Source organism: Erythrolamprus reginae, chromosome 8, assembly GCF_031021105.1.
Source record: "Erythrolamprus reginae isolate rEryReg1 chromosome 8, rEryReg1.hap1, whole genome shotgun sequence".
In the NCBI taxonomy this organism is placed as follows: domain Eukaryota; kingdom Metazoa; phylum Chordata; class Lepidosauria; order Squamata; family Dipsadidae; genus Erythrolamprus; species Erythrolamprus reginae.
Window position 1 is genome coordinate 717,393 of NC_091957.1, and position 70,134 is coordinate 787,526.

Genomic DNA, 70,134 nt, shown 5'->3' on the forward strand with positions numbered 1-70,134 from the left:
CCTTCCTTTTCTTTCTTTCTTTCTTTCCTCCCTCCCTTCCCCGAAATATCCTCCAGATCTTAATTTCTAGGGCCAAGCCGTCTTGGATGGATCCCTTTTGGGCCAAATCCCTCTGGATTTTGGTCCCTGGATTCCTGGGGGAGGTGCTGCTGGCCCTTGGATCAAATGGGATCAATATTTTCTCACGTTGCTTCTGAGGGCTTTGAGGGAGGAGACCCACCTACCAATCTGAAAGCCCCCTCCTCCTCAAAAGGCGCCTTTACCCCCACGACAGACATAAACCCCCCCCCAGGACCGGGATTGCATCCAGGGCTGCAGACCGTCGGAAGAACCTGTTCTCAGCCCAAAAACCTTTTCAAAATCTCTGCCAGGGAGGTGGGGGGCAGGGGTGGGGGAGGGACTCCAAGATGCTTCAGGTCAAGAGCACCAACACCCAATCTGTCCTCCCGGACCCACAGCTGAGCCTTGACCACCACCTCTCAGTTGTGGCCAGGGGGACCTTTGCCCAGGTTCACCGGGTTTACCAGCTGCAGCCCTACCTGGACCAGGAGGTTCCGCGTATGGTGACTCATGCTCTCACCGCCTCCCGTCTTGACTACTGAAATGCCCTCTACATGGGGCTCCCCTTGAAGAATGTTCAGAGACTGCAGCCGTACAAGCTGTCATGGGTGTAACTAAGCACACCCACATAATACCAATGCTCCACGCACTGCACCAGCTACCGATTAATCTCTGGTCATAATTCAAGGTGTTGGTTGTCACCTATCAAGCCCTACACGGCTCAGGGCCGGACTATTTATGGGACCGTCCCATGCCACATAACTCCCAGAGACCTATAAGAACACACAGGATTGGCCTTCTCGGGTCCCGTCGACTAAGCGATGCAGGTTGGTGGGACCGTGAGGGAGGGCCTTCTCTGCGGCTGCCCCGGCTCTATGGAAGCAACTACCCCCCGCTGTCCATACTGCTCCCACCCTACTGGCCTTCTGAAAGACTGAGAAGACCTGGCTTTGCCGGCAGGCCTGGGGGGCCGTGAAGGTTACCATCTTGTCACAGCCTGATTTATGATTGTTTTGGTGTGTTTTGGACAGTTTTATTGGGTTTTATTACGGGGGTTTTACTGGTTTTTTGACATTTAATATTTGACTTTTTATTATTGCATTGTATTTTATTTTGTCGTAAGCCGCCCTGAGGCCCATGGGATTGGGTGGCATAGAAGCAGGGGTGGGCTGCTGCCCGGATGGGGGGGGACACAGTGGGGTAGCAAAAATGGAGCCCCACCCCAGAGCCCCCAATTTGCACTGAAAGAGGTTGAAAGAAGATGCATAAGCCACGGCCACAGAGGGGTCGTAAACATTTTGGTAGCCCTTCACTGCATAGAAGTCAAATAAATTAAATGACCCCAAGCTTGGGGTCCTAAGATTCTGGCCCCTGGCCCATGAATGTACAGTGGGTTGGTTTGAATGGATATGTGTGTATTTTAACAGATTATTTAGTTTTTAAATGTAACTTTTAATTTAAATGAATTGTATCTCGATGAATACTACCCTTTTTTATATGTCGCAAGACACCCCGAGTTCTCGGAGATGGGCAGCATATAAATCTAATTAATGATAATAATAATAATAATAATAATAATAATAATAATAATAATAATAATAATAAATCCTGCCACCTGGTCAGTCTTTAGCCAGGAAGACTGAATGGAGGGACGGGGGATGTGGGGGGCTGTCCCCCCACCACTCAGTGGGAAAAGCCCCCTCCCCTCCAGTTTCTGTTGAGTAGCAGCTCCACATCTGGGTGGGGGCTTCTCCCTCCCCAACCAATGAAGACGACACGGGCAAGGCATCTGGCATACATAAATAGCATTTTAGTTCCCCGTTACGTTTTCCTCTCCATCCTTCCTACCTCTCCTACCACCCATCTCGTGACCTCTTCTTCCCCCTCCTGGCAAGCGTGCCCCCCCAGTGCCCCACCCCACCGAGACTGGGCCCCCTCGGACAAGGGGGCTCTGCGAGGCTGGAGGAGAAGGCGTGCTTGGACCCAGGGTCCCTTCCTCCACTCGGACGATGCGCCCACCGGACATGGCAGGGAGGAGTGTGGCTGAGGAGCATCGGTCGAGCCACGCAGCCCCTCCAAAACCCGTCTCTGGAGGGAGGGCCGGGCAGGGCTGCCCCCTCTTGCATCACAGGCTGGGCATCAGGTGGGCGAAACTTCCAGGGCCTCTTCAGGGCTGGGAACTCCTGCAGTTGACAAACCTCTGGGCCCTCTGGAAGGAAGTTGTGCTGGGCGTGGCAGGGCAGAGCTGCAGCCGGTCTTCGGAGCAGGTGACCAGGGTGGCTTGAGGGCCCGAGAGGCTTCGGCTGCAGGCCAGGCGCTTCTCGTCCTGGACGGCCAAGTTGTACTCACAGAAGTCCAGCAGCAGCTCCACCTGCTCGTGGAGGGAGAGGGACTTGTACCTCCGCTGGGCCAGGAAGCACACGGCCTCCACAAAGGCTTGAAGGCTCATCCCTGGGGGGGGGAGGAAGAGGAGGGCAGGTGAGCAATTGGGTCAAGACCACTAACTGTGATGCATGACTGGGGTTGAACTGGCTGACTGGTTTTATTACATTGGGTTTTTAGCTCTTTGGTTTTTCATTAATTCGATTTGTTTATATGCACTGTTTTATATTATGTCTTGTGAGTTTTCGGAGAAGGGCGGCATACAAATCTAATTAATAATAATAATAATAATAATAATAATAATAATAATACCAAGAGCTTTGACCCACATGGAGCCTCCAGCATCGGCTAGAAGTGTGTTTATTTATTTATTGTATTTCTATGCTGCCCCTCTCCGTAGACTCGGGGCGGCTCACAACATATAATTAAAAAAACAATAAAATACAACGATAAACCCAATTAATTGGCTAAAAATCTAACCTAAAATCCCTAACGTTTTAAAAACCAATCGTAGACACTCAGACCTCCCAACATTCATTGGGACTCTGACTTAAGTTCAGAAACTCAAAATGTTTGTGGACACAGAGGGTAAAGATCTTAAAAGCTGTAGAGCAATTGGGTCCACAGATAAGTTGACACCATTTAGGACACTTGATAAATTTACAGATGTGATGCACTTATTTCTTCTTCTCTTTCTTCTTCTTCTTCCTCTCTCTCGTTACTTCTTGTCTCCTTTCACTCTCTTCTTTTTTCCCTTCTCTTCTTTCCTCTCTTTTTCCTTAGCTTTTTTTCCTCTTTTTATAAACACAGCTCAAAAAAATTAAGGGAACACTTACACAACACAATATAACTCCAAGTCAATCAAACGTCTGTGAAACCAAACTGTCCCCTTAGGAAGCAACGCTGATTGACAATCCGTTTCACCGGCTGTTGTGCAAATGGAATAGTTGTGCAAATGGAATATCCAAGGAGAATATTTCACTCATTCAGATCTAGGGTGGGTTCTTTGAGCGTTCCCTTTATTTTTTTGAGCAGTGTATATCGGTGTGTATTCTGATTTACAACTGTATACAGTACTCGAATTTTGTATACATTTGTATTGATATCTGCACACCCCTTTTATTTTAATGCCCCCCCCTATTTATCTTCAATAAAGATTCTATTTTTTCTAAAAATAAAGAAATAAAAAGCGCTGGACTTTGGCTCCTCCGAAGGGAGGAGGGGCAGGCGTCAATCAATTGCCATTTGTGGAGCCCCCTCCCCACCTCCTCTCTTCACAGCCTCTGGCTGCCCCCCCCCGCCTCATTTCCATCGCCTGGCACAGAGGGGGGCAAGGGGGGATATTAAAATAAATCCCATCCATTACAATTTTTAATAAAACCTGACAATTAACTCAGGGAAGCAGGCAGGCAAGGAGCCCGCGTGGATTCCCGTCGTGACGCTTCTGTGTGATATTAAAACCTCCAGGAGGAGGAGCTGCCCCCCCCATTTCCCCATGAAAGGGGGGGCTTTTCTCCCCCCCCCAGACGGTTTTCATTTCGTGCATCCATCCCAATGCTGCTTTTGCCATGGACTCACTTAACCCCTGCACTGCTGTGGATTATTTGCTCCTCTTCCTCGTCTTCCTCCTCCTCCTCCTCTTTATCCTTATTATCCTTGTCATTGTGATGATTGACAACGTGCCTTCCTTCCCCTTCCCCTGGGCTCTGCTTCCAATCTGACCTCTCCCCCCCTCTCCCCCTGCAGCCTCTCTGGGAGCTTCCCCCAAAGCAGAGACCATAACACACTCAGTCCCATTGGATCAATGAAAAAGGCCTGAAAGTTTGTTCTTTAAACTGTCTGTGTGTGTTTGTGTGTGGTGTGTGTGTGTGTGTAGGGCAGCCAGGCACACAAACCAAACACAACTCAAGGAACTTGAGTCTCCAGAGAGGGGCAGCATACAAATCTAATTAATAATAATAATAATAATAATAATAATAATAATAATAATAATCAGAAGAAGAAGAAGAAGAACAACAACAACAACAACAACTGAAAACTGGCCACTCCTGACCCTCTGTGGAAATTCTCAGTTCTCCAGGTCAGACTCAGGGTTGTCCCAAAAGTGCTTTTCTTCAAACTTTCTGGGGTTCCCCCCCCTTGAAGAGGTTTCACTTCTTCCGCTCTGACTTAATACAAATCCCTCCATTCTTGAGATTCAGTCAGAACCGAAGAAGCTTCTGAGATGAGAAGTGAAACGTCTTCAAGACCGACAAAGTCTTTTTGGAAAAGCCCCTTTGGGACCCACTCCTCATTTGTTACCACTGATAATAATAATTAGCAGTGATACACCACCGATAGGGTCAGCAGTGTCCACTTCCCATCAGCCACGCAAATTGTGCCCGCTGAAGCCAGTGGGGAAGAGAACGGTTTTGGCCAAATATTAGGTTAATATTGAGGGACCTTTAGCAGAGGAGAGAGAATCCGTATCTAGGCCCAGAAGGAGGGTCAGAACAGATGACCGGCTGCTGGCTGGACAGGGCAGCACCTCTTGAATTCTTTGCAAGGCTTGGAGGCTCTGGCAGGTGAGGGACGCCACCTTGTGCCTACATCAATTTGCGTAGGTTTGATCTTGCTCAGCCCGAAACAGGTGTTTTACAGGTAAGTCTCCATCTTTCCCCTCTTTTAGTTTCCAGAGGAATCGAATGACACATGCAAAAGTTTTCCAGGGTGGAGAAAAACCGACCTGCTGCAGAGAGGCAGAGGCTGCATTCTAGCCTTCAAGGGCCCCAGCAGTTGTGTAAACACCTGAGCCCAGGTACCTGAGCTCAGGAAGGGCCCAGTTGGTACTGGGACCAGCGACCCAAGAAGAGAGGAAGAAGGGTTCTTTTGGTGCAGAGGAAGGGCCCTCGGATGGGTGGGAGGGGGACAGAATTATTCCTTCCCATCTTCTCCTTAAATGTCACTTCCATCAGCAAAACAAAAACACCCACCCACACAAACCCCTGCTGGCAACATCCCACAACCAACCACACAACAGATTCTGCTCACCCACAGCAATGGAAAGTTGCAAGCCCAACAGAACTCGGGCAAGGAAGAAATAACACACCCAGAAAACCGAGCGCTCGCCCAGACTGAACAATGGAGCAGATGGTGGGTCTCAACCGAAGTAATAAATGGGGGGGGAATGACACTCCCCCTCCCACTAATTGCATCAGAATTTCAAGCAGCAGGATTTGCAAAAACCCAAAAACTCTGCAGGGTCTTTGGTTGGGCAGCAGCTGCCAACCCCCCCCCCCCCAAAGTTCAGGGCCCCACCCCCCAGGGCTGAGATCTGGAAGCTCCTGGGCCCATACCTAGCCTCCTCTTCTGCCCCCACCCCTGACAGCCTCATGGTCTTTGTAGTCTCTTTCTTTCTTTCTTTCTTTCTTTCTTTCTTTCTTTCTTTCTTTCTTTCTTTCTTTCTTTCTTTCTTTCTTTCTCTCTCTCTCTCTCTCTCTTTTTTGCAATAGCATTTAGACTTATCTACCGCTGCCCAGTGCTTTTCCAGCCCCCTCTAAGCAGTTTACAGAATCAGCCTCTTGCAAACCCCCACCATCTGGCTCCTCCTTTGACCCCTTTCAGAAGGACGGAAGGCGGAGTCACCCTTGAGCTGGTGGTGAGATTTGAACTGCTGAACTACAGCCAGCGGTCAGCAGAAGTAGCTTGCACCACCCAAGTTCATCAGGGTTGAGAAAACCTGGAGGTCCAAGACTCAAAGTCCGAAAGGAAAGAGAGGCAGCTGGGGATTATGGGAGGTGGCTGCCAGGGTGCCCCCCCCACCTGTGACCACCGACCCCCTGGGGAGGCCGAGAGAGAGGAGGGGCCTTTCCCCGGGGGAAGCACAGCCGGCCCCCGTCCAGGTGCTGCTTGGCCTCCATCTGCCATGGGGGGTGTCAGAGGTGTTGTGTCCGTAATGGCAGCTGGACTCACCCGTCTCTCGCTGGTCCACGCTGGTCCCCATCCCCCGGCGGGTGATGTCGATGTACAGAATGTCCCCTGCGGCCATAGTGAAGCCGCTGTTGCTGATCTTGCTGTTCCTGGGGGGGAGGAAGAGGAGGAGGAAGAGGAAGAAGGGGAGGAGGAAGAGGAAGAGGGAGGAGGAAGGAGGAGGAGGAAGGAGGAAAAGGAAGAAGAGGAGGAAGAGGGAGGAGGAGGAGGAGGAGGAAGGAGGGGGAAGAAGGAAGAGGAGGGAGAGGAAGAGGAGGGGGAGGCATGTTATTATGGGGTGGGGGGCCCTCTCTTCCTCTGCCTGGAAAGCTGCTGCCCGGCTCCTTCCTCACCTTATAAACATCCGGAATCCGGTGGGTCCCAGCCGCGTGCTTCCCTTCACCCCCAGGAAGCGGATGAAGAGGGCAGAGACCCTCTCCACCAGCCGCAGGTAGCTGAACTGCTTGGCGTACTTGGGGAAGACCTCCTTCAGGCAGACGGCCGTGGGGGCCCCGGCTTCTGGCGGTGGGGGGCTCTCCCTCAGCTGGGGCTTCTCCTCCAGCTCCTCCTCCTCCTCTTCCTCTTCCTCTTCCTCCTCCTCCCCACGGAAGAAGCCCCCCTTGTCCAGGGCTGCCAGTGATTCGGCTCTGCAGGGGAAGAGGGAGAAGGCCCCAAGCCCTCAGGGAAGAATTTAATTTAATATACGTAATTCAGTTGACTTCTGTGCGGCCCAACCCCCTGGGACCGGGCGGTCATCCATCTGCCCAGATGCACCCATGTTTCTCCAACACTCCGCGGACTGGCTTCCAGACACAATTCAAAATGTTAGTGATGATGACCTATAAAGCCCTGCATGGCATTGGACCAGATTACGTACGGGACCCCCTTCTGCTGCACAACCGGAAGCAGAGTCCAGCCCCTCCGGCACCCCCAGAGAAGAGGGGGCCACGCCAGCCCCCCACAGAGCCCTGCCTCCGTTACGCAGGTGGCCGGCTGGAAGCCTTTGTCGGGGTGGCCTGGCTAAAGACGCCTGCTTTCTGCCCATTGATCTTTCCCGAGTTCTGCACCGTTCATCCCGGCAGAATCAGCCGGTGGAAATGATTCACCGGATTGGGCGGACGGAAGAGGACCAGCCTGCCGGTCTGGCAAGTGTCACCGCGGAGAGGAAAGATTTCAATTTGAGCCCGGTGGCGTTTCCACCTGCCAAGGACGGCTGATCTTTTATACATGACCACTCATCTGTTCCTGCCTCCTGCTCTCTGCTCCCGATGCTCCTGTTCCTGCTCAGGGCACGGAATCTTCATGCTCATCTGCTCCCTCCGCTACACTTCCAGCTGCTAATTAAAGGCTGGGGGGGTGGGATTTACAGCCGGGGGTGTGTATGTGTGTCCAGGGACCGGCATAGCTGTGGCTGAGCCCCCGAGCCCTCTGCGGAGGAGTGGACGGCCGCCTTCCCAGGCAGGAGCCTCTGATCACCACGCAGGTCAAGAGGCAAACCCAACCTGGAACCTTCCTTACTGGGCAGAGCTTCGGGGGGGGGGCTTATTGGCCTGTGCTCCCCTTTGAGAGCCTTTGCGCTGGTTCCTGTGGGAAAACCAGGACGATGGACAGAAGGAGCTGAGGCTGGTGGAGATGCCACCTACGAGCCAAAAGGGAACCATCTGCTCGGCTCACTCTCCTCGGCACTTGGCCAGCGTGTCCTTCTGGTCTGGTACCTCCAGGACCTTTCTCCCCTTAGCTCCCCCCCCCCCGTGGGTCTCTTTCAAAATCCTTCTCATCTGGCGACGGACACTCCCGGCCTCAGAGGGAGGGCCAAGGCTCTGGACCAGAAGGCACCCTGGTTTTTGAACCATCCTTCCACCCACGACCTCCAAACCAGGAGTAAGATAATAATAATAATAATAATAATAATAATAATAATAACAACAACAACAACAACAATAATAATAATAACAACAACAACAACAGCAGCAGCAACAGCAGCAGCAGCAACAATAACAATACAACAACAGAGTTGGAAGGGACCTCGAAGGTCTTCTAGTCCAAACCCCTGCTTAGGTAGGAATCTACCTCGGACAAAGAGTTATCCAACATCTGCTTAAAAACCTCCAGTGTTGGAGCATTCACAACTTCTGGAGGCAACTTCTGTTCCTCTGATTAATTGTTCTGACTGTCGGGAAATTTCTCCTGAGTTCTAAGTTGCTCCTCTTCTTGTTTAGTTTCCACCCATTGCTTCTTGTTCTGCCCTCAGGTGCTTTGGAGAATAGCTTGACTCCCTCTTCTTTGTGGCAAAAACCCTTGAGATATTGGAAGGCTGCTCTCCTGTCTCCCCTGGTCCTTCTTTTCATTAAACTAGACATAAACCCAGTTCCTGCAACTGCTCTTCCTATGTTTTAGCCTCCAGTCCCTGAATCCTCTTTGTGGCTCTTCTCTGCACTTTTTCTAGAGTCTCCACAACCTTTTTGCATCATGGCGACCAAAACTGGATGCCGGATCCCACGTGTGGCCTTCGCAAGGCATATTATCATCATTTGAGGCTGAGCTGACGGACCCCACAGGAGCCCCCCGAGATAATCCAGCTCATGGATGGCAAGAGGCAGCCCCCCCCCCGACACCTTCCCTCTCAGACCCATGGAATAAATTATGCTTGAAATGGAAGAGGCAGGGGCATCGTTATCAGCTTTCGTGTCTAAATGAAGAGGAAAAGATGCGCTTGGGTTTTATCGCTTGCTTTGGGCCATGCGAGCTCTGCAAACGATAGAGAAACTGCGCAAGCAAAGAAATCCAGCCAAAGCAGGGGGGGGGGCTGAGTCGCAGCAATAAATGGGGGGGGGAGAGATTTGTTTTAATCAAAGTATTTCTAAAACTCAAGCTGTCTTTGACCCCCGACCCCCCCCAGCCCACCTTTCCATCCTGCTCTAATCAACGAAGCCTCCTAAGGACTCTGGAAGAATTGGGTAGGAGGAGATCCCAGAGAGTTTTAAATCTCATCCAATGGAAATTTAGGAAAGCAAGGACAAACTTCCCTGCATTCCAAGGTAAACTGCTCTTGAACATGAAGGCTCGAGCTCACTGACGTCCCAAGTTCAACAATAGAAACATAGAAACGTAGAAGATTGACAGCAGAAAAAGACCTCCTGGTCCCTCTAGTCTGCCCTTATACTATTTCCTGTCTTTTATCTTAGGATGGATCTGTGTTTCTCCCAGGCAGGTTTAGATTCAGTGATTGTGGATTTAGCAACCACGTCTGCTGGAAGTTTGTTCCAAGCATCTACTACTCTTTCAGTCAAATGATATTTTCTCACGCTGCTTCAGATTGTGGCCCCTTGTCCTTGGGGTCACTTTTCTATGAAAAACACTTAAACCCTCCTGGTAGGCGAGATGGTGGGAGGGGGCTGACAGAGGTCTCCACCTGAGAGTCCTTCTGGGATTCAGTGTGGAAGAGGAGTCAACCTCAGCACCTGAGGGTAGAACAAGAAGCAACGGGTGGAAACTAAACAGGGAGAGAAGCAACTTAGAACTAAGGAGGACTTTCCTGACAGTCAGAACAGTTGATCAGTGGAACCGAAGTTGCCACCAGCAGTTGAGAGGGTTTTAAGCAGATGTTGGATAACCACCTGCCTGACGTAGTGTAGGGTTTCCTGCCTAGGTAGGGGGTTGGACTAGAAGACCTCCAAGGTCCCTTCCAACTCTGTTGTTATTTGTTATTGTGAAGCGGAATAGAACAGAATAACAAAGTTGGAAGGGACTTTGGAGGTCTTCTAGTCCAACCCCCTGCCCAAGTAGGGGACCCTACACCATTCTGGACACATGGCTGTCCACTCTCTTCTTGAAAACCTTCAGTGTTGGAGCACCCGTAACATCTGGAGGCAAGTAGTTCCACTGGTTAATTGTTCGGTCAGAAGGTTCCAGGTGGCTTCTCTCCTTCATTAATTTCCACCCGTTCCTTCCCCTCCTGCCTTCCGGTGCTTTGGGGTATGAGTTCCCACAGCCCAGACCCCCTGCGTGGAATGAAGACCTGAGGGCAAACCCCCTTCAATTCTCCTGCCTGCTGCCCCCAGAGAGATGGGAGCCCAGTTTGGCCCTTTGCCTGGTGGGAATCTGTGGGGCGGAATATTATCCTTATTTTTTTCCTGGCCGAAGGTTGTATTTGTATTTGTATTTGTATTTATTCGACTTGTATGCCGCCCTCTCCAAAGACTCGAGGCGGCTAACAACAATCTAAAAAGACAATGTAAACAAATCTAATATTAAAACAATCTAAAAACCCAATTTAAAGAACCAATCATACATACTAGCATACCATGCATAAATTCTATAAGCCTAGGGGGAGGGAATATCTCAATTCCCCCATGCCTGACGACAGAGGTGGGTTTTAAGGAGCTTGCGAAAGGCAAGGAGGGTGGGGGCAACTCTGATATCTGGGGGGAGCTGGTTCCAGAGGGTCGGGGCCTCCACAGAGAAGGCTCTTCTCCTGGGTCTCGCCAAATGACATTGTTTAGTCGACGGGACCCGGAGAAGGCCAACTCTGTGGGACCTAACCGGTCGCTGGGATTCGTGTGGCAGAAGGCGGTCCCGGTTGATGGCAGCCAAAGGTCGGTCATCCAGCTGGGTGGGGGGAGGATTCACGTCCCGGCAAACTCGGCTGTGCCTGCTGGGCTTTGCAGTTCGGCAGCCTGCAAGCCTGAGGGGACCACATGAGAAATGGCCTTAATTTAGCGGCTTTAATTCTGACAGCAGGACCAGCCGCCTCCTGCCAGCGTTATTGGTGATGGGAAGATAAATCACAGGAGATTCTACACAGTGGGGAAAAGCGGGTTGTGTTGTGTTGTGCCCCTCCGTTTGCCTCCCCCCCCCCCTGCCACCACCGAGACTCTTCCGATTGGCAGCTGGTGGTAAATATTTCAGAGTGATGGCTTTTGTCTTCTCAGCGGTTTTCGAAAACACGGGGGGGGGGAAGCATCGGTTTCTTTTCGCCTGGTGGGAGACAAATGTCCCTTGGCTTCCCAGCTTTCAGGAAGGTCCTAAATTTGGAGAACAAAGGACGGGCCGGTGCCAGGAGGGCCTTGGTCGCCAGGTAGCCCAGGTAGCCTCCTAACTGGCCTCCCAGGGGCTGAACCCTCCCTGCCACGGGGCCTGGTCCCATCCAGGACAGCGGAGCCCAACGGACCTGCCCTGTCAATCTCTAGCAAGCGGCTACTTGAGCTCCACCCCCCAAAATGAATGATCTGATATTTAACAAGAACAATAACAAGGGTTGGAAGGGACCTTGGAGGTCTTCTAGTCCAACCCCCTGCTTGGGCAGGAAACCCTGCACCGATTCAGACAGATGGTTATCCAACATCTGCTTAAAAACTTCCACTGTTGGAGCATTCACAACCTCTGGAGGCAATTCCACATTCCACAGGTTAATTGATCTCACTGTCAGGAAAGTTCAGAAAAAACAACTTCCGGTTTGCCCGATGTGCTGTTTTTCATCACTGTATCTATCCATCCATCCATCCATCCATCCATCCTTTTATCTATCTATCTATCTATCTATCTATCTATCTATCTATCTACCTATCTACCTATCTATCTTCTATCTATCCATCCATCCATCCATCCACCCTTCCTTGTGCTGCTTTGCACCCCCACCCTGACCCAGGGCTCTCGGCCACCATGTGAGTCGGCCAAAGGAAGGTCAGGGGACTCCTCGGCCTTTTCCCCCAGGCAAAGTCTTCCGAACACTTTGGAGGGATCTTCACCTGCTTAAAATAACAGGTGATGGAGAGGGGGAGGGACACACCTTTTCCTCCCTCCCTCCCTCCCTCTGCAGGTGGACCTTCCTCCACAGCATTGCACCATCCATTTCTGACCCCAGGTGCAGCTTTAGAAGAAATATAAGTCATGTTTTTTATTTATGCCGCCCACTCCCCGGGGACTCAGGGGGGGCTTCTGTCAGGGCTCTGGGGGGGCTCCCAGGAGGTGCAGGAGGGGTGCAGGAGCCTGAGGGACAGCGGGCGAAGAGTCCTTCCCCAAGGCCGGAAACCAGATGGCTACCGTGTACGTGCGCACTGGAGCTGACCCAGGGCAACATCTCCCATGCCCTCCTATATGGCCAGACATGCTATCTCTGGCCCACGCGTGTCATAAGTTGGCCATTGCTGGACTAGGGCGACAAAACCCTTCCGCCAACCAGCTTGGGGGGCTGCAAGTGAAAGGAAACGCCAAGTGGCCCTGAAGGGCAGAGGTTCGGGGGGCTCAGCCTCAAAGCTTTGGGAGCCCCAGTGGCTGAAGTGCCGAGGGCTCCACGCCGGAGTCTCAGCTGGGCACCGGAGGATTGTGGCACTTACAAAGGCTCTTCCGCCTCCAGCTGCTGCGGCTGCTTCTTGTGGGGATCCACCAGTCGGAGGGTGTCGCGGATAACAGCCACCTTGACCTTTTCGTCGACCGGACTGGGGATGATCTGCATCACTCCCGGAGACACCTTGAAAATCCAGAAGGTGAAGTTGACAGCAGGCAAGTCGGACGGAAGGGGTTTTTTTAAAAATTGTGGAAGGGGGTGGCTAGCAGATGGCAGAGAGGCCTAGGAGTATTTGGGGCCCACTCCCATCATTCCAGGAAGAGGAAAGGGGCCAGAGGATGGCCAGCCCACCTCTTGTTCGTGTTCGATCTTCATACTTGGGTTGGCGTTGACTTCCAGCAAAATGGGCTTCAGGTTCTTCATCAGCAAGATGTCAAATCCTAAAATCTTTGGAGGAGAGAGAGTGAGAGAGAGTGAGAGAGAGTGAGAGAGACCCCCATCCTTCCAGAAACCAAGAAGAGAGTGAAAACATTCCCAAACTCCCAGAAGGGACCATCCCCAAATCCTGGCATTTTGAGGGAGGGTCCCCCCCAAAGACCTGGGCACTGGGGCCTTCAATGTCAGCCACAAATGTATAAGCTGTACACGTAAGGCTTGTAGTATTGTTTATGTATTGAGAGTTATTGACTGTGCATGACTGGACTGTTTAACTTGACTGTGATATCTGTTAAAGTAAATACTACTTTATATGCTTTAATGCATCTGATTTCTATGACTGAACCATTGCTCTTATCTCCTGACCATCTGCTGGACATCTGCTAGGATTCTACATCCACGTTTCCTTTGCGCATGGGCGTCCTTGATAACTCAGGGGTCACTCTGCACGCTGTCGTGAAAACCCAGACTCACCTGGAAGCAGGAGGGCCCCGGTTTCCCCACGGGGATGTCCGACTGGTGAAAGACCTTCAGCTCCGGCACAATAGCGATCACCGTCTTGATGACCAACGAAATGATGTCGGACCAAACCTTACGGACGTTGACGCCGCTGCAAGCCAACCTGCCCAGGATGCTGGAAAACGTCCGCTTGCTGCCGGTGTTGCCGCTGTCCGAGTGGACGAAATTCCTGCTGTGGACGTTGAGGGAATAGTTGGTCAGGTGCATGTAGACCTGGTGGAGGTTCTTCAGGGCCGGCTCCTGGTAGGGCTCCGTGCAGAAGCGGCAGAGCCCGTCCTTGGCCACGTAGGCCTGCAAGGGGTCAAGGGATTTGAGGAGGACGTATAAGCGGATGTCAAACTTCAGCTTGTCGATCAAGAAGGGCTTGGCCATGTACTCCTGGACCACCGATGGCCGTCCGTGCAGGTGGCCCATCAGCCGGATGTCCATGGGGTCCTTGACCAGGTAGATCCCGTCCCCTTGGCAGCCCCCGTCGGGCTTGACGATGAAGGTGGGTTTCCACTTGGGGTTGTTCTCCTTCATCAGGTTGACCTGCCAGGGAAGCAAGAGGAGGGAGACCACCGGACTTTGACCCACTTCCAGGCCTCCCGTCTGTTCTGTCTACTGGAGCGGCAGCCAGCCGGCAGTTAGCCCTGGATTAAAACTCATAACGCAAAGGTTTCGAAATGAATGAGAGTCTATTTACAAGGACGTTTGTTGTACCGCACAAACGCGAACCAGAACAATGACTTTCAACTGCCAAAATCCAGGTGTGAGGCCAAGTTGATAAGATAAATTCCCAAACAGTTGCTTCTTGAGCCGAAGTCTACTTATAATAATATTAACTCCAGGTTTGTCAGGCAAAAACGCTCTTTACAGGCTCTTCTCCTTTGGAGGCACGAACATTGGCTTCTTGCAAAGAGCACCTTCCAATTCCTCCCACTTATATACTCTATGCACAGCTGTGCTCACTTCCTCTTTCTGAGCCTCCGTAACTGCTCCTGCCTCCCCTGCATCCGTCTCACCCGTACACTCAGGATCGGATCCCACATCTCCCTTCCCTCCTCCTCAGACCCTGGCAAAGCCCCAGTTGTGGGTTCTATAGCCTCTGTGGGCTCCTCACCCCCAGACTCTCTCCTCACTGTCTGACTCCTCCAACAGCCACACAGGCTGACCATGCCCAGATGGCCCCAGGTCACCAGGCTCAAAGTCCATTGCCAGAGGGCCTGGCTGCAAGCCAACCACAACACACACACACACACACAAAAACCCCTTATTTTTTAAATCAGCTTTGGGGAAAACCCCATTTAATCCCCTTCTTAGACAGCCAAAGATCTCCGGCCTTTGCACGCTGGTCGAAACCCCCCCACCTACCTCGGTGAGAAAGATGGCGAACTCCTCTGGGAGGATCCAGGAACGGGGGTAGAAGTTATACTCTTCTGGAAAGAGCTCCTGCATGGTCCTCATGGCGCGACTCAGGTTGACCTTCCGTGCCATTTCGGTCATGCCTGGTGGGGAGAGGAGGAAGTGTGGGCGTGCCAGAGAAGAGGGCACTGAAATCAAAGATGGCTGCCCTCCAAGGGGCCATCCCATTCAGGCCTAGCAAACCCGGGTGATATTCCATTGTAGCACCACGTAAGGTGAAAAGTAGAATGCACACATGTTAATGCTGAGTCAGAGTGTGTGAACTGCAACCTGATTGGGCCAGGGCATTATAAGATGCAAATCAACTTCACCATAGTTTGTCTGCCGTTTGCTGTTGATGGTGGTTGTTAGTCGGCTGGCTGGAGCAGTTTGAGCGTGAGTTAGAGATTGAGTAGAACTGAGATAGCGATACGAAGAAACCAGGATTGGTTTAGTATCTACTAGAAACCTGAATTGGTTTAGTATTGGCTTGTAACCTGGATTGGTTGAGTATCTACTTGTAAGTAAACTAACTATAGCTGATGTAAAGTTCCTGTATATAGAAGACTGAAGAAATTTTTCACTGAAGAGTAAATTACTATTTTATACAAACGTGTCTTCATTAATTTATCTGGTTCATTAAATTGCCACAATATTCTCTGATATCTTATTTAGTCCTCCTACGTTACTCTGCAGGCCTAGGGGGGCTGTGAACTACCAACTGACAGGGCCACACCGTATGAATGGTATATATGTATGGGATCATATTGTTTTATATTAACTGGGTTTCTTTTAATACGGGGTTTTACATAGTTTATATTTGACTTCTTTGTATTGCTCTGTGTCTATTTGTATTTCTACTTATATTATTATTGTAAGCCGCCCGGAGTCCTTTGGGATAAATAAATAATAAACAAACAAATAAACAACAAATAAATATATCCAGAGACATTCCCAGTGCTGAGATTCCACCTCTGCCTTCCAGTTGGGTTGTGGCTCCTTTTATCCTTTTATGGCTCAACCTATTCATTCAGTTTTACTATTCCATCGATTGTTTCCCTGTTTAAGTACCCTTATCAGCTGCCCAAAGGATCTATTCAGCTGATCAGCTTAATGATGACAAATTAAACATATCGAATGTTAAAGGTTCCCTGTCAGCTCCTGATTGGGTAGGAGGGCTATTTTCTTTCTCCGAAGCCAGAATCCCAAACCTACTTAAGGGGGATTAAACTTTCACAGCAGAGTGAACTCCTAAATTTGCAAGTCTGTGCCACGAGGTGGAAACGGTGCAGGGCCCAATTTATCATTTATTGATCCGCCTGTGTGATATTAAAAGGATCTCCCTGCTTTTCGAAGTCCCCAAGAGTGGGAGTCGGTTACTGCTGAAGACTTTTACAGCCGGGAGAGAAAACAGCCCCAGAATTTAATTACACTTGGAAGGAGCTGCTTTTTTCCGCCAATTTGATCCCTGCAAAGGCCTTTTTTTCTTCTTCTTTTAATAGATCCTTGTACAGCACAATAAAGTAGAGGCAGGAACAGCGATGAGCCGGTAACGTTGGTCGTCCTTAGCTGCATTCAGGAAGAGATTAATGGTAAATCAGGGAGTTTTAAGAAGTTTAATAGCCCCAATTTCAAGAAAAGGTTGTGCTAAATTCCTCAGTGCTTAAAAGGAAACTGCTCACCGGAGAAATCTCTCTTGGCAGAATCAAGAGACAGGACGGGTTTGTCTGGTCCACCGAGAGATGCCGGGCTTCTCCAGCAAAATCAAGCAGCAGGAAAAATTTATTAGCTGCACAGCGTGATTTATTGGGGCCTGGCTCCCCCCCCCCCCCAGAAATCAATCCCGTAATCAAAGCGTTTCGATTTCTCCCAATAAAATGTGCTTCTGTCACAAAAATACGAAGAACCAAAACACTTTGGAGAGGGGACACAATTCAAGGATGGACATTTAAAACACCGAGAGGGGGCTCCTGATCCTCTCTGAGCTTGCAGGCGTTTCATGAGCCAGCTAGGTAACATCATCAATGCTAGAAGAGAGGGAGGTTTGTTCTCTGGTCTACCACTCACCCACCCCCTTCCAGCACTGATGGTATTACATAGAAACATAGAAGGTTGATGACAGTTATTGTGGATTGACCAACCACGTCTGCTGGAAGTTTGTTTCAAGCCTCTACTCCTCTTTCGGTCAAATAATATTTTCTCACGTTGCTTCTGATCTTTCCCTCATCTAACCTCAGATTGTGTCCCCTTGTTCTTGGGTTCACTTTCCTATTAAAAACACTTCCCTCCTGAACCTTATTTAACCATTTCACATATTTAAATGTTTCGATCATGTCCCCCCTTTTCCTTCTGTCCTGCAGACTAGACAAATGGAGTCCATGAAGTCTTTCCTGATCGGTTTTATGCTTAAGACCTTCCACCATTTTTGTAGCCCGTCTTTGGACCCCTTCAATTTGATCCATATATTTTTGTAGATGAGGTCTCCAGAACTGGACACAGTATTATTCCAAATTACTTGGTTGGATCTGAAACTTCTGCAAGCAAAACAGCCAAGCTCAGAAAGCACCAAGAACCCCACAGTTCAACCCTGGCTACAAATATTTTCCTGTGTCAGTATTTCAAACATTATAAGAAATTCTTTCTCCTCCCTTGAAAATGGACGGCAGGAAGTTCCTCACAGACAGAAGCCAAGGGTTATGAGAGAAGGGCTGGCAGCTGGCTCCTAGGCTATTTTTGACCAGACTAAATATTAAATAATTTTAGCCTAGAATAAAGATTCCTATTTCTGATGAAGGAGCTGACCTTAGGCTAAGGAAGGCCAACAGGCAGCTCAACCTAAGGTCAGCACCTTCATCAGAAATAGGAATGTTTATGGACGTAATATCCCTCTGGCAGAATGGGAGCAAATTTGGGTGAGAAATATTAAAATGACCAAATCAATAATTTACAAAGAAAACCAATATAAAATGTTGTACCGGCGGCACTTAGCCCCGAAAAGATTGGCTCGGATATATCTAAATCACAACCAGACATGTTGGAAGTGGAGAGGAGAGCAGGGGACCTTCTGGAACCAACTCCCCCCCCCCCGGAGATTAGAACTGCCCCCACCCTCCTTGCCTTTCGTAAACTCCTTAAAACCTACCTCTGTCATCAAGTGTGGGGGAACTGAGACATCTCCCCCTGCCTATGTAGTCCTAGTGCATGATATGACTGTATGTATGTTGTTTATATTGGGGTTCCTTGCTTTTAGACTTTTAAATGTATAATTGTTGTCTTAGATTTTAATTATTAGATTTATCAATATATATTGTTTTTATCACTGTTGTGAGCCGCCCCGAGTCTGCAGAGAGGGGCAGCATACAAATCTAATAAATAATAATAATAATAATAATAATAATCTAGGGTGGTCATGACCCAAAGCGAAAAGGTGCTGGAATCAACTTAGAAAGTGGCTAGAAGAAATAATGAATGTACGCCAGAGTTCTTTCTCCTAGGCATTGTTAGAAATCCATATGTTAAAAATGTTAAGTATTTAATATTACACATTATAACGGCCGCAAGAATAGCCTATGCAAAAAAAGAAAGAAAGAAAAACCCACAGATACCTAGCAATAAGGAGATAATTAAAGAAAACATAAGAATGTGCAGAAATGGACCGGTTAACTATGGCAGTGTTTCCCAACCTTGGCCACTTGAAGGTATCTGGACTTCAACTCCCAGAATTCCCCAGCCAGCGAATGCTGGCTGGGGAATTCTGGGAATTGAAGTCCAGATACCTTCAAGTGGCCAAGGTTGGGAAACACTGAACTATGGAACTGAACAATTAAAAGGACTCAGGTTATTATTCTACCTGGAGAAACTGGTACAATAGTTCTCAAAAGAGAAAAACAAACCAACAATAAGAGATAGAACTTTATAAAGAAATATGTGTGCAAATGTAAACATGAATAACCTATCAATGAAAATATATGGATGTTACCCACTTGAAAGTGTTAAAATGTACTAAGATGTAAATATTAAAAAGCAATAAGAATATATATTATTAAAAGAGGAATGTTTAGGCTGAAAATATTGGAGCTCTGTAGGCACCCAACTTTTCAAAGACTCCCAGTCGGGGGCTGGTGGGCATTTTTTTTTTTTTTTTTGCAAAGACGAGCCAATCCCAGTTCTTGCCACAGGTCAGTTACCTGGGAATTTGTTGACTTGTCCCGAGTAAATGACATTTTCGTGAAAGGAGACGGCATGCCAGTAGATGTCGCAGGGCACGCGGCGACCAAACGGGAACTGGACACGGCGGAAGAGAAGGAGACAGAAATGAAATCATTTAGCCAAGAGCAACCTGAGAGTCCAACCTTCTTAAACCTTTTAATTAAAATCATGGAATGCGCAAAATTATCAAAATTGATAATGGAGATGCAAAACAGGGAAGCCACTGACTTCTGCAAGGCCTGGGAGAAACGGTGCCATTGGCTTAGACAACCCCTCTCCCCAATATTATTTAACAAGAAGACTGTTCAACGACGATTTCATGTACTGGCAACACACCATGAAATGAAAACAAACTTTCTGCATAACTTACATAAGACATTGAACAGCGCAACCTTTAGACACACAACAAGCATTAAGAATTAAGCATTAAGAGTCTGCGGAGAGGGGCGGCATACAAATCTGATTAAATAAATAAATAAATAAATAAACAAAGCCCAAAAATATTGAGTGCATGGACACGACCTTGCTCGTTAGATAAACACCAGCAATATTTAACTAACATCATTTAATGAATAAAAATCAAGGGAAATTTACAGCAACACCATATTTAAACCAGAGGTCGTATATTACGGAAGTGCCACCTCAATAGCCGGCGTTTCTTCTCCTCCTTTTCTCATTTCTTTCCCAATCCCCCTTTTCTTTTTTCTGTCCCCTTCCTACTATATCTTTCCTCTCTTTTCGCTTTCTCCCTTCTCTCTTTCCTTCTATCTCTGTCACAATACAACATATATGGTTGATATGTCATGTACTATATTTATATGTACAGTGTTCCCTCGATTTTCGCGGGTTCGAACTTTGCGAAAAGTCTATACCACGGGTTTTCAAATATATTAATTAAAAAATATTTTGCGGGGTTTTTCCCTATACCACGGTTTTTCCCACCCGATGACGTCATATGTCATCGTCAAACTTTTGTATGCCTTTAATAAATATTTTTTTAAATAAGCTTTAATTAGTAAACATGGTGAGTAATAATCTAAATGGTTGCTAAGGGAATGGGAAATTGAAATTTAGGGTATTTACTTCCGCATCTCTACTTCGTGGAAATTCAACTTTCGCGGGCGGTCTCGGAACGCATCCCCCGTGAAAATCGAGGGAACACTGTATCTCTGTTTCATTTGTAACATATACATTTAATAAAGATATTTATTTAAAAAGGAAAAATGAGCCGGGGTGGCGCAGCAGGTAGAGTGCTGTACTGCAGGCCACTGAAGCTGACTGTAGATCTGTAGGTCAGCGGTTCAAATCTCATCACCAGCTCAAGGTTGACTCAGCCTTCCATCCTTCCCAAGTGGGTCAAATGAGGACCCGGATTGTGGGGGCAAGAGGCTGGCTCTGTTCAAAAGTGCTATTGCTAACATGTTGTGAGCTTCCCTGAGTCTAAGGAGAAGGGCGGCATTAAAATTGAATGAATGAATGAATGAATGACTAAATAAATAAATAAATAGAAATCGTTTAGCCAAAGTCCCCTAAGCTTACAGGCATCCTACTCGGGGGGGGGGGGGACCGAGAGGGGGGGGGATACATTTTGTAGAGATTGCTGTGACCTTGTTCCTCTCTTCTCTTTCTTTTTTCTAAGGAAAGAAAAGGATCCAAAAACCCTGAGCTTTCTCAACAGCTGGAGCTCGGGAGGGAGAAAAAACAAATTAATTAACACGCTAATTGGGCCCGTGCTTTCATTCTCCCCTGCTTAATGGGGAACGGTGACACCCACAACTGACAACAACAGACACAAAGAAGATGGGGGGGGTCTGTGACTCACAGCCTGATACTTCGAGATGGGGGGGGACAGGGGAGACGGTCTATGACAGTGAGGGCGAACCATAGGTGGCACAGGTGTCACAGGTGGCGCGTGGAGCCATATCTATTGGCACGCGAGCCGTTGCCCTAGCTCAGCTCCAAGGTGCATGTGTGTGCCGGCCAGCTGATTTTTGGCCTCCGGAAGGGCGTTTTTGGCTTCCAGAGAGCCTCCAGGGGGGTGGGGGAAGGTTTTTTTTACCCCCTTTGGAGCCCGGGGAGGGCAAACACGAGCCTACAGAGGTCTACGGAGAGGGGCGGCATACAAATCCAATTAATAATAATAATAATAATAATAATAATAATAATAATAATAATTATTATTATTATTATTATTACTGGGCCCAACAGAAGTTGGGAAAGAGGCCGTTTCTGGCCTCCAGAGGACCTCTAGGGGGTGGGGGAAGCTGTTTTTGCCCTCCCCAGGCATTGAATTATGGGTGTGGGCCCTTGCACATGCACAAATAGTGTGCACACACATTCTTTCGACACCCGAGGGAAAAAAGGTTTGCCACCACTGTTCTATGACCTGTGAAAGGTCTGTTTGCAAGAGAACAAGACGGCAACAGTGCCCATGTGCTCCCAATCCTCCTCTATCTCTGCCCCGGAGGCAACTGGAATGCAATGGGGAGGGGGGGTTCGTGCCCCCCAACATGCTGCTTTCCAAGTGTGTTCAGCCCCACCGAAGGGAAGGGTCTTTTCTGTGGCAGCCCCGGCCCTTTGGAATCAACTCTCCCCCCTGGAAATTCGCACTGCCCTCACCCTCCTGGCCTTTCATAAGCCTCTAAAAACACATAGAAATGTAGAAGACTGACGGCAGAAAAAGCCCTCCTGGTCCATCCAGTCTGCCCTTCTACTATTTCCTGTATTTTATCTTAGGATGGATCTATGTTTATCCCAGGCAGGTTTAAATTCAGTCACTGTGGATTCTTCCTTCCTTCCTTCCTTCCTTCCTTCCTTCCTTCCTTCCTTCCTTCCTTCCTTCCTTCTCTTTCTTTCCTTCCTTCTTCATTCATAGAAACATAGAAGATTGATGGCAGAAAAAGCCCTCCTGGTCCATCCAGTCTGCCCTTCTACTATTTCCTGTATTTTATCTTAGGATGGATCTGTGTTTATCCCAGGCATCTACTCCTCTTTCAATCAAATCATATTTTCTCGCGTTTCCAATCACGCTTGGCCAAGAAAGACTTCCGTGCTATTCTCTATACCAGTGTCCAATGTAGAAAACTGCCAGAGAGAACGTACAAACAAATGCCGGTCATTTCTCAAACTAGCGCCCAGGGCCAGGGGATATTTTGTGCAAGTGGTGCTTCCACAGATGGCCTTCCGCAAGGCACGAGCGCCCCCTCCTGGCCACAGAGATCTGAGAATTAAGTGTGTGTGTGTGTGTGTGTGTGTGTCTGAGCTAATTATGCTAATTCCTTCATAACACCCTGCAAAGCCCAGTGGAGAATGAAGGTGTCACTTCGTTACAAAAAGGATTTGGATTTGTTGGGAGGGGGGAACCTCTCAGAAGTGCCCCCCTCTCCGGCCTCTGCCTTCCTCTCACACCTTTGCAAGGGATTTTTGCAAGCCAATCACTCACACATCACATTAGCACAAAATCCTGTTTTAGCCCGATTTATTTCTGCTTCAGTCTCTGGTATTACAGAAAGCGATGGTGTGGTTTTGGTGAGCAAGGCTGGCAAACCTCTTCATGGCCAAACACAGATGGCTCCGTTTTCTGATTCTGCCCCAAACCTTGGTTTCTTTTTTCTTCTTAAAGAGGGAAATTGGGGGTGCAGCCTGCTGGCTTTGCGTCTAGGACAGTTATGGCGAACCTATGGCATGGGGGCCATAGGTGGCACGTGGAGCCATAACTGGTGGCACACGAGCCGTTGCCCAAGCTCAGCTCCAACATGCGTGTGTGTGTGCCGGCCAGCTGAGTTTTGGCTCGCACAGAGGCTCTGGGAGGGCCCTGGGAGACTTCAGAGAAGGGCGGCATACAAATCTAAATAATAATAATAATAATAATAATAATAATAATAATAATAATAATAATAATAATAATAAACTGGTGGGATCATAAGCCTGAAAAAGTGGTCGAAAATGAGCAAGCAAAACTACTGTGGGACTCCTGACTTCCGACTGACCGAATTCTGAAGCATAACACACCAGACATTGTGATCATGGAGAAAAAGAAAGTATGGATCATCGACATCGCAATCCCAGGAGACAGCAGAATTGAGGAGAAGCAGCTGGAGAAATTAGTGAAATACGAAGATCTAAAAATCGAGCTGCAACGATTCTGGCATAAGCCAGTGAAAGTGGTCCCAGTGGTCCTTGGCACGCTGGGCGCAGGGCCAAAGGATCTCAGTGGACATTTGAAAACCATCGGAATTGACAAAATCTCCATCTGTCAATTGCAAAAGGCCGCTTTACTGGGATCGGCAAACATAATTCGCTGCTACATCACACAGTCCTAGGTGCTTGGGAAGCGCCCGACTGGGGATGAAATGCGAAATCCAGCATAGTGATCTCGTTTGCTGTGTTGTACTGACATAATAATAATAATAATAATTTTTGACTTACAGGGGGCCTCTGGGGGAGATGGGGGAGGGTGTTTTTACCCTCCAGAGGCCCCAGGGAAACCTTTGGAACCTGTGGTGGGCGAAACACAAGGCCACTGGGCTCACCAGAAGTTTATTTATTCATTTTATTTATTTGATTTTTATGCCGCCCTTCTCCTTAGACTCAGGGCAACTTACATCATGTTAGCAATAGCACTTTTGAACAGAGCCAGCCTATTGCCCCCACAATCCGGGTCCTCATTTGACCCACCTCGGAAGGATGGAAGGCTGAGTCAACCTTGAGCCGGGGATGAGATTTGAACCGCTGACCTACAGATCTAGAGTCAGCTTCAGTGGCCTGCAGTACCGCACTCTACCTGCTGCACCACCCCGGCTCTTTTTGGGAAACGGGCCATTTCCAGTCTCCAGAGGTCTTGGGGGGTGCAGGGGAAGCTGTTTTTGCCCTCCCCAGGCATTGAATTATGGGTGTGGGCATTCACGCGTGGGCGATAGCACCCCAGGGAAAAATGTTCCCCATCCCTGGCCTTGGAGCTTCTGTTTTTATTTTCCTTGTGGCTCCATTGAGTTCTCCTGAGGAGGCTGTGGGGGTCCCTGGAACCCACCACTGAAGGCACGGCTGGAAGGAGAGGGCTGGGACAACTACCGGGCCTCAAAAAGCAGCCCCCCCATCATTTCCCCACTGCTCCATGCCGCAAGCCCCCCCAAAGGAGCCCACTGACTGGGATTCCAGCCATGGCAGGCTCCAATTGTTGGGGTCTCCAAAGAAGCCCAGGGGCCCCCTCCCAGCCCCCCACCAGCCGGGCCTGCAGCCCTGGTTGTGAACACCACAAAGGCCCTTCTGGCACCACTCAGTGATGTCACAAACGGCTTTGTGGACACTAGGAAGGAAGGAAGGAAGGAGGGGATGGATGGATGGATGGATGGATGGATGGATGGATGGATGGATGGATGGATGGATGGATGGGAGCTGCAGGAAGGGGGGGGGAGGTTTATTTATGTATTTATTCGTTGGACTTGTAGTATACTGCCCTTCTCCGTGGACACAGGGCGGCTCACAACATATCCAAAAAAAACCCAACCAGTACTGTATACAATAACACACCTGAAATCCAATTACTGTAATATAAATAACTAATCTAAAACCAATTTTAAAAAGGCTAAAACATTAAAAACAATTCATTCTAATTCAAACCACAGACATACCACACACTCGCTGGCCAGAGGGTCTGGGGTCTAGTGACCCCCCAAGCCTGGATAAGTTTTTAGATTCTTGCGGAAGGTGAGGAGGGGGGGGCAGTGTGAATTTCTGGGGGGGAGCTGATTCCAGAGTGCTGGGGCCCCCACAGAAAAGGCCCCGCCAAGTGACATTGTCTGGGTGACCGGACCTGGAGAAGGCTGACTCTGTGGGACCTGACTGGTCACTGGGACTCGTGTGGCAGAAGGTGGTCCTGCAAGTAGTCTGGTCCGATGCCATGTAGGGCTTTGTAGGTCATCACCAACATTTTGCATCGTGTCCGGAAACCAATGGGGCGCCAACGCAGGTTCCTTGAAGACTTCCCCCAAAACCAGCCCCTCCAGAGCCCCTATCGCAGCCCAAGCAGCCCAGGGCGCCGCGGGCCTTCGGAACCGCTCCCACCGGGGTCCCCGCGGAGAAGGCCAAGCCAAGAGGCCCCCCCCCTCCCCCGCGCCTACCTCCTTCCAGCGCAGTTGGCGCAGGCTGAGCTTGAGCGCCTCAAGCGAGGTGCGCGCCTTGGAGCTGTCCACCGTCACCGAGCGCGCGCTGCGGCGGGGGCGCGGGCGAGGGCGGGCCCGGGGCGGGATGGCGGCGGCGGAGACCCCGCCGGCGGCCGCCTTTCCCTCGCGCGGAGGCTCCTGTGCGCCGGCCCCGCCACCGCCTCCTCCTCGGCCGCCGGCCTGACCGCGCGGCGCGGCGCTGGGGGCTCTCCGGAGCGTGGACGCCGTCTCGGGCCGGCCCGCCTTCTCCTCGGCCCCGGCTCGGGCGCCCCGACGGGCGCGGGCGGCTGCGCCTTGGGCTGCGGGCTCCATCCGACCAGCGGCGGCGCTTCCAGCTTCTCCTCCGGCCGTTGCGCGCCCGCCGCCAACGAGCGCCGGCAGGGACTGAGCAGGCTCCCCGGAGCGGCCCCGCGGCCCGGCCGCCGACGCCCCTGGTTGCCCGGACGAGGGAGACGCGCTGCGCCGCCCGCGCGCCGCCCGCCCGCCCGTTCGGCCGGCTTTGGCCTCGGCGCCCGGGCAGGCGCGGCGCGGGGAGGGGGGGGAGGCGGAGGCGGGCAGCCCCCGGGGACCCAGTGCCCAAGGGCCCGGGCGGGGGGCAGAGAGTATGAATGTCCTCCCTGTGGGCGACTCCTTCCCCTTTAACAACAACCCAAGAGGACGCAATAGGTAGAAACTCAATGTAAATCGCTCCAAACTAGACTGCAGAAAATACGATTTCAGCAATAGAGGGGTCAACGCCTGGAATTCACTACCGGACTCTGTTGTTGCTTCTCCCAACCCCAAAACCTTCAACCTGACATTATCTACAATAGACCCCTCCCCTTTTCTAAGGGGTCTGTAAGGGGCGCGCATAAGTGCACCTATGTGCCTCCGTTCCTGTCCTAATGTCTTTTTATCTTTTCTATCTCGACTTTATACTTATATTATCTTAAACATACTACAATACAATACTATAAGTGTTGGCCTTCTCCAGGTCCCGTGGACTAAACAATGCCGTCTGGTGGGCCCCAGGGGAAGAGCCTTCTCTGTGGGGGGCCCGGCCCTCTGGAATCAGCTCCCCCCCCCCGAGATTAGAACTGCCCCCACCCTCCTCGCCTTTCGTAAGTTATTGAAAACTCATCTTGGTAGCCAGGCATGGGGAAACTGACACATCCCCCAACTATCTTGGTTTGTGTATGGTTTGAATGGATTTACGATAAGTGTTTTTAAATTGTTTTTTAAATGTATTGGATTTGTAGACTGTTTATTATTGTTGTGAGCTGCCCCGAGTCTTCAGAGAGGGTGGCATACAAATTGAATAAATTATTATTATTATTATTATTATTATTATTATTATTATTATTATTAATTATTAAGTGACTCCCCGAGAAGGGAGGTGAGAGGCTGGGCTGGGCTGCTGCGAGGGGGATGCTGCCCCTTCTTCTCTCCCCCCCCCCGCCATAATTTTTAGGGGAGATTAAACTGGGAGAAAGCCTGGCCTCAAACCACCCAGTTTGTTGGGGGGGATGAATGAACCCACATGGACCCCAATCTCAGACCCATCTCTGCTCCCAACTTCGTGGTCATAGAACAGAGGTTCTCAACCTTCCTTCCTTCTTTCTTTATTTAAATCCAATTAAATTAACATTAAACAATCTAAAAACCCCAGCTGTGTTAAAAATCATTCAGCCATATTAATGCCGCGACCCCTTAATACAGTTCCTCATGCTGTGGTGACCCCCAACCATAAGTCTAGCGCCAATTCTCCCAACAGAGCATTAAGCTGATTGGCAGGAAGGCCAGAGGGACAATCCCCCACTTTAAGCACCTGATTGGTTGGATTGTAAAAATAGGTTCCAAGGCGCCAGAATAGAAGCCTTAGTTCCTAACAGCAGGGGAAATGTGTCTTTTCACCCAAAGGTCTGCCACATGAATCCCAGTGACCGATTAGGTCCCACAGAGTCGGCCTTCTCCAGGTCCCGTCAACTAGACAATGTTGCTTAGCGGGGCCTTACCTGTGGGGGCCGCGGCCCTCTGGAACCAGGTCCCCCCCAGAGATTCGTACTGCTCCGCCCTCCTTGTGTTCCGCAAGAGTCTCAAGACTCATTTATCTCGCCAGGTTTGGGGAAATTATATCCTGGCCCCTGGCCAATGAATGATTGTAGGATTATATGATTGATTTTAAGATTCAGGGGATTTTATTTATTTATTTATTTATTGGATTTGTATGCCGCCCCTCTCTGTAGACTCGGGGCGGCTAACAACAATGATAAAAAACAACATGTAACAATCCAATTAATAAAACGACAAAAAACCATTATTATAAACCAGACATACACACAAACACACCATGCATAACTTGTAATGGCCTAGGGGGAAGAGCTATCTCAACTCCCCCATGAGTCTTGAGTCGTTTAGGAAAGACAGGGAGGGTGGGGACAGTTCTAATCTCGGGGGGGGGGGGTTGATTCCAGATAGCTATTTAATTTTAATTTAATTGGATTAATGTTATGGCAATTTTCTGTTTTTATATGTTGTAAACTGCCCCGAGTTTTCAGAGGTGAGGCAGAAAAATCCACTAAATAAAATAAAATAAATAAAGGGGTCCTGGCCCCCACTTGGAGAACCACTGTTCTAGAAGGTCCAAGCCCCCCCCCCCCGCAAGGATTCCGAGAGGCAACAGGGCCTCCATAATTGCAGCTCACATCGTCTCCCCCTCCTCTTCAGCCTCCAAGCCCGCATCTTGGGAAGGGGCCAGCTTGCAACGTGCTTGGCAAGGGGTCAACTGCACCAAGCCCCTCTCCCACGTGAGCCTTGGGCCCATCCTATTGACCCACCCTCCTCTGCAGACAAACAGGGGTGAGAGAGAGAGAGAGAGAAGAATTCAATTCAATATTATTTTAAAAAAACCACCGGTGTGAATTATCTGCCAGGCCTGGAAACGGCTCCCAAGCCAAGCACAGGAACCAGGGAAACCTGCAGATGGTGCTGCAGCAGCGAAGAGGGTGGGTGGGCCCTTCCCCAGCTCTCTCATTCCCTCCCCCGCCCTCCAAGAATGAAGTGGGGGGAGGAAAACCGGAAGCCGGAAAGGGAAGAAGCAGGGCCTTGTTTTGGCTGGGGAATCAGAGGCGGGGTGGAGGGAGGGCGAAACAGAGGGACTAGCCTGTCTTCTAAGCTCTGCTCACCCAGCTTTTCCGGGTCAGTTCCAGAGTCCACAGCTGTGTTTGCACAACAAGCTTGATTAGTGGTAAGGGTTCGAATTCCATACCTGGCTTAATCCCATAACCAGGTTAATTGTGATGCGCAAAGGCCTCCCCTGAGAGATTGGGGTGTTAAGTGTCGCTGCAATAAGTCCTTATTGTGTCACCTGCTGTTTTATGCTTGGTGAAAGCTTGTGTGTGCGCTTGTGTGCTGTGGAAGTAAGAGGGGCTTTTTTTTCAGTTTGTTTTCGAGGAGCTGGGTGGCATCTTCCAACAAAATCCCTGTGTCTCCTCCAGGGGACTCCATGTTGAGAGATCAAATTCAGGGGGGCTTGGCTGGACCCCTGAATTTGGTATTTATTAGGGCTTAACCCCATTTGCTGATGATATCACTCTACTGGAAGAAAGTGAAGAGGAACTAAAGAGGGTGAAGAAAGGGCGCAAAGGTTGGCTTGAAACTTAACACTAAGAACACTAAGATCATGGCATCTGGCCCTCTCAAATCCTAGCAAAAAACAGATGGGGAAGAAATGGAGGTAGTGACATATTTTATTTTCCTGGACACCCAAGATGTAAGGCCAAAGAGTCAAGGCCTTGGAATTATGGTCCCAGAAAAAACTCCTGAGAGTCCCTTGGACTGCGAGGAGATCCAATCGGTCGGTCCGAGAGGAGATGAACCCTGGCTGATCCTGGAGAGGGAACTCAAAATACTTTGGCCACCTCGTGTGAAGGGAGGACTCACCGGAGCAGAGCCAAATAATGCTGGGAACGACGGAGGGCAAAAGAAGAGACTTCGCAAAAAGGCCTTTTAGTTTCTTTTTTAAACGTAACTCTTAATTTTAACTTATTTTTATCTCAATGTATACTGTTTTTTATATGTTGTGAGCCGCCCCGAGTCTTCAGAAAGGGGCAATATATAAATAATATAGGTAGGTAGGTAGGTAGGTAGATAAACAAACAGCAACAAGCACCATTTGCAAGGAAATCTTCACTGTGGTCCACCCATTCCTGCAAAAAAACTGAGCTCATGACATTGCTCCAGAGTGTGTGTCACTTTGTGGTCAGTTATGTCATACCCCTCTTGAGTTCAGATGTTGTGTTCCTCTTGTCTGTGGTTCCTCTCTCAATTTGCCACCTCCTTCCTAGAGGCCTGGCAGGTGAGAAGGGGCCCTGCCATTAAGACTCCCTCGCAATTCCGCTAGAAATGGCCCAAATCTTTGATCCCTAACTTGTAGGCCACTCCTGGGAAACCAATATATTCAAATATCCAAACCACTTTTGCACGGAAACTGGTGTTTTCCTCCCTTTCATTTTAGCCCTTGGAAATGAACATTGACCAGACAGCGTTTTTTTATTTTTTCCCCATCCAAGCATTTTTTCCTTTAATTGTAGGACTGTTGAGTCTGTGATACCAACCCAGGAAATATAATTTCCTGGGTTATAATTTGTAATAACCTATAATTTAAAGTGCATCACGTGTTGTTTATGTTTTCCACAGGCATTGGACTAAACGTGGCCCAAATGCACAAGGCCGAATGATGCTGTTTTTGTCCCATTTCTTGTACCCTGGATTTTGCTCCTGGGGACCCCAAGAGGGTTGGGCAGTTCACACCCTGACACAAGCCAGGATGGGGCCGATTGATCTGGACATTTTGTGCAAATCAAGCTCCTTGTGGCTTCTTTGTATAACTGACCACAAAGTGAGCAAACCCTCTGCGGAGCGATGTGCAAACGCATGAGCTCAGTTTGTTATTACGATAAGTTTAATGGGGAAGCCCAGGTGAGGGAGGGCTTCGGGGAACAGAGTCTGGCTCAATTTCCGAGGGGGGGAAGCAATGAGAGGACGAGTTCTGAGACCCCAACAGGGGCCCAACGGGGGGGGGGGGGGCTTCTGACTTCCTACTCCAGACAGAAAAGGTTTCTTCTCTGAAAAAGCTTGTAAATTTTGAGCTCTTTCTAAAATTCTCTGCTTCTACAGAGGAATCATTGAGTCTGTCATCTGCACCTCTACCACTGTCTGGTTTGATTCTGCAACCCAACAAGACCGACACGGACTTCAGAAAAAAACAATGGCTGCCAGCCTGTCTTCCACTGAGGACCTATAATACTGTACGAGTGAAAAAGAGAGTGGCGAAAATATTGACTGACCCCTCACATCCTGGACACAAACTCTTTCAACCCCTACCCTCAAAACGTCCCTACAGAGCCCTGCACACCAAGACAACTGGACACAAGGACAGTTTTTTCCCCGAACGCCCTCACTCTGCTAAACAAATAACTCCCTCAACAATGTCAAACTATTTACTAAGTCTGCACTACTATTACTACTAGCTTTTTCTCATCATTCCTATCACCCATCTCCTCCCACTTAGGACTGTAGGACTGTAACTTGTTGCTTGTATCCTTAAGATTTTTATTAATGTTGATTGTTTCATTGCTTATTTGACTCCTATGACCATCATTAAGTATTGCATCAAATGGATCTTGTCTTTTATGTACAGTGAGAGCCTCTGCGCCAAAGACAAATTCCCTCTGCGTCCAATCACACTTGGCCAATAAAGAATTCTCTTCTATTCTATTATAAAGCCCTACATGGCATCGGATCAGAATACCTTCGGGACCGCCTTCTGCTGCACAAATCCCAGCGACCGATTAGGTCCCACAGAGTTGGCCTTCTCCAGGTCCCGTCGACAAAACAATGACCCTTAGCTGTTTCATTTTATGTATGGTTTAATTGGATGGTATGACTGTTTTTTAAAATGGGTTGTTATAATTCTTTTTAATGTTAGATTTATGCTTTGTCTTTTGTTGTGAGCCGCTCCGAGTCTTCAGAGAGGGGTGGCATACAAATCTAATAAATTATTTATTATTACTATTACTATTACTATTATTACTATTACTATTATTACTATTATTAAATATTCCGCTGAAAAATTCACTGTAAGAGGCCAAGAGTGGGGGGGCGGAGGAGGCGCCCCAGAAAGGTCATGGGGGGAGATGAGCCCCGCCCGCCTCCGGTCTGGTTCTCCTCGAGACCCTCCAGCCGGTCCTCAGCGGTGGATCGAGGCCCCCGCTCGGCCGGTACCTTGGACAGCGCCGCGCCCGGGCTCCAGAACCGGCGGGCCGGGGTGGGGGGACGGGACGGGGCGCCTCCCACGCCGACCCAGCGGCCTCTCCCCGTTCCCGCCTCGCTCCGCCCCGACGTGGCGCATCACCCGAGCGGGCCACCCCCGGGAGGAGCCACCGGCTGCCTGGCTGCTTGGAGCGCGCGGCGGAGCAGGGCAGAGGCGGGCAGGGGGCGATGCACTGGGTCCGGCCGAGCCCCCCGCCGCCGCCGCCGCCGCCGCAAGATGCCCGGGAAGCTGCAGAACCGCTACAACCTGGTGGACGAGGCGGCCGACGCGCGGCTCCCGCTGCACAACGAGGAAGCCTTCCAGCACGGCATCCACTTCCAGGCCAAGGTGAGCGCGGGGCGGCCGGGCAGACGGGCGGGCCAGGGAGCCACCGGGCCGGGCTCCTCCTCGGGCAGCGGCCGCCCCCCCCCCCCGCGGGCATCTAGACTAGTGCTTCCCAACCTTGGCCACTTGAAGCTATCTGGACTTCAACTCCCAGAATTCCCCAGCCAGCAAATGGAGTTGAAGTCCAGACAGCTTCAAGTGGCCAGGATTGGGAAGCCCTGTTCTAGACGGCCGGCTGCGCAAGGCGCAAACGGGGCCAAGTTGCTTGGTCACTGCTGCATTGGGGGGCGGCCGGTGCAGCCAGAAGGCAGCGAACTTTTGAAACAGCGCCTCTCTCTCTCTCTCCATCTAGCCGTTATTACCCCCCCAACGCCCTCCCTCTGCTAAACCAATCATTCCCTCCACCCTCTCAAACTATTCACTAAGTCTGCACTGCTATTACTACTAGTTTTTTTTCTTCTCATCCTTCCTATCACCCATCTCCTCCCACTTAGGATGGTCACTTGTTGCTTGTATCCTTAAGATTTTTAATAATATTGTTTCCTCGTTGCTTATTTGACCCCTAGGATAATCATTAAGTGTTGGACCTCATGGTTCTTGACAAATGGATCTTTTCTTTTATGTACATTGAGAGCATCCGCACCAAGACAAATTCTTTGTGTGTCCAATCACACTTGGCCAATAAAGAATTCTGTTCTGTTCTATTCTAATTCTATTCTATTCATAGAAACATAGAAGATTGAGGGCAGAAAAAGACCTCCTGGTCCATCTAGTCTGCCCTTATACTATTTCCTGTCTTTTATTTTAGGATGGATCTATGTTTATCCCAGGCAGGTTTCAATTCAGTGACTGTGGATTGACCAACCACGTCTGCTGGAAGTTTGTTCCAAGGATCTACTACTCTTTCAGTCAAATCATATTTTCTCATGTTGCTTCTGATCTTTCACCCAACTAACTTTAGATTGTGCCCCCTTGTTCTTGGGTTCACTTTCCTGTTAAAAACACTTCCCTCCTGAACCTTATTTAACCCTTCAACATATTTAAATGTTTCGATCATGTCCCCCCTTTTATTTCTGTCCTTCAGACTCGACAGATGGAGTTCATGGAGTCTTTCCTGATCAGTTAGATGCTTAAGACCTTCCACCATTTTTGTAGCCCGTCTTTGGACCCATTCAATTTTATCAATGTTTCGATCATGTTCCCCCCACCCCTTTCCCTTATTCTGTTCTGTCCTGTCCTATCCTATCCTATCTCCCCTCTGTTGGGCATCAGGTGTGACCTCTCTAGAAGCTCCTCCCCTCCGAGCTTCCATGCCTAGGTGTGGCACCCCCCACCCCCCAACCATGTGCTGGTCAGATTGAACAACTTGCCCCGTTCCTCCCTCCCCTCCTTCTCTTTGCATCCCCAGGAAACTGCTGGAGAATCAGTCAACCCAGACATTACAAAAACCTGTTTAAAAACCCACCCAACCCACCCACCCTGAGTTAACTAGCCAATGCTGGTCTTCCTTCCATGGGGTAGAGCCAATGAATTTTAGGGCCCAGAAAGGTGGGTGGCAGAAGAACCAAACAGGTCCACCACGCGGGCTGGATCTGGCTTCAGCATAAACTGGTTTGTCCTGCTGGGCGCTCTTTTCAACCATTATTTTAATTGTCCAGCAATTTCAGAGTTTAAATGAGTTGGAAAGTTTTCCACGGAATTAATTAGCAACCTAAATGGCAGGGTGAACGCCCCGCCCCCACCTGGCCAAACTCACCTCTTTTCATTTATTTGCTGCTCTTCCGCTGGGGAAAATGTGGAGGCTTCCTGGTGGCACCGATCTCTTCATCGGCTCAAATGGAAAGGGGTGGATTCGGTGATGAGAAAAATCTACTGTGGATTCTACACTACAGAATCTATATTTGTATCCAGGGGGAGATTTTTAAAAAATATATGGGAAAATTGTTCCCCTAACCAGCAACATGCAGACACCAGTTTTGCAAAAAAGCCAAAATAATAGGTTTTTTTGGGGGGGGGTTTGCTGATTCCCACCGGTTGTTGCAATGGCTCAGGAAGGAATCCCCCTTTGGAATCACCAAGATCTCCTCAGGGCCAGAATTTCAGTGGCTAGCAGGAATCTTGCAGGATCTCTCCATGGGAGTGGAATTTAACCCTGTTTAAGCCAGGAGGTTATTCTCTGGATTAAGTATTCCTGGGTTTTAAATCTGTGTGGGCTGGGCTGCTTTTCTGAAGGGGATTTGCTGAGGCTCTGCTTTAAGCCCCCCTTCTCTGAAGGCATCTAGGATTTGGCTAAATCAGGAAGTGTCTGGAGTGGCCATTTTGGAGGGCAGTGTGTGAGAGAGAGGGGGGGAGAGGGAGAGAGAGAGAGAAGGAGAAAGAGAAAGAAAGAGGAAGAGGAAGGAAGAGGAACAGAGAGAAAGAAAGAGAAAGGGAAAGAGTGCAGGAAAAATAGGAAAGAAAGAAAGAAAGAGAAAGAGAAGAAGAGGAAGAGGAGAAGAGGAAGAGGAGAAGAAGGAGGAGGAGGAGGAGACACGGCCCTTCTTCTCGCTTTAAAGCTTCGAGTGATAAAAAATACACTGAGTTAGCACTCCAGAGATGAAGAAAAGAAAAAAACACAATTTCCTGGCATTGAGGCCTTTTTGGTCTTTAATTAGAACCATTTGAGGGGGAGAGGATTTAAAAATAGTGCAGCAAGCAATTATTTACACTTGCAAGTGTCAATTATTAGTTGTTTACATTTGGAAGCCTCCAACCCTTGTTAATTGTCTCAAACCTGGAACCGACTGCTCAGATTTCTTCCTCTTTTTAATTGCCGCCTTATATCTCGTTCTCATCCCGATTTGCAAGATGGCAGGACAGGCACCTCTTTGCTTTAGCACAGCCGAAGCCTTTAGCAATGGCTCGTTTCTGAGTTTGCCCCCCCCCTTTTTTTAATGTGGCACTTGCCAAATATGTGGGACTACACTCCCACGCTTGGAATCTGGTATCCAGTTTTGGTCGCCAGGATGCAAAGAGGATGTTGAGACTCTAGAAAAAGTGAAGAGAAGAGCAACGAAGAGGATGAGGGGACTGGAGGCTAAAACACATGAAGAACGGTTGCAGGAACTGGGTAAATATCTAGTTTAATGAGAAGAAGGACCAGGGGAGACAGGATAGCAGCCTTCCAATATCTCAGGGGTTATTGCCACAAAGAAGAGGGAGTCAGGCTATTCTCCAAAGTGCATGAGGGTAGAACAAGAAGCAATGGGTGGAAACCAAACACGGAGAGAAGCAACTTAGAACTAAGGAGAAATTTCCTGACAGTCAGAACGGTTGATCAGTGGAACAGCTTGCCACCAGAAGTTGTGGATGCCCCAACACTGGAGGTTTTTAAGCAGAGGTTGGATAACCATTTGTATGGAGGTAGTGCAGGGTTTCCTGCCTAAGCAGGGGGTGGACTAGAAGACCTCCAAGGTCCCTTCCAACCCTGTTGTTGTTGTTGTTGTTGTTGTTATTGTTGGGCTTTTCATTGTGGGAAAACTAATTGCCTCCTACAGGGATGCCTGGTAAGATCGGCAGCAAACACATTTGAGAGATACATTAATCAATGCATCGAACTCTCTTTCTCTCCCTCCAGTACATTGGCAGCTTGGATGTGCCAAGGCCCAACAGCCGCATGGAGATTGTGGCCGCCATGAGAAGAATCCGGGTGAGTCCATGCAGAACGCCCCCCCCTCCATCCCTCCTGCCTTGCCCCTCCCGTGCCCCCCTCCCCAACCTCCCAAGCATTTTTCCTTGGAAGGTGAGAAGGGGGAGGAAAGCGCGATGTTCTCTTGTTCCCAAATCCCCCCCCCACACACAAATGCCACCCCCGCCTTCCTCTCTGAGAAGCAGCCAGGCCACCTCCTGCTTGCAATGCTCCCGCTGTCTCCGCTCCCGAGCCCACAGCCGGCCCCTCTCCCAGAGCGGAAGGCAGGAAAGACAGCCAGGAACGACCCTTGCAAAGGGCAACCCTGGCCTACGTTTATTTTTATTCATTTATTTATTTGTCCAACATGAGATTGGGATCCCACTGTATAGAGCGCTGGTGAGGCCACATTTGGAATAATACTGTGTCCAGTTCTGGAGACCTCACCTACAAAAAGAGATGGATCAAATTGAACGGGTCCAAAGTTGGGCTACAAGAATGGTGGAAGGTCTGAAGCATCAAACTGACCAGGAAAGACTTCATGGACTCCATCTGTAGAGTCTGGAGGACAGAAGGAAAAGGGGGGACACGATCAAAACACTTAAATATGTTAAAGGGTTAAATAAGGTTCAGGAGGACTCTTCCTCCTCCTCCTCCTTCTCTGTCCAGTTTCTGAACAACTCCCTCTCACTGTTTTGCAGGATTTAAGCTGGTGGGGCCTCTGTGCGCTTCCCAGGCCAATGGAACAGGGCAGGCTGTGCTTGGCCTTGAAACAACATACCCCACCCAGTGCAAAACCTGGAAAAATCCTTCGTTTGGTGCCCACAGGGCCAGGCCAGCGTCTCTGGAGAAATGGCTCCAAGGAAAATTCATGGGTGTTTCTCAACCTTGCCCACTTGAGGATGGGCGGACTTCAACTCCCAGAATTCCCCAGCCGACAGGGATGGACTCCAACTCCCAGCATGCTCTTTGTGAACTTCTGGGAGTGGAAGCCCACCCATCTTCAAGGGGGCAAGGTTGAGAGCCTGTTTGTAGCCCACTATCTCCCTTGTGTCATTTGTCAAGACATGAGGAGGAGAAGGAGAAGGAAGAGGAGGAAGAGAAGGAGGAGGAAGAGGAAGAGGAGGAGGAGGAGGAAGAGAGGAAAGAGAAGAAGGAAGAGGAGGAAGAGAAGGAGGAGGAAGAGGAGGAGGAGGAAGAGGAGAAGGAGGAGGAAGAGGAGGAGGAGAAGGAGGAGGAGGAGGAAGAGGAGGAGGAGGAAGAGGAAGAGGAGGAGGAGGAGGAAGAGGAGGAAGAGAAGAAGGAAGAGGAGGAAGAGAAGGAGGAGGAAGAGGAGGAGGAGAAGAGGAGAAGGAGGAGGAAGAGGAGGAGGAGGAAGAGGAGAAGGAGGAGGAAGAGGAGGAGGAGAAGGAGGAGGAGGAGAAGGAGGAGGAGGAGGAAGAGAAGGAGGAGGAAGAGGAGGAGGAGAAGAGGAAGAGGAGAAGGAGGAGGAAGAGGAGGAGAAGGAGGAGGAAGAGGAGGAGGAGAAAGAGGAGGAGGAAGAAGATGAGGAGGAGGAGGAGGAGGAGGAAGGCCACAGAAGAGATCCTGAGTGTCCCCTTATCCTGTGGTTCTATCGGAGGCATCTGCCTGTCTTTTCAAGCAGACAGACGGTGCCCTATGAATCTCGCAGCCACCAGAGTGGTGGTGCCATGCGTTTCCTTCCTTGAGTCATGCATCACCTTTCGGCTGAGCTGAAGAACAGATTTTCCTCCCACTGTGTGGAGAGAAAGAAATCAAGAATTTCAATCGCTCTTTCGCTTGTGGGTTCAGTGGGGAAGAACCTGTTTTGCCAGAAGAAACGCTTGGAGAAAAAGAGAACCGAGATCCGATTCAGGTGCCACCCACACAGGAGCAGGAGCTGCTTCACAGAAACCCACGATTAAGCCTGGAGAAAGACTGGGGGGGGGAGCAGAAGAGACCCACAGGGTGGGGGAGAATAGGCAACCACAGCCAGCACTGTTCCAGCGACACAAGATCGAAATGATTGCAAGTGCAAACACAGCTCAGAAGGAAAAATCTCGGGTCTCCCAGATGGGATCCTACAGTTACCACTGCCTTTAAAAACAACAACAGGATAGCTGGAGGTAGAACAAGCAGGAAGATGGATAGTGTGATCACGCTGTGTAGAGCGCTGGTGAGACCACATTTGGAATAATACTGTGTCCAGTTCTGGAGACCTCACCTACAAAAAGATATTGAGAAAATTGAACGGATCCAAAGATGGGCTAGAAGAATGGTGGAAGGTCTTAAGCATAAAACGTATCAGGAAAGACTTCATGAACTCCATCTGTAGAGTCTGGAGGACAGAAGGAAAAGGGGGGACATGATCGAAACATTTAAATATGTTAAAGGGTTAAATAAGGTCCAGGAGGGAAGTGTTTTTAATAGGAAAGTGAACACAAGAACAAGGGGACACAATCTTAAGGTCAGTTGGGGGAAAGATCAGAAGCAACATGAGAAAATATTATTTGACTGAAAGAGTAATAGAGGCTTGGAACAAGCTTCCAGCAGACATGGTTGGTCAATCCACAGGAGCTGAATTTAAACATGCCTGGGATAAACACAGATCCATCCTAAGATAAAATGCAGGAAATAGTAGAAGGGCAGACTAAATCACTGTTTCCCAACCTTGGCCACTTGAAGATATTTGGACTTCAACTCCCAGAATTCCCCGGCCAGCGAATGGAGTTGAAGTCCAGATAGCTTCAAGTGGCCAAGGTTGGGAAACACTGGACTAGATGGACCAGGAGGTCTTTTTTCTGCTGTCAATCTTCTTCTGCATTTCTATATTATATGGTTGCAGGTTTGATGGCACCAACTCTTCAAACGGGCCACCGACCTGCCAAATAAACCCGTGATTCCTCACACACACACACACACACAAACTCACACCCCTTTCAAGGCCACCTTTTGCAAAGAGAAGCGTCCAAGGGGAACGGAGGAGGTATGGTGGGCAGGAATAAGTCCTCAGCCATGAAAGGAAACATTTTCTCCCAGCGCGCTTTGTTGCGCCACCCCCATAAACCCGGGGTGCCTGCAGAGCCGAGATCAAAGGGGTTGGATTTCTGAGCGACACCCTCCCTGGGAGAAGAACAAACCCGGAGGAAGGAAGAGCCGGAATCCGAGAGAAAGAGAGAGAAAAAAGGGGGAGAGAATCCAGCGGAATGCAAATGTGGCGGATAAGAGCCGGTTATGCCAAGCAACGCTGTCATTAAAGCCACGCTAAGCCTGAATTTGAATGTATTTTTAAAACTGCAAGGCCTCCCTCCCTCCGGATTATTATTAGCTGCCTGGAGTTGTCAAGCTTTCTCTGCAGAAATTAAGCCGCCTTCTCCCCAAAAGACTTGTCTGCGACAGCCGCTCCATTCGGACTGGCCTGGGATCTTAAGCAGAGGGGAGAGAGGGGTCCTCAGAGCGCCCCCCCGGCCCCTCTTCCTGCAGAGATTTCTCCTTCCTCTTTCCTGATGATGCCACCCACCCTCTGAATCGTGCCCACCGCCCGCCCCTTTGTGGCACAGACGTTCTCTGCATCTCCACCTCGGACGGCACTGCCAACCTGCCACCCTGGTGCCGGATGAGGGAACGACCTTGTTTCTGAGGAGCCAGTCCCTGTGTTTTGCCTGGCGTGACAGCTGAGCGGTCAAAGTAAAACACACAGACTGGAGTTTTGGAAACACAGAGATATATTTCGTTAACAAGTTGGCTGAGAGCTGCACCTACGGCAAAATAATGCCTGTTTATTGCCAAAGAGTCTGAGTTATCTTCAAGGACGATAGCAAATGTCCAAAAATCCTCAAGGTTTGTAAATAATGTCTCTGAACTGGGCTGAAGCAAGGGTGCTCACTATATTTTGCAATAGCCACAGTCTTTCATAAAGCAATTGTCCAAAGGCTGAGTTTCTCCAAGAAAGCAGGGATGTTGGTTTAGAGAAATGGTGGCATTACCTGATTTCCAATGCAATGTAATTATTTCACAAAACTCTCCAAAATGTTTTAAATCCACATAATGGGATATTTTCTTCAAATTCTTCATACTTTTTCAATCCCTTTAACTTCCATCGAGTCCGATTATAGAAACATCCTCAAATTCATTGGGCTTTTAAAACTCCATTCTTTTAAGTCTCCCTATGGTATTTCCAAATGTTAGATAGCCACTACTTCCATTCTAGAATATCTTTTAGTCTCCTTTTAAATTTCTTTGTTTAATCATTTGATCGGTCAAACCCTCACCTGGGCTTCAATATGTCCACTTCTCTCCTACTCGAAGTGCTTAGATCTTGTCAAATGGACTGGGGGTGGGGGAAGGCTGGCATATCGCTTCCCAACCACCTCACTTAGCCAATGGACGAGCCTGGTCCTGCTGGAAGGCCGTATGCCGAGGGCGTCCTGTGCCCAGGCTGTGGACGGCAACTCTCCTCTCTCTCCCCCCAGTATGAGTTTAAGGCAAAGAATGTGAAGAAGAAGAAAGTCAACATCGTGGTCTCGGTGGATGGGGTGAAGGTGCTGCTGAGGAAGAAGCCCAAGGTAGGTGGTCTGGCCTTCGGGGGGGGCAGAGATAAGCTGGGGTGGAAAGGGTCAACGTCAGGGGATTCCCTTATCCAAAGAGAGAGATCCTGGGCCTCTGGGGTTTGTCAACTGACCCCCTGCCTCCCTTGGCAGAGGAGTTTGTTCTCCCAAGGCCTCTGAGCCTCCACCATCCCAAGTCCTTGCCAAGCCTTGCTCCCCTCGACTCCCGCAGAATAAATAGCGGGGGCTGCATGGCTGCCAAGCCCAAAACAGCCAGCCCGGCTAACGCCGTCTCTTCTCTCCATTCTCCTTTCCAGAGGAAGGAATGGACGTGGGATGAAGGCAAAGTCATGGTGATGCACGACCCGGTCTATCGGTGAGTCTCTGGCAATCACTCGCCTCTTCTTGCCCATCAGGGGGACCACACATTAGTTATTATTTACTAATTGGATTTGTATGCCACTCCTCTCCCAGGACTCTAGCACCTTTTTGTATTATATTACTTTGTATATTTATTATATTATATATTTATTATATTATATTATATTATATTATATTATATTATACTATATTATATCATACTATACTATATTATACTATACTATACTATACATTATAATATATATTGTATATTATATTTTATATTATATTATAAGTTTACTTTATTTTATATTATCACATCATATATCATTTTTTTATTTATGTATTTATTTATTTATTTAATTTATTTGTCAAACAAGTATAGTATTATAGTACGTATTTACACAACATAAGTATAAAATAGAGATAAAAAAGATAAAAAAGACATTTGGACTTATGCATGCCCCCTGCACCCCCTCTTAGAAAAGGGGAGAGGTCTATTGTAGACAATGTAAGGTGGAAGATTTTGGGGTTGGGGGAAGAAACAACAGAGTCCGGTAGTGAATTCCAGGCGTTGACCACTATTGATGAAATCGTATTTTCTGCAGTCTAGTTTGGAGCGATTTACATTGAGTTTGTATCTATTGCATGCTCTTGGGTTGTTGTTGTTAAAGGTGAAGTAGTCGCTAACAGGGAGTACCTTGTGATGTATGCTTTTATGAACAACAGTTAAATCAGTTCGGAGGCGGTGTAGTTTGGAGGTGTATCTAAACGTAGTACAGTATTTTAAGTCTGGAGGAGTAAGGTCATTTGTTATGTGAGGAGGAGTGAAGGACTCTTCTTGTGATAATATCATATATTATTATATCCTTGCGGAGTTGAGCAGCATAGAAATCAAATTAATAAATGAATAATAAATAAATTTTAGTGCCCCTGCAGCAGTCATGAAACAAACTGTTATAACTTGAGGACTATTAACACAACACCAAACATCTGCCCTTTTCCATGGGGAAGGAAGGAATTGCACACATCTGGAAAGGACCATTGAATGGTTGGGTGTTATATTCCCCAATTCAAGGATGTGGAGGGTGGGTTCTGCCCTCCAGGAAGACCAGGCATCAACCCCTCCAGGACCTTCAGGGGATAACGGACCACACTGTGCTGGCGTTTCTGAACATTTGGCCTCAACCACGGCGGCTTGAATGTGGGTGGACTCCAAACTGCCAGAATTCCCACCCACCGATGAGTTAAAAGTCCTGGCGTGTTGAAGCTGCCAAGGTGGAGCTGGAGATAAGAGTTGCCTTGAGATAGGATATAATATAATATATTGGACCATATATCTCTTTTATTTGTGGGTAAAAGTTTAGACCATATATCTAAAAGTAGAGTAAAGGTTTTTGGTTACGATAAAAGAGGGATTAAAAGAAAAATAGATATTGAGGAAAAGGGGGCAGATGATTGAAACATTTAAATATGTTAAAGGGTTAAATAAGGTTCAGGAGGGAAGTGTTTTTAATAGGAAAGCGAACACAAGAACAAGGGGGCACAATCTGAGCTTAGTTGGGGGAAAGATCAGAAGCAACATGGGAAAATATTATTTGACTGAAAGAGTCGTAGATGCTTGGAACAAACTTCCAGCAGACGTGGTTGGTCAATCCACAGAAACTGAATGTAAACCTGCCTGGGATAAACATAGATCCATCCTAAGATAAAATACAGGAAATAGTCTAAGGGCAGACTAGATGGACCAGGAGGTCTTTTTCTGCCATCAATCTTGTTATGTTTCTATGAATGAAGAATGAAGGAAAGAAAGAGAAGGAAGGAAGGATGAGAAAGAAGGAAGGAAGGGAAGGAAGGAAGAGAAGAGAAGGAAGAGAAGGAAGAATCCACAGGAACTGAATTGAAACACGCCTGGGATAAACACAGATCCATCCTAAGATAAAATACAGGAAATAGTAGAAGGGCAGACTAGATGGATCTTGAGGTCTTTCTCTGCTGTCAATCTTCTAGGTTTCTATGTAACATACTGGGGGAGGTTAAGAAAAGAACGCATTAAGAAGGGGATTCTTGAATAAATGACAAGAATGTGTATGATTGTAAGTTTTCTGTAACATTGCATGGTATATACATGTGAATTTGTTTTGTGAAGGGGCAGAAAAAATTTAAAAAAAACTTTTTTGGGGGGGGAGAGAGATTTGCCTCAAGGTGACTTGTACCCCCCCTCCTCTGCCCCCCCTTCCCTCAGGATCTTCTACGTCTCCCACGACTCCCAAGATCTCAAGATCTTCAGCTACATCGCCAGGGACAGCGCCAACAACTCCTTCCGCTGCAATGTCTTCAAGTCCAAAAAAAAGGCAAGCCCCTCTCGGTCCCAGCTGGCGTCCTCGGGCCGAGCCTCGGCCACCGCTAACCGTCTGTCTCCCCGCAGGCCCAGGCCATGCGCGTGGTGCGGACGGTGGGCCAAGCGTTCGAGGTGTGCCACAAACTCAGCCTGCAACATGCCCTCCAGAACGCGGACGGCCAAGCGGACGGGGCAGCAACAACTCTGCCGATGACGGACAGGTGGAAGGTGAGACATTGAGGAGACCTGAGCTGGGTGGGAAATCTGGAGGAGCCCCAGGGGACCCATCTCGCCCACCTGGGCTTCCCAATGGTGGAACTGTGGAAGGTCTTAAGCATCAAACTTCTCAGGAAGGACTTAATAAACTCCATCTGTAGAGTCTGGAGGACAGAAGGGAAAGTGGGGACATGATAGAAACATTTAAATATGTTCAAGGGTTAAATAAGGTCCAGGAGGGAAGTGTTTTTAATAGGAAAGTGAACACAAGAACAAGGGGTCACAATCCGAAGTTAGTTGGGGGAAAGATCAGAAGCAACGTGAGAAAATGTTATTTGATGGAAAGACTAGTAGATGCTTGGAACAAACTTCCAGCAGACGTGGTTGGACAACCCACAGTCACTGAATGTGAACATGCCTGGGATAAACATAAATCCAGATGCCCTTTGATCCACCCAGAAATTACATTGCCTGCAGACACACCTGGATTACGAGGGTCGCCCAGAAAGTAATGCACCACATTTTGTTTCTTCAACAATAACACTGGGGAACAATTTGTAACACGGTTTTGAGTTCAATTTTTGAGTTTTTTTATAATTCATTAGGCCTGTAGTTCGTTTTCTTCTACCGTGTCAAGCTTTTTTCTCTACACCTTATAATACAGTGAATTAGGCAACACGAGCCTCCAATTGCATTTGTTGAAAGGTCAACCTGTCTAGATCAGCAGTCCAGTCTCTTGCAGGAGGTTTCAAGGTAGCCCAGTCCAAATCTACTCCAGGTTCTTCCTCCTCCTCCTCCTCCTCCTCTTCCTAGGGTGGGAAGGGGTTTCTCTGAAGGACATGCATTCGCCCCTTTCGAGGCGACCCATAGTTCCCCAAGGCCAGAATGCCGTCTGTGTCTTATCTTTCCTGCCTCGGTTGTGTCCTCCAAAGGTCTCCGACCACTGGGACCAGCCTTGGCTGACCAGGATCTGGGCTTGGCCGGGTCAGTAGCCATCTGCCTGCCTGACTGCGGGGTCTGCGACCTTCCTTTCTCCATGCCTGAGCTGGGGGAGCTGAAAAACGGGCTCAGCCCCAGGGCAAAGGACAGCCAGGTAGGTAACTCCTGCCGCACAAATCCCAGTGACCGGTCAGGTCCCACGGGGGTCGGCCTTCTCCAGGTCCCGTCAACTAGACAATGTCGCTTGGCGGGTCCTAGGGGAAGGGCCTTCTCTGTGGGGGCCCCGGCCCTCTGGAATCAGCTCCACCTGGAGATTCGTGTTGCCCCCACCCTCCCCGCCACCCGTAAGAGTTTAAAGACTCACTTATGCTGCCAAGCTTGGGGCGATTAGACCTCTGCCCCCCTGGCCGATGGATGTGTAGTACATTTGTTGAATGGACTTGTGTGCGTATGAATTGGCTTTTCAGTTTCTTTTTAAAATGTAATTCTTAATTTTAACTTTAATTATTATCTCAATATACACTGCTTTTGTACGTTCTGAGCTGCCCTGAGTCTTTGGACAGGCATATAATAATAATAATAATAATAATAATAATAATAATAATAATAATAATAATAATAATTTATTAGATTTGTATGCCGCCCCTCTCCAAAGACTCGGGGCGGCTCACAACAATAATAAAAACCAATGTTATAGTAGAACAAATCTAATATTAAAAAACATAAAACCCTATCATTATTTTAAAAACCAAACAGCACATTCGTACCAAACATAAAACAAAGTATAAAAGAGCCTGGGGGAAAGGGGTGTCAACTCCCCCATGCCTGGTGGTATAAGTGAGTCTTGAGTAGTTTACGAAAGACAAGGAGGGTGGGGGCAGTTCTAATCTAATAAATAACAATAATAATAACTCTGTGGGGGGCAGAGGTGCCAATGAATCCGGGAAGCTGGGTCCTTGGGGGTCCCCGGGAGGGGGGAGGGTGGAAGGAGCAGCCCCCACCTCTGGTCTCTTCCGGCTTCCAGGAAACGGAGACGGTCAGCTTCCGGCCCTCCTCGGCCCAGCCCCTGGGCAGCACAGGGAGCCCCTCTTCCTCGGCCTCAGCCACCCCGCTGGCCTCCCAGCACCGCCTGCAGCTGCTCCAACACCAGCTCTTCCAGCAGCAGCAGCAGACGCAGGTGGCCGTCGCACAGGTAAGCCCCCTGGGTCCCGGGTGTGAAGGTTCCCAGGCCCGGGCACCCGTTCCTCTTTTGCCTCTGGGAAAGGGCTCCACTCCTCTAGTTACAACCGCCCTCCGCTTGTGTCGCCCCCGAAGGAGGCTTCCGGGAAGCCCACCCAGTTGGCTTGTGGAACTCCTGGCAACAATGATTCCAATGTGGGTCCAAGCGGGGTTTCCCAAGGGTGGGGGCAGCGTCTGCAGAGACTTGGATGATATGATTAGATTGGATTATTTATTGGAGTTGGAAGGGATCTTGAAGGTTGTGAAGTATTTAGTAGTCAAAGATACACGTACACAGAGGAAATGTGGAGGTGGCAGGTATCCAGGTGATAGTCCAGAGATAGTAGTAATAATTCAGTAATACAATCCGGATATATTAAGGGCACAAAATATTATTTACTTTGGCAAATATCTTAGTCAATGATGCTTCTGGCTCCCTCTTGTGGCCATCCATAGCATTAGCTCTTAAAGCAATAGTGTTCCAGTACATGTAAGCATACGTTGTTGGTTTACTTTTTATATATTGCCAAACCCAACTAGCTATGTACAAAGTACTAACATAGGTCACCTAGTCCAGCCCCCTGCTCAAGGAGGAGACCCTACACCATCTTAGCAACCCTGAGTCTCAGGAGAAATTGAATGAATGAATGAATTTCAGACAAATGGCCGCCAATCTCCCCTTGAAAGTCTCAAGTCTTGGAATGCTCACAACCTCTAGGTCGGGCGTTCTGGTGTGGAAATTATAGCAGACAGTATATAAATCTTCCACCTGTCCAAAATGCAAAGCAAGCTCGGGCTGCCCTCCAACCGGGTGCCCCACTACAACTCCCCGCCTGCGTCCCTGGTGCAACGTCCCTGGTTAGAAGCTGCCTCCCTGTGGGCGTCGTGTGATGGGGCAGGAGGAGATACCTGCCATGCAAGACCCACATCCCGTCCTCAACAGGTGCAGCTTCTGGAGGACCAGCTGTCCGCCGAGACCACGGCCCGCGTGGAGGCCCAGGCACGTGTCGGCCAGCTGCTCCTGACCAACCGCGACCTCCTTCAACACGTCTCCTTGCTGGTGAGACAGCTGAAGGAGCTGGAGGTCAAGGTGCAGCTGCGGCGTCCAGGTGAGCAGGGGATGGGGGCAGGTGAGGGGGGCTAGCTCTCCCGGGGGAGCTGGAGAACTGAGGGGCGGAGGAGGTGGGAGGGAGAAAGATGGGCCGGAGTAGAAGTGCAAGGGAGGGAGGCCGCCGGAGATCAGGTTGGGACACACCTGGCTGCCTCAGAGTAGCACCAACCTCTTACAATACACCTGCACAACCCCTGCCGGCCTCCAGGTGTCTCTGAGCCATACCCTCCCCCTCCCCTCTCCAGTGGAGCGTTCCCTGCAGAACCTGAACTCGGAGCACCCTCTCTCCCTCCACCGGAAGGACCCCTGCAGTCTGGAAATCAACCTGTCTTCCACCTCAACGCCAGCCAGCCTAGTGGGCAGCCCCGTGACGCACCTGGTTTCCTACGAATCCCACCAGAACTTGACCAACTTGGAGATGGGTAGTGGGCCGGCCGGCCGGCTGGAGAAAGAGGAGCGTCTGGCCATTCTGGAAGGGCCTGACGGGCTCCGCAGCGTGGAGGGATCGGAGGCGGATGAATGCAGGGCGCCCAAGAGAAGCGCGCAGCCAGCGTCCAGCGGTCCAGAGGCTGCGATGCTGAGGGAGAGGTAAGTGGTGGGGGGTCTCCCCTGCACTGCCCCAACCCAACGGTTGTGGTGGTCTTGGCTCTGAGCCGCTTCCCATCTTCACTTGACAGATTGCAGCTGTTCATCCCCAAGCTGGACCCGCCTCCGCCAACCCTGCGGAGGAGGCCGAGCAAAACCGTCTCTCCCTGCTCGGAGACCGAGAGGTTTGTTGTGCCTCCCAGGGCCACCCCTGCATCGTCCGTGCTCAGCAGCCCCGGCGGCGTCTTCTCGAGGGCCGAGTCCGAAGCCAGGACTCTGGGAGGAAGCCAGGACTCCAGCGCCCCCCGTGCCAAAACCCAGGGCCAGGAGAGTCTTGGGCGGCCCACCAAAGGCCACCCGTGGGCGGAAGTCGCCGAGAACTGGGACACTCCGCGGCCCTTTGTGAACATCGACGAGACCTGCCTGCACATCAGCCTGTCCGAAGAAGAAGAGGTCAGCTGGAACGGCGGGAGCTGTGTTGCTCACGCATAGAAATGCTTGAGGGACAGGCGGACATCCTGAAACGGATCCATTCAAGGAACTGGCAGAAGCTGGGCACTGAAGTCGCTGCCTCCAAACGAAGGCAACGTTGAAGTCCTCCACGTCCTCCAGAGACCACCTGAAGGCTCCTAAGAAGTCTCGCCCAACTTGCCTGGGTTTGCAGACTGGGCTACCAGCGTTAAGCCCTGAATGTCCATCATTCTCACCGTCTCCACTCCCATCTGGGGGGGAAGACCTGAGCCCCAGCGGCTGAACCAACGGCCCTGCCAGGAATGGCCCCCAAGGCTTGAAGGACATCAAGATATCCCAAGGGTTAAAGAGGACAGGATAGATCAGTGATGGCGAAACTATGGCAAGGGTGCCACAGGTGGCACACGGAGCCATATCTGCTGCCACGCGAGCCGTTGCCCTAGCTCAGCTCCAGTGTGCATGTGTCTGCCGGCCAGCGGATTTTGGGCTCGCGCAGAGGCTCCCGGAGAGCGTTTTTGGCTTCCAGAGAGCCTCCAGAGGGATGGGGGAGGGCGTTTTTACCCTCCCCTGGCTCCAGAGAAGCCTGGGGAGGGCGAAACACGAGCCCACCAGAAATTGGGAAACAGGCCACTTCCGGCCTCCAGGGTGCCTCTGGGGGGTGGGGGAAGCTGTTTTCGCCCTCCCCAGGCATTGAATGATGCGTGTGGGCACTTGTGCCTGCATGAAAGCAAGCACCCACGCTCTTTCGACACCCGAGGGACAGATAATTTGCACGGGGCCTAGATAATGCCCCCCCCCCCCGGAGGGTCTACCATCTGGGTCAGCAAAGGTCTGAGAGAAAGTTAGTTCTAGTTGAGTGGCGGTTTCCAGATTGTGCCGGCTGCTCTCCACCTAGGACCAAAGCTGACTCCAGCGAGTTTGGAGTTGAGGGCCCCCCCCCCCCAGAGCCAGGATTGTTGGAGCTAAAGAGCCCCGGTGCCCCAAAGAAAGTCTCTTTCCTCCCTGTCTCCGTTCATCAGCTCAACCTCTGGGGTTCCACTGGGGAAGAGGGGGACGAGAGGGTCAGGGGCTTGCAAGGAGAAAGAGTTTTACTCGGTCCAAAAAGAAAGAGACTCGGCAGAGATTCGGGGATTTGGCCACAAGTAGCCAGAATCTGAGATGCTCACAGCTGCGGAGAGCAGAGGCGGTGATAGCTCCCACCCACCACCAGCCCAAATAAACGCCCACCAGCCAGGAGCTCTATGACTATTCCGCAACCTCGGAAAAGGCCGTGACTGGCATTCAGGTGCCTGGTTCAAATAGAGCCCCATGGAGAGGGAGGGGGGCAGTGAAGGGCTACCAAAAGTTTTACGACCACACTGTGGGCGGGGCTTATGCCGGACGCCCTGCATTTTCTTTCAACGTCTTTCAGTGCAAATGGGGGGCTCTGGGGTGGAGCTCCATTTTCCCTACCCCACTGCGCTGGCCCCCCTCCCCCTGTCTGCGCCAGGAGGACCAGGGGAAGGAAGGGCCACTCAAGGATTAGGAACCAGGCCTTGGAAGTAAATGCTGGGCAGACACGCATGAAGGACGGGACTGTGCAAAGAGGAAAGAGAGGGAGGGAAGGAAGAAGGGAAGGAAGGAAAGAAAGAAAAGGAACTAAGGAAGGAAGGAAGGAAAGAAAAGGAACTAAGGAAGGAAAGAAGGAAGGAAGGAAGGAAGGAAGGAAGGAAGGAAGGAAGGAAGGAAGGAAGGAAGGAAGGAAGGAAGGAAGAGTAGCACTGCACCCTTGTGTCAAGCTATCCCCAGTCGGGAGGCCAGGGGGCAGCTTCACCCTCACCAACTGGGGCTGCCCCCCTCCGAAGACCCTCCCTCCTGTGCCTGAATGAACATTTTCTGATGCTGCCAATAACAGAGAGAAAAAAGAACGCCACAAACACCGCACCTGGATCTGCAACACACACACACACTGTAGTGGCAGGGGTGTCAATCCTGGGAAAGTGCCGGCTGCGTTGGGTCACCCTGTCCTTCTCTTCCCCCCCCCAGCAGAGCCTTAACTTCTGAATCCGAATCCAGCTGTCCATCTTCTCCCCCAAAAACAGAAAAAGCCACCTGGGGAATGAGGGCAGTGTCAGCCTTCAGCACAGCCACCTTCAAATCATCAGAATAAAATTGAGCATGGGTGTGCAAGAGAAGAACCCACCACTCGCCAGAGCAGGATGGGGCACCAAGGGCCCGTAATGAAGTGTCTGTCCTGCTTTCACCAGCCATCGCAGCCCCCAGCCTCACAGCTACACCCCCGTGGGGGGGGGAGGCGAAGGAGCGCCAAAATCCCCCTTGGCCCAGGCATCCATATGCCTTGAGGATTTTGGCCAAGGTCCAGGTGTAGACCATCTCTTGCCACCAGCAACCTCACACATCCGGCCTTCAGAAAGAGCCGGTGGGAGAGAGAAGGAACCCGGGGGGGTGAGAGGGGGCTGGCGAGCGTTTCCCAGGGGTCTTTCTGCCCTTGTTGAAGCCTTTTTGCCAAATAAAGTAGGAGAAACGGTGGAATGTTCGACGTAAAATGGCTCATGTTTCCAGGATGATAAATGTAACCCGAATTCTTTTCTCCTTCCCTTCTTGGCGGCTGTCTTTCGGGGAGGGGGAGGTCTGGGGTGGGTGGGTTTCCTGTGCTTTCAACGCGTTGCTTTTGAGCCCGGCGGCAGTCGGACTTCCCCTGTGGATAGAACTCGATTCCAGCACTTGGACTCTCCGATAAGGTCTGTTTTCCTTCCAGATAACCGTCTTCCCGCCCCGAGACACCCCTCACCCACAAACACACAGACATAGACAGCCCCCCCCCAAAACTCTTTGACCTCCTCCGTTTTAAGCCTGAATGTCTGGACATTCTGTTCCGAAAGATTGGGCAAAGGTGTGCCAACCTCAACGTCCCCAGCGCATCCTTAGCTTCAGCTCAAAGGAATAAATTCTGGTGCAGAACAGATTGTAGAAACATAGAAGATTGACGGCAGAAAAAGACCTCCTGGTCCATCTAGTCTGCCCTTAAGAATCATTAAGGAAAGGGAGCCCCTCCCTTATGAAAGCAGGTTGCAAGGCCTTGGTCTCTCCAGCCTTGAAAGACGGCGTTGAAGGGGGGACTTGATTGAAGGGTATAAAATCCTGCGTGGGATAGAAAAGGTGGATAGAGAACAATTCTTTTCTCTATCCCATAATATTAGGACGAGGGGGCCCTCCCTAAAGCTCACAGGTAAGAAAGTGAGGACAAATCAAGGGAAATATTGCTTCCCCCAGAGGGTCCTTGGTTGATGGGATTCCCTTCCAGAAGAGGTCGTGACAGCTGTCAGCCTGGAGAGCTTCAAGGCAGGATGAGACAGATTCATGGATGCCAAGTGTATCATGGGTGGTTATTGAAACGGATGACCAAGTGCCGCTTCTATATGAGTTGAGGCAGGCAGGGTCCCCTTGGGTCCCATTTGTTGGGGGTCCAGGGAAAGGGAGGGTCTTGCCTTCTCTTTCCGCTCAAGATCCCCATGGACAATTGGGGGGCCACTGTGGGACACAGAATGCTGGACTCTATGGGCTTTGGCCCCATTCAGCAGGGCTCTTCTTAGGTCCTTAAGTTCTCTCTCGCTACTGAGAGGCCCTCTGCACCTCTCCAGGGGGTGGCAGAAGACCCCATCGCTGGATGGAATCAAGAGCCTGGCCCCCTTCTCCGTTGGCACAATTCCTAACAGAATGAAGGCAGCAGAAGGGCCACATTGCACAACTCCCTAGGCTGAGGTTCTCCTTGCAAACAGGTTGGCACTGTTTGGTTTATTTTTCCCCGTGTTGTGTACCTGTGGCTTCTCGTGCCAGCCCAGTCCGGGTGGGGCATCACCTGCGTTAAAGCCAATTCAAGACAGACGGGAGGCCACACAAGTTGTTGTGGCTTCCTATCGGTCTCTGGATGCAATTTAAGATGTTGGTTATTACCTATAAAGCCCTACACATACATGGCTTAGAGGGAGATTATTTATGGGACTGACGGCAGAAAAAGACCTCATGGTCCATCTCATCTGCCCTTATACTATTTCCTGTATTTTATCTTAGGATGGATCTATGTTTGTCCCAGGCAGGTTTATATTCAGTCACTGTGGATTGACCAACCACGTCTGATGGAAGTTTGTTCCAAGCATCTACTGCTCTTTCAGTGAAATAATATTTTCTCACGTCGCTTCTGATCTTTCCCCCAACTGACTTCAGATTGTGCCCCCTTGTTCTTGGGTTCACTTTCCTATTGAAACTACATTCCTCCTGAACCTTATTTAACCCTTTAACATATTTAAATGTTTCGATCATGTCCCCCCTTTCCCTTCTGTCCTCCAGACTCAACAGGTGGAGTTCATGAAGTCTCTCCTGATAGGTTTGATGCTTAAGACCGTCCACCATTCTTGTAGCCCATTTTCTATCACTTTTTACCTGTTGTATGTGCCCAGAGTTTGAAAGTAATTGGGTGGCTCACAAATAAATTAACTTCAATCAATTTAAACGCCAGGGACTAGGCTAATGAAAGCTGCAGTTCTGTGCCCGAACAACGTCAGTCTTTCTTAGCTCTGGAGGCGTCCAGAATTGTTGATTTAAAAAGGAAGGAGCTGGGGGAGAAAAGGGGGCTGCCCCCTCCCTCCCTGTGTGAGTCCCGCCTGCCTTTTGCAGGGAACACCCAGCAGAGGGCAGCACCACTCCAGGTTTGGATGGAAACGCTACAGGCTTTGGATCTGGAGGGCAGACGCAAGTAGTATTTTGGGGCCTGTCCAGCAGGATGCAACCCAGCCCTCTCCGGCCACCATCCTGGCCTCCTCCCTACTCCCCGCCAGCACGCGAAGGACGACCCAGCCTCTTCCTGGAGGGATTTGGCCTGGGTTCCCAACAGACCGTGAAAACTTTGCCTGTGTTGTTGGGATGCTCCTAAAACACAATGGGTCAACGGTAGACTTGGCACCAACGCCACTCCCAGCAGGGTGTCTGGTAGAGGGAGATGCTGCTGGACCATCTGCCCCGTCCTTGTCCTTGTCCACAGGCAGAGGCAGCTTAAGTGATGGTTTTATGATACTGATTATGGTTTTTTAATTAACTTTAAAAAATTTAATGTTAGATTTGTAATGTATTGTATTATTGCTATGTCGGAGAGGGGCGGCATACAAATCTAATGAATTATTATTATTATTATTATTATTATTATTGTTATTATTATTATTATTATTATCTTCCCAGACAAAAGAACAGAGTTGGTAGGGTCCTTGGAGGTCTTCTAGTCCAACATAGAAACATAGAAGATTGACCACAGAAAATGACCCCCTGGTCCATCTAGTCTGCCCTTATACTATTTCCTGTATTTTATCTTAGGGTGGATCTATGTTTATCCCAGGCTGACTGTTTAAATTCAGTTCCTGTGGATTGACCAACCACGTCTGCTGGAAGTTTGTTCCAAGCATCGACTACTCTTTCAGTAAAATAATATTTCCTCTGATTTCTCCCACAACTACCCTCAGATTGTGCCCCCTTGTTCTTGGGTTCAACCTTATTTAACCCTTTAACATACTTAAATGTTTCGATCATGTCCCCCCCCCCCTTTCCCTTCTGTCCTCCAGACTATACAGATGGAGTTCATGAAGTCTTTCCTGGTAAGTTTTATGCTTAAGACCTTCCACCATTTTTGGAGCCCGTCTTTGGACCCGTTCCATTTTATCCATATCTTTTTGTGGGTGAGGTCTCCAGAATTGGACACAAGTATTCCAAATGGGGTCTCCCTAGTATGATCAGAGGGATCACAATCTCCCTCTTCCTGCTTGTGATACCTCTAGCTATGCAGCCAAGCCTTCTACTCGCTTTCCCTACTGCCTGACTGCACTGTTCACCCATTTGGAGACGGACGGAAATCACGGCCCCTAAATCCTTCCCTTCTGAAGTTTTTGCTAACACAGAACTGCCAATACAAGACTCAGACTGAGGGTTCTGGCAGAGTTGCTTCCTATGTACCAACACCCAGCAGGAGACCTCGTCGTAAGTTGGTTCTTTCCCATCAGACTTTCAGATTCAGTCTGGATCGGACCCCAGAGTCCCTGTAGAAGCAGGAGGGGCCCCAATGTCAACCGTGGACCCCTTCAATATTTCCGTCGCTGGTGGAGGCAACAGCTGTTCAAAAGCCGTGTCGACCACTTCAGCACAAACATCAGCCAAAGATACCAGAGTTGTTTCATTACAAGAGGGCAGCAAATACATTGAATAAATAAATACAAACTGTTGCCATTCCTGGTTTTCCAGCCTCAGTGGCCACATTAAAGGGGAAAAAATCTTCATGAGACATTTTCTTTCATTTTAGAGATGACCCTTCAATTTATTTTCCTTTCACTCTGGGTCCTTAGAACGCAACTCCACCAGATTTCATTTCTACACAACCAACAGTTGTACCTGAACTGTGAAAATGTGGCGGACCAGGTTTGGAATTAACCTGGATCCAGCTTCAAGTGATGGTCAACTGTTGGCAGAGCCAGTTTACATGACCAAAACAAAGGTCTTGTAAGACCAAAAAGATCTCAAACCCATCAGCCAGACAATGTTGTTTGGCAGGGCCTAGGGGAAGAGCCTTCTCTGTGGCGGCCCCGGCCCCATGGAACAAACTCCCTCCGGAGATCCGCACTGCCTCCACCCTTCCCGCCTTCCATAAGGCTCTAAAGACCCACTTTTGCCGAGAGGCTTGGGGCCAAGGAATCTTGACTATTTAACCCAGACAATGAGTGAACGTTCGTATGGATGTGATTGCTTGATTTGTTAGCATGGGGTTTTAGGATAGTATTTATGTAGATTTTATTGGTAGATATCTAACATGTTGTGCATAAATTGCTGTAAACTATCACAATATTATCATACACTACTATTACAGCGGTACCTCTACTTACGAACTTCATGCGTTCCGTGACCAGGTTCTTAAGTAGAAAAGTTTGTAAGAAGAAGCAATTTTTCCCATAGGAATCAATGTAAAAACAAATAAGATATGTGATTGGGGAAACCACAGGGAGGGTGGAGGCCCTGTTTCCTCCCAGGAGAGTCCTAGAGAGGCCCCACGGAGGCTTCTCTCCAACATTCCTGGCCCTGTTTCCTCCCAGGAGATTCCTAGAGAAGCCCCATGGAGGCTTCTCTCCGCTGTTCCTGGCCCTCTTTCCTCCCAGGAGATTCCTAGAGAGGCCCCACGGAGGCTTTTCTCTGCCTTTTCCGGTTGCAGTTTTGGAGGCACGGATTTGTAAGTGGAAAATGGTTCTTGAAAAGAGGCAAAAAAATCTTGAACACCTGGTTCTTATCTAAAAAAGTTCATAAATAGAGGCGTTCTTAGGTAGAGGTATTTCTGACACTGCCCTGAGTCTTGGGAGAAGGATGACATAGAAATCAAATCAAATCCATCCATCCTTCAATCAAATCTATCTGGGAAGCTGAAGCGATCCTCACTGGACGGTCACCCAGCATGCAGAGCAGACCCCCGAGATGAGATGAGCCACGGGGAGGGGGTGGGCAAGGGAGGCAGGGGGGCACGGTCAGGAGTTAGAACATGACCGGCTTATTTTCCAGTTCAAATGTGAAAAGCGGAGAAGGAAAAGTGAGTTTCGCGCCCCCGTCTCACCCTCCCCATCCCAGAAACGAAGAGCTCACCACCACAGGGTCAGAACAGAGACACGGTTCCATCTAATAAGCGGCTACCGGATAAATACGTCCACATAATCTCATTATCTTTTCCTTGCACTGGAAAAAGAGGGAGGGGAAAATTAAGAAGAAGAAAAAGGGAGCAAAATTCACCCGGGATGAAGCCACTCCACATCCTCGCAGGTGGTTGAAAGACTCCGCGGCCTCCCCACAATGCCGTTTGAGTTGGTAACCTGTGACTCAAATCGGCGCTGGCTTTAATTTCAGAGCCTGCGTTTGGGGGCGCGCGCGTGCTCGTTAATCTCTATGCAAAGCAGTTGAAATGAATATGCAGCGTTTCGGGAGATGTAATTGTACGGCTTCCATTCAGGCACTATAATTTTCCAGACAGGATCCTGCAATCAAGATTCTATTCATTAGGATATAAACAATTTGGTTTCTCTTAGCTCTCGAGTCTGCCAATCATTTCGCTGGAGTGAGCATCTCTGCTATTAAAAAAAAAAACACATGCACACACACACACACAACCCAGAAGAGAAAGTTTCTTTTGTGTTTAAAGGGGGTAAAAGTTGTTGGCAACTTTTGATAAAGATGGGAGGGGGGAGAACTGGAGGGGGGAGGGGAGAAATGAGGAGAGAAATATAGCATCCCATTGTTCCCAAAGCCACTCGGTGGTCTGTTGGACTACACTTTCCATCAGCTCAATCCGCGTGGGGAGAGGCTTTGATGCATCCTTTGTCTGGTTCTGAAGGGCCCGGGACAGTTTGCTAACAAACACACCTACACACCCAGGAGTGTTCCTTCCTAGGGCAACACCACCTTCGCTTCTTTAAGCCCCAAGAGTTTTGCAGATAAGACAAGGAGCACGGAATAAATAAAACTTCTACCAAAGCAACCTCTCCAGTGGAAGGCATAATCTGGTCTAGAAGGTCATAAAAGCCCACAAAAGGTCAGCTAAGCACACTTGCCAATGCCTCAAAGTTTCTAGTCCTGTATGGAGCACTGGAGAGATCCCATTTGGAATACTGTGTCCAGTTCTGGAGACCTCACCTACAAAAAGAGATGGATCAAATTGAACGGGTCCAAAGATGGGCTACAAAAATGGTGGAAGGTCTTAAGCATAAAACTGACCAGGAAAGACTCCATGAACTCCATCTGTATAGTCTGGAGGACAGAAGGGAAAGGGGGGCACACGATCAAAGCATTAAAATACGTTAAATGTTTAAATAAGGTTCAGGAGGGAAGTGTTTTTAATAGGAAAGTGAACAGAGAACAAGGGGACACAATTTGAGGTCATTTGGGGGAAAGAACAGAAGCCAAGTGAGAAAATATGATTTGACTGTAAGAGTAGTAGATGCTTAGAACAAACTTCCCGCAGATGTGATTGGTCAATCCACAGACACTGATTTTAAACATGCCTGGGATAAACATAGATCCATCCTGAGATAAAATACAGGAAATAGTATCAGGATAGACTAGATGGACCAGGAGGTCTTTTTCTGCTGTCAGTCTTCTATTCTTCTATGTTTCTTATGGCTGAAAAGAGAGGATTGTATATATCAACACAATTCTTAGAAGAAGTTGGCATAGAGAAAGGCTGTGCTGGAGGGCTTTTTTTTTCAGAGGGGGTGATGTCAGAAGTCTGCAAAACTCCCAAATTAAGATTTATGACCAAACGCATATGAAAAATGTGAAGGTTCCAGGTAACACTCAAGGTGGTTGGCAGTGCTGACCTGTGGTTTGTCCAATGTCAAAACTCAAAGTGACCCAACTGAATGGATTCTCAGGGTGAATTGTGACTTGGGGCCAAGATACAGGGCCCTTTTATGGTATGCACACAAATGTTAGCCCTGAAAGATGGTTACAGGAAACACCCCCTCTCTTGCTAGGAGAAGAACGAGGCTCATGACTAAGGCAGGCCAGGAATGATGGGACTTGTAGTCATCCCCTCCAAAGGGGTTCTCAGCAGACCCCCACTTCCAGAAACCATACAACAACCTTCTGGCAGGACTAGCCAAGCCCCTCCTTTCCAAATGAATATTGACAGAGCGAATTGTGGTCTGCTGCCAAGAATGATGGCTTGTTCCAGAGTAGCAGGGTGCAGAAAAAAAGAGTGTCAGAGACAGAGAAAAGGAGAGGAGAAAGAGAGGAGAAAGAAGAAAAGAGAGGAGAAAGAGAAGAGAGGAGAGGACAAGAGGAGAGGAAAGGAGAAAGAGAGGAGAGAAGAGGAAAGAAGAGAAGAGAGGAGAAAGAGAGGAGAGGAAAAGAGAAGAGGAGAGGAGAGGAGAGGAGAGAAGAGGAGGACGAAGGCTGCCTGGCTCCGGCGCAGTCCTGGAACGCCGCCGCAAGACGCTCCCCGGTGGGCACAAGCGGTGCAGCCCCCAACCAGACTAATTGCTTCCTGATTGTCTTGCGGCCACCCACCGGGTAAAATAGAGAGACCAAGTTTGTCTGGCACATAAGTAAGCACTCCACACCAATTTGGAATACGGTAATCATCCGCTGCGCCGTCTAATTAAAATCCGATCACTTAGGATAATTATTTCATATCCCAAGTATGGGGTTAGGGGCCAGAACTTGGAAGAACGAGCTGTGGGGAGGGGGGGAGAGAGGGGGAGAGAGAGAGGCACACCCCAGAAGTGAAACCATGCCCCATCCACAGACAGGAATTCGAGTCTACGGAGAGGGGCGGCATACAAATCTTAATAATAATAATAATAATAATAATAATAATAATAATAATAATAATAATAATAATAATGTGGCTTTCCACAGCCTGGCTGGAAAGTGGGCATTGTCCAGCTCTCATATCTTATGGCAGTAAAAACAAACTGGAGAAGGGTGAAAATTAGAATAGAATAGAATAGGATTCTTTATTGGCCAAGTGTGATTGGACACACGAGGAATTTGTCTTGGTGCAGATGCTCTCAGTGTACATAAAAGAAAAAGAGAAATTTGTCCAGAATCATGGGGTACAACACTTAATGATGGTCATAGGGGTCAAATAAGCAATGAAGAAGCAATCAATAGTAATAAAAATCTTAGGATACAAGCAACAACTTGTAGTCCTACAGTCCTAAGTGGGAGGGAAAGGGTGATAGGAAGGATGAGAAAAACTCGTAGAAATAGAAGTGCACTTAGTAAAAAGTTTGACGGTGTTGGATATGGCAAGTCGAGAGGAAAGGAAGACTTGGGGGGTGGGGAGAGATGATAGCAGTGTTCCAGAATTTGAGGAGTTGCCAAAAAAAGAGAAGGGGCTCAAGTTACTTTACAAAGCAGCAGAAGAAAAGAAAAAATGGATGGAAACTAATCAAGGAGAGAAGCCGCCTGCAATTGAGGAGAAACCTCCTAACTGGTGCACTTATGCCCGCCCCTTACTGACCTCTGAGGAATCGGGAGAGGTCAACAGTGGATAGTCTAAGGCTAAAGTTTTGGGGGTTAGGAGATGATACTACAGAGTCTAGTAGTGAGTTCCATGCATCAACTACTTGGTTACTAAAGTCGTATTTCCTGCAGTCAGGTTTGGAGAGGTTTATTTTAAGTTTCTATCTGTTGTGTGCTCGTGTGTTGTTGTGGTTGAAGGTGAAGTAGTCGTTGACAGGAAGAATGTTGTAGCAGATGATTTTATGGGCTATGCTTAGGTTGTGTTGAAGGCGACGTAGTTCTAAGCTTTCTAAACCTAGGATTGTGAGTCTAGTTGCGTAGGGGATTCTGTTGCGAGTGGAGGGCTCTTCTAGTAAAGTATCTCTGGATGTTTTCTAGGGTGTTTATGTCCGAAATGTGGTGTGGATTCCGGACAGATGAGCTGTACTGGAGGATTGGAGGCACGGAGGCATCGCTCTCCTCAAACACTTCGGCCAAGGGGAATTTTGTCGCAATGATGATTTTTTTTTCCCTGGGAAGACTCGCCAAGTTTGCCAAGAACTCCATAGAGGCGATGGACAATGCTTGAAGTTTTGGCCCTCAACCCAGCTGCGTCTTGCCCTGCTCCGGCCCATCCATCACCACCGCTGACATCCTCTCCACTACCACGTTTTTTTCCCCCTTCCAAGTCCGGATGCTCCAATTCCTGCTGATTACACATCAGAGGACCCAGGAGAGGACTTGGTATCTCCCATTTCCAGGAAGGGAGGGGACGGCGAGGAAAAGACACCGATAACCACACATAGTCCTCCCCCCCCCCCCCCGCAACCCCATTCAGCTTGGCTCGCACGGCGGGACCTGCTATTGTTCCTGCTGGAAATGTCCAGCGAGACGGAGAAAGTATTTCCTCCGCTATAAATCTCCAGGCCTCTTTACCTTGGCACCACATCCACCACCGTCTTTCCTCTCTCCAGAAAGTGTCTTTGGTTACATCTTTGCAATAATAGTAATAATAATAATAATAATAATAATAATAATAATAATAATAATAATCCCAACCACCCCAAACCCACCAGCCTTGGCAGGTCGGGGCTAAACCAGCCTCCTATTGGATCCGGTAGGCAGGTTAGCTCCAGTGTATTAATAATAATAATAACAACAGAGTTGGAAAGGACCTTGGAGGTCATCTAGTCCAACCCCTTGCTTAGGCAGGAAACCCTACACTACTTCAGACAGATGGTGATCCCACATCTTCCAGTGTTGGAGCTTTCACAACTTCTATTCTACTGTTCTAACTGTCAGGAAATTTCTCCTGGTATTTAATATAATTTAATTATATTTAATTTAATTATATTTAATTTAATTATATTTAATTTAATTATATTTAATTTATCTGATTTATATGCCGCCCACTCCCGCTGGGTCTTACAAGCAGGAGGAGAACATAAGAACCTAAGAAGAGCCCTGCTGAATGGGGCCAAAGCCCATGGAGTCCAGCATTCTGTGTGCCACAGTGGACCCCCAATTGTCCATGGGGATCTTGAGCAGAAGGAGAAGGCAAGACCCTCCCTTTTCCCTGACCCCCAACAAATGGGACCCCAGGGAACCCTGCCTGCCTCAACCAACATAGAGGCGGCACTTGGACATCCCTTCCAATGACCAACGCGTCTCTCTTCGACATTTCACACAGAGGACGACAAAAACCGGGCAGCTACATGAACCAAGAGGGGAAAAATCTGCAACCTGCCTGGAGATGACTTAGGTCTAAGTCTGGGCTTCTCCCCTGATTTTGAGATGCTACCTGTGGGGTCCCCAGAGTGGGCATCGTCCCCTCTCTTGGTCAATCGTTCCACAGAGGGGGGGGGTCCCCTCGCCCCCTTGTGAAATACCGCTCCAACTTCCAGGAGACTTTTCATCGCCCTCATTAGCTCCGCCGTCCTCCTTTAAAAATGACTTTGCTCCCCGTTGCTTTGGAAACCGCCAAGAGAGGAGGACCCCCCCTCTCCAAAGGCACCCACCCACCCACCCGGCTCGGCTCAGCTCAGCGTAACCAGCAACAGATGCTGAGCTGACCTCTCCAACTTCCTGGAAACAGGCATTTGTCAAAATAAAAATAAAGAGAGATTAATGCGAGGAAAAGGGTTTTCAAACTAGGAGGAAGCCATCGCCGCCTTGGGCCCAAACGTGCTAGCTTGCATTTCCAAGGGTGGGCAGAGGCCGGACAGAGGAGACGGCAGGGGACAGTGGGACTGGCGATTGCCACCCACCTTAGGGGGCTGAGAAGGGTCTGCCTGTCATGAGCAGGGGGCAAAGGGCAGGGGCTTTGGGTGGCAGGAGCTCTCAACCCCACTCTGCGAAAGAAGGGGAGGAAAGGAGGCAAACCCTTTTTTCAAAGTAAAATAAAAAGACACAACTTGATCAAAGTGTATAAAATCCTGCATGGAAACTGCAGTTTAATGTTTCCAAATGTAAAATAATGCACTTGGGGAAAAGGAATCCTCAATCTGACTATTGTATTGGCAGTTCGTGTGTTAGCAAAAACTTCAGAAGAGAAGGATTTAGGGAAGTGATTTCTGACAGTCCTCAAAATGGGTGAGCAGTGTGGTCGGGCAGTAGGAAAAGCAAGTAGGATGCTTGGCTGCATAGCTAGTGGTATAACAAGCAGGAAGAGGGAGATTGTGATCCCCTTATATAGAGCACTGATGAGACCACGTTTGGAATAATACTGTGTCCAGTTCTGAAGACCTCACCTACAAAAAGATATTGACAAAATTGAACGGGTCCAAAGACGGGCTACAAGAAGGGTGGAAGGTCTTAAGCATAAAACGTATCAGGAAAGACTTAATGAACTCAATCTGTATAGTCTGGAGGGACATGTGTGAAAGGGTTAAATAAGGTTCAGGAGGGAAGTGTTTTTAATAGGAAAGTGAACCCAAGAACAAGGGGACACAATCTGAAGTTAGTTGGGGAAAGATCAAAGCAACGTGAGAAAATATTACTTGACTGAAAGAGTAGTAGATCCTTGGAACAAACTTCCAGCAGACGTGGTTGGTAAATCCACAGTGACTGAATTTAAACATGCCTGGGAAAAAATAGATCCATTGTAAAAGTAAAAATACAGGAAATAGTATAAGGGCAGACTAGATGGACCATGAGGTCTTTTTCTGTTTCTATGTTTCTATGGGGATAGAAAGGTGGATGGAGAAAAATCCTTTTCTCCGTCACACAATACTGGACCTAAAGTTCATAGGGTGAGAAAGTGAGCACTAATAAAAGGGAAATGTTCTTCATCCAGAGGAACCTTGGTTGATGGCATTCACTCCCAGAAGGGTTCGTGACAGCTGTCAGCCTGGAGAGCTTGAAGGCAGGATTAGACAGATGCATGGATGCAAGTGTATCATAGGTGGCGATTGAAATGGATGTCCAAGTGCCGCCTCTCTGTGGGTTGAGGCAGGCAGGGTTCCTCTGGGTCCCGTTTGTTGGGGGTCAAGGGAAAGGGAGAGTTTTGCTCCTCCTCTTTCTGCTCAAGATCCCCATGGACAATTGGGGACAAAATGGCATTTAATTTTGCTGTACCACATGCAATGACCATAAAGTAAACTGAACTGAGCTAAACTGGTCCAAAGGCCCCTGGGCACTTCCAGGTCAAGGGTGCACTTGGATATCTCAGTGCCAGTCTACAAACCTCTATGCCAGGTTTATTTATTTATTTTATTTATTTTATTAATTAGATTTGTATGCCGCCCCTCTCTGTAGATTGGATAAGTCAGCATAGTGCAGTGGTTAGAGTGCAGCCCTGCAGGCTCCTTCAACTAAACACTGATGAGATTTAGTGGTAATTCAGCAGTTCAAATCTCACCACCGTCTCCAGGTTGACTCAGCCTTCCATCCTTCCGAGGTGGGGTCAAATGAGGGACCCGGATTGTTGGGGGCAAGAGGCTGACTCTGTAAACCACTTAGAGAGGGCTGGAAAAGCACAAGGAAGCGGTATATAAGTCTATATTCTATTGCTAATGCGATCTCTCTCTATATATATATATATATATACATCTATCCTCATCTCTAATATCTATCTATCTATCTATCTATCTATCTATCTATCTATATTTCTTTCTCTCTATCCTCATCTCTGTCTGTCTGTCTATCATCTATTCGCTCTCTCCCTCCATCCCTCCATCTCATCTATCTGTCTATCTATCATCTATTCTCTCTCTCCCTCTATCCCTCTATCCATCCATCTCATCTGTCTGTCTATCATCTATTCTCTCTCTCCCTTCATCCCTCCATCCCTCCATCCCTCTCATCTATCTGTCTGTCTGTCTGTCCGTCTATCTATCATCTATTCTCTCTCTCCCTCCCTCCCTCCCTCCATCTATCTATCTTTGAGCCAGGTTGGCACAGGGGTTAGAGTACAGCACTGCAGGCTCCTTTAGCTAACTGCTAGCTGTAGTTCAGCGGTTTGAATCTCACCACCTGCTCAAGGTTGACTCAGCCTCCCATCCTTCTTAAGTGGGTCAAAGGAGGACCTGGATTGTTGGGCAAGAGGCAGAGTCTATAAACCGCTTAGAGAAGGCTGTGAAAGCAGTATAGGAAACGGTATATAAATGCCATTGCTATAATCAACTGAGAAAGTTTACTGCCACTCCATTCCCAACAATTATGCCTACTCACCGTCTGGAAACTACACATTCCTTTCGTGGGCAAGGGAAACTCAGGGGGGGGGGGGAAATTGGGTAGGAAAAGTCTGAGAAGGGGGGAAAAAAACACCCAGGTTTTTCTTCTTCTTTTTTTGGCGATACGTGTGGGGGGGGCCCTCCTTCGGAACCAGGCCAAAGCCCAAGGGACTGTGTCTCCCAGGGTTCGTAAACGAAAACAGCAAAATTATGTCGGAAGAAGCGGCAAAGAGTTGTCTTGGATGGCCCCGTGATTAAGAGGGAGAATATGTAAATGTACGTGCCCGTTGCCATAGTTACTACATGAATTACCGCCGGTGTTTCGGGGGGGGTGTTGCAGTTCTCCTCCCCCCCCCCCACATCCTCCTTTTGCAAGACGCTCTCCAGAAGGGTCAAGGTTTGCATGCCCAATGAGCCTCCCCATCTCCCAAGGAGGAGGCGGCCGCTGCAGGGTTTGGAAACTGGGGACCCAGGTTGCAGCCTCAATCCAGGCTCCAGCGCAGGGAATTCTGGCTTGCTAGAGCCGATCAGGTCCCACAGAGTTGGCCTTCTCCGCGTCCTGTCGACTAAACAATGTCGTCTGGCGGGCCCCAGAAAAAGAGCCTTCTCTGTGGCAGCCCCGGCCCTCTGGAATCAACTCCCCCCCCAGAGATCAGAACTGCCCCCACCCTCGTCTTTTGCAAATTACACCAGGCATGGGGGAATTGAGACATCTCTCCCCAGGCTTTTATAGTTTTATGTTTGCTATCCGTGTGTTGCATGGTTTTTAAATTAGGGGTGTTCGCTGGCTGGGGAATTCTGGGAGTTGAAGTCCAGATATCTTCAAGTGGCCAAGGTTGGGAAACACTGCCCTAGGCAACAAGGTGGAACAAGGCCTTAAGCGACACTAGTTGTGCTGTGTCTACACGCAGATAAAGAGGACCGGGTGTGACGGGCGTCCAGCCATCAGGAAGCCTCCAACCGCCGGTCCTGACCCCAGCCGTGTGCCCCTTCCCGAAGGCACCGCACCCAAGGCGTGGCCGGGTGAGGCCGCAGGAGCCGGTGGGCAGCCCACCCTCTTGGCTAAACACAGGAAGGCGAAGGGTCAGCGGGAGCCTCCACGGGGGCCAACCTCGGGAAGGAAAAGGGGGGAGGAAGACTACCGGCCACGGAGACAGCAGGGCAGGCGGGGAGGAGGGTGGACTTGGAACAAACGCCCAGCAGACGTGGCTGGTCAATCCACAGGAACTGAATTTAAACTTGCCTGGGATGAACATATATCCATCCTAAGATAAAATATAAGAAATAGTATAAGGGCAGACGAGATGGACCAGGAGGTCTTTTTCTGCCGTCAATCTTCTAGGTTTCTATGACGTGTCCTTCTAAACAGGGACGGACGGAGGGGAAGCTTTCGACCTCTCTGCCTCCCCCCCCCCCGATGCACAGTGGAGCAAGCAACAGAGGGGCTCCGGTCCTGGGGGAGGAAGGAGGAAGCGGGTGATGGTGACCCCGCTGTACAGAGCGCTGGTGAAACCCCATTTGGAATAATACTGTGTCCAGTTCTGGAGACCTCACCTACAAAAAGAGATATGGATCAAATTGAAGGGGTCCAAAGACGGGCTACAAAAAGGGTGGAAGGTCTTCAGCATAAAACTTATCAGGCAAAGGGGGACAGGATGGAAACATTTAAATATGTTAAAGGGTTAAATAAGGTCCAGGAGGGAAGTGTTTTTAATAGGAAAGTGAACCCAAGAACAAGGGGGGCACAATCTGAGGTCAGTTGGCGGAAAGATCAGAAGCAGCATGAGAAAATATGATTTGACTGAAAGAGTAGTAGATGCTTGGAACAAACTCCCAGCAGACGCGGTTGGTAAATCCACAGGAACTGGATTGAAACCTGCCTGGGATAAACATAGATCCATCCTAAGATAAAAATATAGGAAATAGTAGAAGGGCAGATTAGATGGACCATGAGGTCTTTTTCTGCCATCAATCTTCTAGGTTTTTGAGTGCAGATCCCAATTCCAAAGCCAGGAAAGAGACATTCTCAACGCCTCTCCCCATCAATTAGGCTGACCCTGGGAGGCTGTCCACTTTGGTGGGGTTTCAAAGTCCCCCCAAAGCTATGCCCGCCAGATGGAATCCTTCTCAGAGGAAAGGCCGCCTCGAATGACCTGTGGGCAAAACGGCAGGATGCAAACCATGTAAATATATACCTAAGATAATGAAAAATAATCACGCCAATATATAGACACAGAGACACACACACACAAACGTTATATCAAGGACATCAGACCGTTTGTACGTGAGGGCCGAATGTTTTATCTAAGCCGTGTGCAGATTCTTAATTACCTGTGTTTTATTTATATTTTCCAGAGGCTGCAACGGAGCTGTGTACATTTCGGGCGCTTTGACCCACGGTCAAGAGCAGAACGAGGCAACGGTATATCTGGAGCAGACACGCACCAGCGAAGGGACCGAGAACTACCGAAATCACGGAAATACTTGCCCGTCTATACCTTGTTCATTATGTCGGCCGCAGGCTTCCACCCCAAGACTCCGTGGTCTCCCCTTCGTCCGAGGAGCTTGACCAAACAGCTGCAGAACTGGGAGGAATAACAACTGGTTTTTGCTGGTTTTTACAGCCCAGCAAACTGAGGGAGTCTCCAGGGCAACCAACCATCAGTGTAATTTATTTACTTACTTACTTATTTATTTATTTATTTATTTACTTACTTACTTACTTACTTACTTACTTACTTACTTACTTACTTACTTATTTTATTAATCAAATTTGTATGCCGCCCCTCTCCGCAGACTCGGGGTGGCTAACAACAGTAAATGCTATTTTCTAACTTTAAACTTTGTTAAGTTGACAGAACACGGAATGACCGAGTTGGAAAGGACCTTGGAGGTCTTCTAGCCCAACCCCCTGCACAAAATGGTTTAGCCCAGGGGTAGGCAAAGTTGGACCTGTGGACTTCAACTCCCAGAATCCCTGAGCTAGCATGACTGGCTCATGAATTCTGGGAGTTGACGTCCACAGGTCATAGAAGAGCCTACTTGGCCTGCCCCTAGACTAGAAGACCTCCAATGTCCCTTCCAGCCCTAGGATTCTATGATCTTGGGCAGGGGGTTGGGCTAGAATATTGGTAGGCAAAGTTGGCTCTTCTACTTCAACTCCCAGAATTCCTGAGCTAGCCTGATTGGCTCATGAATTCTGGGAGTTGAAGTCCACAAATCATAGAAGAGCCAACGTGGCCTACCCCTTGAACGTAGCCCATTGCCTCCGATGGCGTTTTTGACTGCAAAGAATTATTACAGACTGACAAAGCTCGTGTCGATTTACAAGAAGTTAAAGGAGGTTTAATGGACACAGAGAGAGGGAAGAGGGAGGGAGGAACCTTTCAGCAGCACCAGAGAGCATGGTGGGAGTATTCCCAACCAAGATGAGAGCAGTTGGAAATCTGAATGTCAGTTAAAATGGATTCACAGAAATAGAACCTTGAATCTTAGGGAGGAGGTGGAAATACAGGACTTCACTGTAGGGATCCCAGAAACACTGAAGAAAAATGTAGATTATGCCACCGTAGAACGAAAGAACCCACCGAGGCTCCTGGGATTAATGGTTGTGTGAAAAGGACTGAGAGCCAAGGCTCAAAATGACCGAGACAACGCTTAGAAAGTCCAAAATCAGACAGGGGAGGAGACATAGGGGTCACCTTACTTTGCCCAAGGGGAGGTATTATTAAGAAAATCCATAATAATGCCCTTAAATCACATTAGACGCCTTCCTCACTGCTCCCCAAGGAGATTTATTCCAGAATCCGAGAGAATATTTCTCTACTTTTTATATTTCAAACAAACACACAACATCGGACCTCTCGAAGACGATGCATTTAATGACCGTTGAGTACAGATAAAGAGCCACGCAACACCAACGAAGAGCCATCCACGGTCCACCCTGTGCAGAGCTGCCAATTCTTTCCCCTCTACCAACTCCAGATGTACCTCGGTTGCCGTATTTCGCAGGCTTGTATTCGCCTTCCGTTGGCAGGTTGGGGGTTGGTCTCGGCCGGGAATGGCAGGGGTTCTCGGCGGAGGGGCGCGTCGGTCTTCACTTTAGTGGTCTGGAAAGGGTGGAATCACAAGGGGAGGTCAGCAACTCACCTGCAAAACTGCCAGCTCCGTCAGCGACCCAGGGGTCAGCAACTCACGGCTCCAGAGCCACAGGTGGCCCTTCCATCCCTCTGCTGTGGCTGGTCAGTAAAAGTCAACAGTGCGGTTGACCAGTTATGTCTTCCATATAACAAATAAATACACGTAGTGAGAGAAAATATTAATTGATGGTAAGTTTGATTACTCCATTGATTACTCCAACTTTCCGCGCGCTGCCTTGGCCACCACTCAGTCTCCGGACGCAATTCAAGGTGTCGGTTATCGGCTTTAAAGACCTAAATGGCTCAGGGCCAGACTATTTACGGCACCGCCTCCTCCCTCATACCTCGCTGCGTCCAGTAAGTGTCCCACAGAGTCGCCTTCTCCAGGTCACATCCGCCAAACAATGTCGGCTGGCGGGATCTTGGGGTAGAGCCTTCTCTGTGGTGGCTCCGACCCTTTGGAAGCAACTGCCTCCAGAGATCCACATTATCTCCACCCTACCGGTCTTCCGGAAAGCCGTTAAGACCTGGGTTTTTCCGGCAGGCCTGGAATTAGGCTGATTATAAGTATGAATTTGTTTTTTATATTACTGTTATTATTGACTTTTATTATTAGATTTTAATTTTTTTTATTTTTTTTTAGAGGCGTTCTTATTTTTTATTTTATTTATTTGTTTTTTTCAAATATAACATAAAAAAGAAAGAACATACACAAAAAGATACACATACAACATTTGGGAAATGAAAGTTTCCCCACTTTTTAGGTGTTTGATCAGAGAATTTTACTTCTTCCTTTCACATAGTATTAATTTTTCAATTCTTTTATTCAACCTGTTGCTTTGCATAAATTTTATTTATTTCTTTGTTGCTCTTTTCTTTAACCAATCATAAAATTTTGCCCATATTTTATAATAATCTGAATCTTTTTTCCCTCTAATCTTTTAGATAGCCTGTCCATCTCCGCACAGTCCAATATTTTTTTAATTACTATATTTTCTTCTGGTGGTTTGTCTATTTCCCATTGTTGGGCATATACTATTCTGGCAGCTGTTAGTATGTGTATAATTAAGTATCTTACTTCTTTTTCTATTTTTTTTATTGAAAATACCCAATAAATATAATTCTGGTTTTTTTTTCAATCTCTTTTTTACTATTTCTTTTAACCAGTTTGTTATTTTATTCCAGAAATTTTTAGCTTGTACGCATGTCCACCGTTGGTGGTAGAACGTGCCTCTTTCTTTTTTGCACTTCCAGCGTAATGGAGAGGTTCTTGGGAACATTTTGGACAATCTTTCTGGTGATGTGCCACCTGTAAAACATTTTTAATTGGTTTTCCTTGAATGCGGTCGATTTTGTCACCTGCCAATTATTAGTCCATAATTTTTCCCATTTTTCTAATTCAATTGTGTAGCCAAAATTCATTCCCCAGCTTATCAGACTTTCTTTTACGATTTCCACTTCTGTCTCATAACAAATCAAACATTTGTATATTTTGCCAATTAATTTTTCTTCATTTTTTAGTAGTGTCCTGTCCAATTCACCTCTCCCCATCTGAAAACCATATTCCCTTTTGTCTTTTTGATATGCACCTTTTAATTGTAGGTATGTCCACCAATGTAATTTCTTACCATTTTGTTCCAATTCTTCCTTTGTTTTTATATTCATTTGCTGATCCAATAATTCTTTATATCTAATTGTGTTATGGGGCCCGATTAAATTTGGATGGTATGTTAATTCTATTGGTGAGACCCATTCTGGTACCTTAATATATTGGGTTTTTTTTTAATTATTTTCCATGTTTGGATGAGAGATTTATTATTAGATTTTAACTGTTTTTATTGTTGTATTGTATTGTTCTATTTACTCCGATTGTTAGACGCTCAGAGTCCGTTTGGAGTAAGCGGCATATAAATACACTAAGTAAATAAATAAAGCAAATAACTACGTCTATGTGCATTTAAAGAACACTACTGTAACTGAATATGTTTTATATGTTGTTCAAGTTTAGATGTTCACCTGTCTGTTTTTCTTGTTTTTTCTTTCTTTTTTTCTTTGTATGATTTGGTTGTTTAATTTTTTTTCTTTTCTTTCTATTTTTATATGTAGAAACTTAATAAAGAATTTTTTGTTTTTAAGGGAAGACGCCGTGCTCGGAGGAGACTCTATGGTTGGGGAAACTGGACTTCCAGCCGGCAGAGGGGAAAAGACGCCGCACTAGGAGGAGACTCTATGGCCCTCCGGTCGGCTCCATAATTGAACGGGTAACTTCCAGGTAGGTCTTTTGTGGCTCTATAGGATAGAATAGGATAGGATAGAGTAGAATAGAATAGAATTCTTTCTTGCCCAGGTGTGATTGGCCACACAAGGAATTTGTCTTTGGTGCAGATGCTCTCAGTGTCCATAAAAGAAAAAAGAGACATTTGCCAAGAATCATGAGGTCCAACACTTAATGATTGTCCTAGGGGTCAAATAAGCAATGAAGAAACAATCAATATTAATAAAAATCTTAGGATGCAAGCAACAAGTTACCCTCCTAAGTGGGAGGAGATGGCTGAGAGGAATGATGGGGAAAAAACTAATAGAATAGAAGTGCAGACTTAGTAAAAAGTTTGACAGTGTTGAGGGAATTATTTGTTTAGCAGAGTAATGGCGTTCGGGGGGAAACTCTACTTGTGTCTAGTTGTCTTGGTGTGCAGGGCTCCGTTGGGTAGGGGTTGACACTGTTTGTGTCCAGGATGTGAGGGGTCAGTCAATATTTTCACTGCCCTCTTTTTGACTCATGCAGTGGAAGGCAGATTGGCAGCCGTTGTTTTTTTCCTGCAGTTGTTTAA

The 70,134-nt window shown here is 48.6% G+C and overlaps 3 protein-coding genes across 5 annotated transcripts in view; 1 reads left to right on the forward strand and 2 right to left on the reverse strand.

Moving 5' to 3' along the window:
* Nucleotides 1-1,850: 1,850 nt before the first annotated feature.
* TTLL11 (tubulin tyrosine ligase like 11) lies at nt 1,851-27,396 on the reverse strand. Of its 3 annotated transcripts, none has more exons than XM_070758588.1 (9): nt 27,378-27,396; nt 19,201-19,297; nt 14,984-15,117; nt 13,586-14,161; nt 13,028-13,123; nt 12,726-12,859; nt 6,744-7,037; nt 6,394-6,500; nt 1,851-2,511 (listed from the first exon to the last, which is right to left on the reverse strand). In XM_070758588.1, the coding sequence occupies exons 3-9, from the start codon at nt 15,113-15,115 to the stop codon at nt 2,228-2,230; spliced, it is 1,623 nt and encodes a 540-aa protein (XP_070614689.1). In that variant the 5' UTR covers nt 15,116-15,117; nt 19,201-19,297; nt 27,378-27,396; the 3' UTR covers nt 1,851-2,227. The 3 variants fall into 3 exon arrangements, with proteins under 3 accessions (XP_070614689.1, XP_070614687.1, XP_070614688.1); XM_070758586.1 differs by lacking the exon at nt 27,378-27,396 and adding an exon at nt 25,342-25,777; XM_070758587.1 differs by lacking the exons at nt 19,201-19,297; nt 27,378-27,396 and adding an exon at nt 16,445-16,466.
* A 4,426-nt stretch (nt 27,397-31,822) lies between these two features.
* On the forward strand, nt 31,823-49,156 carry LOC139171362 (carboxyl-terminal PDZ ligand of neuronal nitric oxide synthase protein-like). Its single transcript, XM_070759542.1, has 12 exons — nt 31,823-32,023; nt 35,637-35,708; nt 40,160-40,252; nt 40,552-40,610; nt 42,840-42,948; nt 43,023-43,163; nt 43,629-43,659; nt 44,084-44,244; nt 45,115-45,282; nt 46,252-46,417; nt 46,665-47,007; nt 47,097-49,156. The coding sequence occupies exons 1-12, from the start codon at nt 31,913-31,915 to the stop codon at nt 47,494-47,496; spliced, it is 1,854 nt and encodes a 617-aa protein (XP_070615643.1). The 5' UTR covers nt 31,823-31,912; the 3' UTR covers nt 47,497-49,156.
* A 17,869-nt stretch (nt 49,157-67,025) lies between these two features.
* Nucleotides 67,026-70,134, reverse strand: part of NDUFA8 (NADH:ubiquinone oxidoreductase subunit A8) — a 6,209-nt gene continuing 3,100 nt past the window's right edge. The window contains 3 exon segments of the mRNA XM_070758602.1: nt 67,026-67,155; nt 67,158-67,251; nt 67,253-67,273. Coding sequence (XP_070614703.1) covers nt 67,136-67,155; nt 67,158-67,251; nt 67,253-67,273 — 135 coding nt within the window. The 3' untranslated portion in view covers nt 67,026-67,135.

What these genes read in the sequence shown, in the direction of transcription:
- TTLL11 (XM_070758586.1), bottom strand. Translation starts at nt 25,695, where the DNA reads ATGGAGCCCGCAGCCCAAGGCGCAGCCGCCCGCGCCCGTCGGGGCGCC. An exon ending in ACAAGTCAACAAATTCCCAG is followed by an intron (nt 15,118 to 19,200) that starts GTAACTGACCTG and finishes TCTCCCCACCAG; the next exon opens with GCATGACCGAAATGGCACGG. An exon ending in AGATCGAACACGAACAAGAG is followed by an intron (nt 12,860 to 13,027) that starts GTGGGCTGGCCA and finishes TGGATTTTCAAG; the next exon opens with GTGTCTCCGGGAGTGATGCA.
- LOC139171362 (XM_070759542.1), top strand. Translation starts at nt 31,913, where the DNA reads ATGCCCGGGAAGCTGCAGAACCGCTACAACCTGGTGGACGAGGCGGCC. An exon ending in CCGCCATGAGAAGAATCCGG is followed by an intron (nt 35,709 to 40,159) that starts GTGAGTCCATGC and finishes CTCTCCCCCCAG; the next exon opens with TATGAGTTTAAGGCAAAGAA. An exon ending in ATGCACGACCCGGTCTATCG is followed by an intron (nt 40,611 to 42,839) that starts GTGAGTCTCTGG and finishes CCCTTCCCTCAG; the next exon opens with GATCTTCTACGTCTCCCACG.